This window comes from Castanea sativa, chromosome 6 (assembly GCF_040712315.1).
Source record: "Castanea sativa cultivar Marrone di Chiusa Pesio chromosome 6, ASM4071231v1".
Taxonomy (NCBI): Eukaryota; Viridiplantae; Streptophyta; class Magnoliopsida; order Fagales; family Fagaceae; genus Castanea; species Castanea sativa.
In genome coordinates, this window is record NC_134018.1 from 2,154,793 (window position 1) to 2,226,881 (window position 72,089).

At 35.0% G+C, this 72,089-nt stretch overlaps 3 protein-coding genes and 1 pseudogene across 3 annotated transcripts; 1 reads left to right on the forward strand and 3 right to left on the reverse strand.

The window, feature by feature from the left end:
- Nucleotides 1-12,207: 12,207 nt before the first annotated feature.
- LOC142640638 (disease resistance protein RPM1-like) lies at nucleotides 12,208-16,018 on the reverse strand. Its single transcript, XM_075814821.1, has 2 exons — nucleotides 13,021-16,018; nucleotides 12,208-12,619 (listed from the first exon to the last, which is right to left on the reverse strand). The coding sequence occupies exons 1-2, from the start codon at nucleotides 15,920-15,922 to the stop codon at nucleotides 12,594-12,596; spliced, it is 2,928 nt and encodes a 975-aa protein (XP_075670936.1). The 5' UTR covers nucleotides 15,923-16,018; the 3' UTR covers nucleotides 12,208-12,593.
- Nucleotides 16,019-36,305: 20,287 nt separating this feature from the next.
- Nucleotides 36,306-40,133, reverse strand: LOC142640639 (disease resistance protein RPM1-like; annotated as a pseudogene).
- A 2,338-nt stretch (nucleotides 40,134-42,471) lies between these two features.
- On the reverse strand, nucleotides 42,472-43,994 carry LOC142637924 (disease resistance protein RPM1-like). Its single transcript, XM_075811903.1, has 2 exons — nucleotides 42,873-43,994; nucleotides 42,472-42,702 (listed from the first exon to the last, which is right to left on the reverse strand). Exons 1-2 carry the CDS (start codon nucleotides 43,783-43,785, stop codon nucleotides 42,680-42,682), a joined length of 936 nt encoding a protein of 311 aa, XP_075668018.1. The 5' UTR covers nucleotides 43,786-43,994; the 3' UTR covers nucleotides 42,472-42,679.
- A 3,423-nt stretch (nucleotides 43,995-47,417) lies between these two features.
- LOC142638664 (uncharacterized) lies at nucleotides 47,418-59,774 on the forward strand. Its single transcript, XM_075812720.1, has 6 exons — nucleotides 47,418-49,227; nucleotides 49,362-49,566; nucleotides 49,713-49,891; nucleotides 50,079-50,180; nucleotides 58,789-59,079; nucleotides 59,215-59,774. The coding sequence occupies exons 1-6, from the start codon at nucleotides 47,418-47,420 to the stop codon at nucleotides 59,772-59,774; spliced, it is 3,147 nt and encodes a 1,048-aa protein (XP_075668835.1).
- The last annotated feature ends 12,315 nt before the right edge of the window (nucleotides 59,775-72,089 follow it).

Sequence of the window (72,089 nt, forward strand, 5' to 3'; positions counted from 1 at the left end):
AAGTTCTAAAGTTTTTTTTTTTTTATGTCTCAAATTTCAATTACATTTGTTAGTATACTTTTCTAATTGTGGATTACTTCTGGAAATTTTAAATGATAACCTTTTGGAAATTTTAAATGATGAACATGGGAAGCATTGGCTTGTCAAATGCCAAAAATGCTTCGACTACTTACTGTAGGAACCGACATGTAAAAATTTCAAACTTTCAAACATGCCACAAAATTGGAATGAGACATTGGAACCGAGATGAACCTTATCCTTACGGTTATGAAGAATTTGTAGTGACGTGCAAAAGATGCTCAATCGACCTTGAAATGTTTAAGTTGGTGCATAGGTTTCTTTAAGTCTCTTTTATTGAATTTTTTTACTCTGATTATAGCATCACTTAAATAATAAGATGCAATATTCTATTCCATTGTTAATTGTTTGTTAAGCTTTGCAAAAATTTTACAATTATGATTTCCTAAATGGTTTGCCAAAATCAATGATTATAGATTGTGGAAAATTCAAAGTGTAATCAACCTTATCCTTGTGATTATCAAAAATTTGTAGTTAAATGCAATATATATTTTTAATGTTTTATCTAACTCTATCCTCTTTGTGATAAACCCAAAAAGACAAAAAAGAAATTGACCAGTAGTATCACTACAATTAACCATTTCCCGTGTGGTTATCAATAGTATTTAAATTATATATATAAGAATTATACGATGCATCTTAATGTGTATTTTTAGTATATCCATGCCATTGTAAAAAAACTACATAATGCAAAGTTTTGTTAATCAAAATTTTCTAGTTAATAATATAAATTTAGACTTAACTAAGCCTTTTAAACATGAATAAATCTGGCGAAAATGGGTTTTTTCCCTTTTCGCGAAAAAAAATCAGCATGTTGCCCCTTTTCCAAACTAATTAAGAAAATACTCCTCTTTTGAAACTCGATTTTCTCAAAATCGAGTTAAGCTCTATATCGGCATTTTAAGGAGCCTATAATGACGTTTTAAGGAGCCTATAGTGGCGTTTTGGAACTTGATCTCCATGAAATTGAGTTATAGCTTAAAAAAAAAAAAAACTTGAATGGAACTCGAGTTTATGGAGCTCAAGTTCCAAAATGCCACTATAGGTCTTTAAAACGTCACTGTAGGCTCCTTAAAACGCTACTATAGGCTCCTTAAAACGCCGCTATAGGGCTCCAAATTTTTTTTTTTTTGAAACTCGATTTTGAGAAAATTGAATTTTAAAAGAAAGACATTTCCCTAATTAGTTTGGGAAAAGGCGCAACATGCTGATTTTTTTTTTGTTTTTGTGAAAAGGGCAAAAGTCCATTTTCCCCGAATAAATCTACCTAATAATATCCTTACAACATTTTTTAAAGACTTAAAAAAATATAATAATGACTATTTATCAATAGTATTTACATTATATATATATATATAAGAATTATACTATGCATCTTAATGTGTATTTTTTAAGTATATTCATGCAATTGTAAAAAAATTACATAATGCTAAGTTTTGTTAATGAAATCTTCTAGTTAATAATATGAATTTAGACTTAACTAAGCATTTTAAACATGAATAAACTCATGATTAATAAATAAATAAAAACAAAACCAATAATATCACTTAAATAATGAAATGCAATATTTTTTTCATTATTTTATTAAATGATATCCATTCCAGTTTAATATTTAAACATGAATTTAGACTTAACTAAACCTTCTAAACTTGAATAAACTCATGATTAATAAATAATAATAAAAACCAATAGTATCACTTAAATAATAAAATGCAATTTTTTTTCATTTTTTTATTAAATTATATCCATTCTCGTGCGGTAGCACGGGCTACATACTAGTTAAAAATAAAAGGAAAACAGTTGCTTTGTACCTTACAAATCTACAACACAATTGCCACAATATTCTTCACCAGGAAAAGAAAAAGAAAACCACCAAATCTAAAGCCATTTTTAAAGCAGAATTACACTAACCTTTTTCAACTAATTAAGCATTGATATTGTTGCCACCATTCTTGTTTTGATCATCACTCAGGTTAATTGTTTTCCCTCTTGACCCCACCAAATGCTTGGAACGGAGAATGTGGATGTCATAGCTATAACACCCTGTGCGAACCTTGCAATAGAGATAAATGATTGATACATGCTCAATAATCCAGTAATGCTGCCCTTGCTTAGGATCCAAACTTTCTTCGAATTCTTTATGCATATGCCCAAAAACTTCAATTTTTTTAGGCTTCTCAAATGTTGGATTCCAGAGAGTACCTCTTTCAGTTGCAGACTAGGCCCAATCACAAAATTTTCAAGAAGAGGCAATGCTCCTTCATGAATCAACAATGAGTGTAATGCATATAAGTCTTCAAGGCAATTTTTTTATGGTATATTTCAAGGTTGTAGGATTTAATTTTTCACTTAAAAATTAACGTCATGTAGTATATGTAAAAAATTATAGGATTTAATTTGTTATACTCCTCAATTATAAGGTTAAAAAAATATATTTATAATAAAAAAGTGAAGATTGTTATTCCATCTTGGAAGATTGTGGTTCAAATCTTAAAATTAAAATTTCCCATCAAATGGAAGCCAGTGGAAAGTACCGTCTAACCAAGGAGATTTTTTTTTTTTTTTTTTGTTGACATAAATGGCTTTTCTTTTGGATGCCAAGTAAGAACATTAGCATCCGAATTTCTAAAAAAGTGGATATTTTATTTTATTTATTTATTATCTATAAGTTGTGCAATTATATTAATTTTCATTAGTATTTACAGTTAATATCATATCTAATTTTTGTTAAATTAAGGATAATTGGGATTTATTTATCTAGACTAAATAATAAAATTAACAATGTAGGGATAATAAATCCCATTATATTAATTTTTTTTAAAGGAAAATATCAAATATTCCATTCAAACACAACGTTTAAGAAAATACCTTAATTATGTACGTGTTGATCAGTCCGTCAATGTTTAATAAACCATGCTCTGGTTCCGTGGGTCCAGTGGTGGCTCCACATTCAAGTTAAGGTGTTCATATGAACACTTTGAATTGCCAAAAAAACAGTATAAATGATTGCAAAAAATTTTACACACACTCACATATACATATATTAAACTAATTTTTTTATTACCTTAAAAGATGTATTGAACACCCTGACTTGAAAATTACAAAAACTAGCCACAAATCCGCGCGTTACGCGTGATAATTATTTTTATAGTGGTTTTTAAATTTTCTTTTTGGTAATTTAAACTAATTTAATAATAAGTAATATATTTCGTAATCATACATTTATTTATTATAGGAACAATCATAAATGTAATATAGGAACAATTATAAATATAAATTTTGTCGTACCAAAATGAAAATAATACAATTTTTCTCAAAAATTCAAAAGCAAGTTAACAAAAAGATTCATTTTTAATAAAAGTTATATATAACATTTTTTAAATCATTAAAAAGAATATAAAATTTGGAAATTACTCTTTTAGTTTTAAACAAACTTTTTCAAACCTTTTTTTTTTTTGTCTACAATCCAAAACACCGAAAACGTAAGCTTAATAAAATTTAACAATGATTAATTGGACCAATTAGGAAAACAATTTGTTGTTGATAATCTATTAAGGTTATTTTTCTTTGCAGAAATTGTAATTTCGTCCACCCAAAACATATTATCAAATAAACAATTATTAGCAAAATCTAAAAATTAAATTTTTATATATGCATTGTTATAAAATAATAATAATAATAAGGAAACAATTCGAATCTCCAACCCACAATCAAAGGGAATGGGCTTGAAAGACCTTTTACAATAAATTTTGTAGAAAGTGGGTTTGAAATCTAGATTTTGAGGGTGGTTCGAACAACAAAGAAAGAATGGGCCTCGGGTCCAATGGCACAAACAAGGAATTAACTATAAGAATATAAATGAAAGCTCTTCCTCGGACACAATCCGAGGATAGTTTATAGTATTGCTTCTCAAGGTTGATTACAATTATAGATCGCTAGATTATCATATGTTATTCTTTCTTCTTTTTCAAGAAAAAGCCTCCCCTCTTCCGAAGGTCTTTCCTCTTATTTATACTTCCTCTTCTTCTCTTTATCATCTTCCACCTCATGGTTGTAACGTTGGCTTTGGATACTTGTCCCATCAAATTTTCCCGAAGTCCCCTAGGGTCAAGGACCAAGTTCCAAACCTCATGTTTAGGTCTCATTTCTCCATTAATGCAGTCAGTATATCAATTGCAGAGTTTTTAATGTGTGGGCGGTGGTAGCAGCTTTACCTTAGATATTCCACCGCTTTTTCTATTGTCCTCCACGTGTACCGTGCCTTCCCGTAGCCATAGGATTTTTTATAACATAGCTTGGAGATATTAAACCTCTCTTCCTATGACCTCGGCTTTAATATCCGAGGACTAATCTCTTCCTTGGACATCATTGTTCACTTGTTTATCACATCTTTACTTGGCATTTTCTTTATGAGGTACATTCATGTACTCCTAGATCATTTGACGTCCTCAGATTGGGTTTTTAGCCCAAGAGACTTTGTTGGACCATCCTTTGTAAATTACTGGGTCCAATGTCCCTACAATAATAATAATATAATGGCAAAAGCTAAAATTTGTCACCCATCTAATTATTTTCATTTGGCTAACCTTTGTTTTCTCTAAAAAAATGGCAATACAACCATTAAGAGTACTTTGACCACTACAAGAATTAAAAAATAAACAAAAATTAGTAAAGTCTTATAGTTTAACATCTAAATTAAGCACTATAAAAAATCATGCTATGTAATAAAATAAATATCAAATTATCCAAATCATGCTATGTAATATAATAATATTATATTTTTATATGTTATATTTAATTCTTTATAAAACAATATAATAACATTTAACAATCAAAGAGAACCCAAAAAAAAAAAAAAACAACAACAATTTAAATAGAAAACTAAATCGCATTAACCCAAAGGAGAGAGAGAGAGAGAGAGAGAGAGAGAGAGAGAGAGAGAGAGAGAGAGAGAGCCTTTTTTGTGAGGAAAAACTATGCATAAAATGGAAGAAATTGTGACAAATTTATAGTAAAAGTGTGTAAATAAGAAGAGACAAAAATAAAGGAAGATGGAGGGAAATGGGAAGAATGATATTAATGTAGAGGGTAGTGAGAAGATGAAACAGTAGGGGAGGGAGAAAGGTTGGAGAAGTAGTGGGGAGATGAAAACGTAAGGGAAGGAGAAAGGTTGGAGAAGTGTAAATATTAAAAAAATAAATGTTAAAAACAATTATAGGAAAATTGAAAAGAAAAAAATAATAGTAACGTGGACGCTGATGTGGCTCAACTAGAGTGTAGAAACAATAAATGCTACGTTTCAGTTTTTAGATATACTAGTCGTAAACCCGCGCGTTGCGCGTGATAATATTATTGTTTTAGTTATTATTGGTTAATAATTGGTTTTTCTTTTTTTTTCAAGTTTATATATTGGCTTTAAAAAAATATACAATCTAATATATTAATTCAACAACAACAATAATAATAATGTTGAATAAAATAATATGAGAAGAAAAAAAAGTAAAAATAAAAGATATAACAATAAACACCAAATTAATTATCTCTAAATAAATACCGAATTATTTAAGTCATATTATGTAATATTATAATATTACATTCTTATGTATTATCTTTAATTCTTTACAATGCAATATGATAAAATTTAACAACCAAAGTGAAAAAAGAAAAAAAAACAAACTTAAAACACAATTAAATCGTATCAACCTAAAGTAGAGTTCTAAAAAACACAAAAATTTCTCAACCTAAAGCAGAGATGCAACCTAAAGCAGATATATATATCACCAAAAATTGAGAGAGAAAGAGAGAGAAATAATTTTTTTGTGAAGAAATATTATGCATATAATAAAAAAGAGAATGCCAAATTTATACTAAAAGGATAACAATAAGAACAAACAAAATAAAGGGAAAGATGAAGAGTGATATTAAGAGAGAGGATGGTAGGGAAATAAAAATGTAAAGGGAAAGAGAAAGGTTGGAGAAAGTGTTAAAAAGTGAGTACAATTTAATTTATTTAAATTTAAATAAAATATTATATGTTTAATTAAAAAAATATATAAATAATTTAATTATACAGAGGATGTGACTGAGTTTAAATATTGAATAAAATAAGATGAAAATATTAAAAAAGTAAAAATATAAAATATATAACAATAAACACCAAATTATCCAAATTATGTCATGTAATAGAATAATATATATTATATTCTTATATATTATCGTTTTTAATTTTTTTATAATGCAATATTATAATATTTAACAATCAAAGAGAACAAAAAAAAAACACTTAAAACACAAAACTAAATTGTACCAACCCAACATAGAGTTATAACAAATACAAAAATTTATCAACTTAAGCAGAGATGCAAGAAAAAAAAAATACTCCAAAAATTATTGTGTGTGTATGAGAGAGAGAGAGAGAGAGAGAGAGAGGGAGGGAGAAACAACTTTTTTATGATGTAAAACTATGCAAAGAATGGAAGAGAGAATAAAAAATTTATAGAAGATAGCGTGAATATGAAGAGACAGAATAAAGGAAGATGAATGGAAAGATGAATAGTGACATTAAGGTTGAGGGTAGTGGACAGATGAAAAGGTAAGGGAGGGAAAGATGAAAAGTGATATTAAGGTTGAGGGTAGTGGGGAGATGAAAAAGTAAAGGCATGAGAAAGGTTGGAGAAAGTGCAATTATTAAAAAAAAAAGTAAATATTAAAAAACAATTATAGGAAAATTGGAAAGAAAAAGGATAATAACATGGATACTGATGTGGCTCAATGTGAGTACAGTAACATTAAACGCTAAGCTTCAGCTTTTAGTAATATATAAATATAGATATAGATTTGGGTCTAACAAATAAAAGAGTAATGCTACGTTCATAAAAGTTTTATAATAATTTTACAACAAATTATTAATGTTAAATTGTTACAGATTTTAATTTGAGTCAAATAGACATTACTTTTTTCATCCATCTATAATTTTTTGTCACATAAGATTTGTTTTGAAAATCTTATGGATGTGCCCTCCAAACATAATCCTTAACCCCCTAAACAATAAAATAAGGTCAAATAAAAACAATAAAAATTAGAAAGTAGCAAAAACAACCCAAACAAAAACAATACTAAGCCAAACAACAACAAGTGAACAAATTATTCAACAAAAAACCTATTAAAAAAAATCCCTATCATTCAAATTTATAACTCATTCAACATATTACATATAAATAATATTAAATTTCACTTTTGCTAAAAAAATATAAAGAGAAATATTGTAGTTGTGAGTTCTCCTTGATAGCATCATTAGCTCTGCTTTCTTTGGTTTGCCATTAGAACAAATTTACTATCCTTGGTAGCAAGTATTATCTATTGCTCTCTGCCTCTCTCTCCATTTTCTCCTCTCTAACATCATTCCAAACTCTCTCACATTATTATTCTCATAATAGCATTCTCAATTCTCTTGTAAGTCGCTTTTTTCTTTTTCTTTTTGTTAGTTGAATGACATTGTAATACTTTATATTTTTATGTTTAATTTTTATTTTTTTTGTGATGTCCCTGTATTCAAGTTACTTCTTTATTAGATTTTGTATAATTTAAGTCTATGAGAGACTATTCTAAAAAAAAAAAAAAGTCCCATATAACTACTCCATTTGTTCTTTTTCTCAAGTGTGGTATATCGGGAGCATAGTTTTGAAACCCGGACCAGACCATACGGTTCGACCGGGAAAAACTCAAACCGCCCATTGTTGCGGTTCTTTTAGCATTGAGAACCATTCTATGGGAAAAATGCAGGGAGCCATGCGAACCGCGGTCGAACCTCACGGTTCTATGAACCGTGAACAGTTCTTGCGGTTCTCATATTTTTGATCAGAAAAAAAAATATCCAAACAGAAAACGTAAAAAGAAATCAGAAAACGGAGGATCTGACCCAGAAAACGTTTGACAATGAAGAACAAGAACAAGAAATATATAGCCTCTTTGCTTCACTCTCAAAAAACATCTCACATAATCCAAACTCAAAACAAAATCCAATTCTGACAATAAAGTTGAATCAGAACAAGCAAATATATAAAATAAAAAGAAAAGAAAAGAACAAGAACAAGAACAAGAACAAGCCGATCTGACCCAATCTAGTGGTGGGAGGAGGCCGAGCGGCGGTGGGGCGGCAAACGAGGTAGTGCTGCATGGGAAACGCCAATCTCCACCGGCTTTGACAACCTCGATCTGCTCTAATCTCCACCGGCTTCGCGACCTCGATCTCCTCCGATCTCCACGGCTTCGCGACCTCGATCTCCTCCGATCTCCACGGCTTCGGTGACCTCGATCTCCTCCGGCAACCTCGATCTTCACCAGTTCACCGGCGCTTCAAACTCTCTCTCTCTCTCTCTCTCTCTCTCTCTCTCTCTCTCTCTCTCTCTCTCTCTCTCTCTCTCTCTCTCTCTCTCTCTCTCTCTCTCTCTCTCTCTCTCTGATGTGAATATGGGTAAGTATGTGATAAATGTAAAGGTTGAGTAATAAATACCCAATTGAAAAATGTGTGGTGGAGGTTCTTATCCCTTAGTTTTTTTTTTTTACGTAATCATTTTTTTTTATTCAAACGTGTGGTATTTAATATTAAGAAGTGGAAATTATGAAATACTACTACAATATTTTCACAATAAATTTTAAGTAATAGATTGTTATTAGCTAATAGTGGTGACTAAAAAATAATTTCAGTGGTGAGTTCAAATTAGAACTAGTAACAACTTTCCAAATAAGATTTTGATGTGATTCTTGTGAAAATATTTTGAAAAATGTTGTGGATATAACATAACAATTTTTTCTTCAACTACTTTTGTTTGTATTTCTTTTTTATCTCTTTCTTTAATTTCATTCACTTTTGTTTCTAGTGCTTTTTTAGGTTTGTGAATGTGAGCTAGACAGCTGGTCACGTGGACATTAGAAAGTGGAAATTAGAAAGACAATCTTATGCTTTTAATTTTTTTTAATAAAAAAATGGTTATTATTATTATTGGATAGATATTTCATATTTGGGTTTGAAATGGATAAATTAGACATAGCTAAAATATGGATTTATAGTTTTAATTGGACTATTTTAGTTAATTTTTCTATTTTTTATTAATTTAATATTTTTATATATATATTTAAAACAATAATTAAATTGATTATGATGTCATCACGGTTCGACCCCGGTTCAACCTCGGTTCGACCCCGGTTCAACCTCGGTTCGACCTCAAAAACCTTAAACATCTCCTTTTTATGGTTCAATGAACGGTCCAAGTCTGAAAACCATGATCAAGAGTACTATGATGCCTTGAGCAATACACATGTGCCGTGTAGGAATCTTACCACTAGTTTAAATCACAACGCCAGAGTCAATCTTGCACTGGGAAATTGTCTAGAGTGTATGTCGTTATGTTTCTAGTAAAATTCCAAATCAAAGAGATAACAACGGCTAAGGCTTCTGTCTAGTGGAAGTTTCCACGAGACACGTTGGATGGTGGACACGTATCCACTGCTAAGGCCTCTGTCCAGTGAAAATTTTCACTGGACACATCTGGATTCGGACACGTATCCAAGAGTAGATACGTGTCCACCATCCAACGTGTCTAGTGGAAACTTCCACTGGACACAAGCCACACCCGATAACAACTGGTCTTACGCCTCTCGGCATGCACTTTGGCTGTGGGCATTACTTAAATAGATAATACCTTCTCGCAAGTTGCGTTAGCATTTATCATTCTACACTAAGAGACAGAAAGATATAAAAAATAAAAAAATCAGGAATGAGCGACTTAAATCCAAAAGTATATTATATGATACGCTACTAGAGGGGCAAAATCAAAAAAATTTGTCTAGGGGCTGACTTTAAATTATCTCATATTGAATCACAAATCAAGAAAAAAAAACACTACATATATGTCTTGAACAGATTATACCTTCTTGCAAGTCGCATTAGTTTAATAAATGTAATTTTAATTAACCTTGAGCAAAACTAGATGACCAATTGAGTATCTTAAGGTTAATTTCCCACCTAAGCTTCTCTTATTTATTCCTTTAAATAACCATAAGTCCATAACATTAAAGAAATAAAATATATGAATATAAAACACTTAAGTACATCTACAAAATTTCCTCTAAAAAAAGTACATCTACAAAAAGACATAATTTGAATTGAAATTAAATATAGCTAGTGGAATTGAAAAAGTGAGATTTCAATATCAAGTTCATGGACCAACATGTGGGGGGAGTTTCAATAGTAAAGACAAAATGCTAATAGGAAACAAGTGAAAATATTAAAATGTGAAAATGAAGTTTGAAAGGAGGACTAATGTGGACAACTCATGACAAATGGCTTAGGGCTTCAAGTTTTAAACAATTTTTTGGCGACCCCTCACTTATCAACATAGTTCCACCCTTGCACTACTCGATTAGTTTAGGCCAATAACCAATGATCCTTTGATCAGTTTATTCTTCTCAATGTTCCCAACATGTATGTCTAGGGTTCAACCTCCTCTTCCCTTAGGGTAAATTAGGATTTTCAGGGGTTTTATATACTGATATTACATTTGTATAATCTTGTTAATATTCGTGACAAAATGGCTGTTGATGAGCTTTACAGCCAATATATTCTGCTTTATAGGCTGTTACTATAAACTACTTGGATAATTACATGTGTTTGATAACCTATAATGAGATGGCCGTTTGTATTGGATGCTCATGGAAAGGATATCATTTACAGCATATGCTTTAAGTCTATCAGATTTTCAAACAATAAAATAAATTTTATTTTAAGAAAACCCAAGATTTGTCTCATTCTCAGCACTACAAAGGTCACATTGTTAAAAGAATTCCTTCTTTGCCTAATTGACATCCCTGATTTGCCCAATCAACAAGCATATATGGTATTTTCTTCAATATGATAAAGCAATCGAAAAAAATCAAAAGATTAGTGTTCACTTTTTCCAGAGGATTAAGAAAATATGTTTTAAGGTTGACAAATAGATCAAAATGTTCGTAGATTTACTACTTATAAGTGTAGTATTTTACAAAATTATGCTACATAACATTTATATAATTCGGCACCCATTTATATAGTTCAAAATCAAGTTCTCTCGTGCAATCTAATTTTAAAGAGAAGCAAATCTATCCATGAATGGTCCAGAGTACTAATCATTAACTGCTATGAGATTCAAAGAGGCCATTCTAATGGATAATAAGCAAATGGGGGAGAACATTGAAATATATTCTCCTCATTGAAGCTTTTCTTCAAAAGATCATATTATATTATGTTCTCCTCAATGCATTCTACTATTCATTAAAATAAGACCAAAACAGCCACTAAAAAAATGCTTAGCAAAAGTGCACCATTAGCCTCTACTAAATTCTTCTGACTATCCAAAGGTATAGTTGAATTAAAATTGCATTGTAAAGCCATAGATTTAATAGCTATAGTGCATAAAATATGCTTAGTTAATGACAACTATAGAACGTTTATAGAGTCATAAAGTCATAGAGTCTCAGCAAAAAAATAGAACGTTCATAAAGTCATAACATAATTCCCTTGGGTTGGGCACAAGGAGGCAATGAGAGTGGCCTTATTGATGTTACATGTAACCAAATCTAATTGGTGAAGCATTTTGACAAACACCTTGTAGGGCCTTTTTAGGATGTTAGTTGTTGTAGCCTGTCTGATCAAGTTGAGCTTACATTTACACATGTATCAATATTCACAAAATCAATATCTTCCACCTTTTCAGTGATCCAAAATAAAGAAAAAAACCATGAACAACCTCATACCTATTGTAACCATGATTCTCTCCGAGTGCGTTAACAATCTCGAATGATGTAATGCAACAAGAGCTTTGCAAACTTAAATATCATGCTTATATTATTATATTTAATATAGATTATAGATCATTATTATGTCTTTTTGTTTAATATTCTGTTAATATTGAATAGATGTTGATTTTATTTGAAATGAATTAATTCCATATTAAACTTTTGTATCTCTCATTCTCACATGTTGAAAACTTTTTTTGTTTTATGTCTGGTACCCAAAAATGAAATCTTAGTTCAATCCATAGTAATGAAAGTTTAGTCTGGACTTGGACCTACTAAAATTGGACCATCCTAAACTTGATCAAAGAGATAGAAGCAATATCTTATAATTGAGGGATATCAAAACCAGAAAGAACATAATTCGAAGAGGTTCATATCCTTTCATAGGATACATAAACAGTTACAAAATGATCACAACAGTAGGGAAAAATATTAACAAAGAAGTCCTTAATTATGTCAAAGACTACCACTTATTTGGGGTAAAACAACTAGCCGTACCAAAGACACAATAACAAGCATTTGAAAAAATTCAAAAAAATTCAAAAGTCACAAGTCCAACCGATAGCAACATTTATGTCTCCACTCTCTGCTCAAGTCGGTAGATAAAGTCCAACAATTCCCAAAACTAAGGTGCACATGAGAATGATCCAATGTAGAGAGATTCAAACAAATTCCAATTGGCATCACTGCGTAGAAATTACTTGCTTACCTACACGAATGGAAATAACTTTAATTAGTAATGGAAGACGTTAATGTGACCAAAAGAAATGTATCTTTACAAAAATTTTAAAAACGAAAATCTTAAAATTAAATGATTCAATAAAACAAGTTTTATGTATGTTTGGTACTGCCTCTTCAATAAAACCTCTACATGCTAATTAAAATTTTTCATAGATCTCGTGCAATTCGAAAATAATATGAAAATTCGGATTCTAAAAGCAATAAAAGATGAAATATAGTAACAATTTCTAAAATGACAAGAGAACCATCACATTTAGATTGAGATACAATACGACTCAAAGCATTGTTCCCAATATTTTTATTTAAAAAATAAATAAAAGCAGCAGTAGCATAAATCTCACCAAAACGCTAAAAACTTATTTTACTAACCTTTCTCAACTGAAGCGCTGATGTCATCGCCACTAATATTGTTTTTGTTGTCATCATCTTGGTTGATTGTTTGACCTCTTGACCTCTCCAAATCCTTAGAACGGAGATTGCGATACTCATAGCCATAGTAACCTTTGCGAACCTTGTGTTGGAGTAAGATGGATGGTACATGCTGAATGATCCAATAATGTGACCCTTGCTCTGGATCCAAACTTTTTTCGAATTCTGTGGGCATTTCTGTAATCTCCAGTTCTTTAAGGTTTTTGAGGTGTTGGAAACCAGACGGTACCTCCTTCAGTTGTGGACAAGCCCCAAAAGCCAATTTTTCAAGAAGGGGGCACGCTTCTTTTTCTATATTCAATGAATTCAATTCAGGAAGATCTCCGAGACATAGCACCTTCAGTTTAGAAAATCCTCCTTTCCCAATTTGCAACTGCTCTCCATTGTATGCTTTCATTCCTAGCCTGAGCTCCGCTAGATTAGGTAGATTTTGAAATGCTTTGAGTAGATCATCGCTCAACCTTGTCCAATAAATCTTTAATGAGACTAGGTGTTGAAGTTCTGAAATCCAGGTAGGCAATTTGGCTAAACGCCCTTGTATGCGGAGGAATTGAAGACATTTAGGAGGAGATGAAATGGGCTGTAAATCGATGACCTCATCTTCGTTGATCGAACTTACAAATAGATCTTTTAAGCCGTTCATGTTCTCAATAGAGACACACAAAGCCCTCCCAGTTTCCCTAGTTAGGTTTACCAAGCCAAGATTCGTCAATTGACTCAACTTCCCCAACTCTTCAATCAATTTGACCCCTCCATAATTTGCGTCCACGTTTTGTAGCTCTGTCAGTGCCTTTAAGCATCCAATGCTCCAATGTAATTTAACACCTCTTATAATATTAAGACTCATTTCCATCTCGGCATCAAAATAGCGGACTTTAAGACAACGTAGCTTATGAAGCATGTTGATTGTAACTGGTATCTCCTGTATTGCGGTTTGGAACATTAACAAATTCTCTAGATTCTGCAACTTTCCGATGGAGTTTGGGAGTGTCTTCACTTTTGTATTATTCAAGTTTAAATACCTTAAGTGAAATAAATTTCCCACCTCTTCGGGAAGATGATCTAGTGGAGTATTTTCAAAATCCAATACTTTCGCAAGCTTGAAATTTTGAAGAAATTTACTCATGAAGGATATTGGAAATTCATTAATATTGAAGAATAAAAGAGAATGAATGTGAGCGTCCTCAAATCCTTTCAATACATTATATGAAACTCCATCTACCGACATACGTCGAGTTAGTCCTTTAAAGTGTGACTCTTGTTTTGACAAAACATGACAAAAACTCAAATCTTTCATCTTTTGAAGGATGATCTCACGAAAAAGATCATGGACTCGGCATTGTCTAACATTTCCATCAAAATTGACCTCTAATACTTGAACCAAGCTTCTATGGATTAATTCAGTCAAGTATTCTTGTGCAACCTCCTCAAATGTTCTACCCTCCTTTGCTTTCACAAAACCTTCAGCTATCCATTGTCGAATCAATTTTCCGCAGCCAATAGAATAGTCCTCTGGAAACATACCAAGGTATAAGAAGCAAGATTTGAGGTTGTAAGGCAGGTCTTCAAAACTTAGGAATAGAATTTTACTAACACCTGCAAGATGAGGATTTATTCCTAACCCAGAGCCAAGGCTATCGTGCAACTTTTGCCATTCAAAGAGAGTTTTGTCCTTGGTTGACAAAAGGCCGCCTATAGCAACAATGGCAAGCGGTAATCCTTTGCACTTCTCAAGAATGTCATGAGACAATTTCTCCAATATTGGGGGACAGTGTCCTCCAAGTTCAAATTGGAATGCCCTTTTGCAAAAGAGCTCCCATGCCTTATTAGGTGGTAGTGGTTGCAAGTTGTGAACTTTAACACGTGAGGATTTTTTGCAAAAATTAGCAACATCCAACTTCCGTGTTGTGATTAATATCCTTGGACCTTTTGTATTATCAGGTAAAGCATGTTCTATCTCCCCCCAAAAATCAATTTCCCAAACATCATCAAATACAACTACATACCTTTTTTCTTGTAAATATTCTCTTGCTTTGCTAATCAGTGACATCTTGTCTGTTGAGTCAATTCCCTCAGGAGGAAACTCATTTCTTGCCTCGCAAAATTGCTTTACCATGCTCCTTACTAGATCCATCATGTTGTATGACTGAGATACTGAAATCCAAGCATGACAATCAAAGTGTTCTCTCATCATATGGTGATCGTAGACTTTCTTGGCAAGAGTGGTCTTGCCCAGTCCCCCCATTCCCACCACCGAAACTACAGTACGGTAAGGGTCTCCTTTTATGAGCCAACCGAGTAATTCATCTTTAGGAGATTCAATGCCCACAACGTCAACATCTTCAAGAAACAGAGAAGCCATTCGGGGGTCTTGCCACCTAACATTTCGAGCACCGCTGCTTGATCCTTGACCAGTGGATTGGAAGTCGTATCTTTCATTTCTTTCCTTGATTTTCTGCACTGATGCTTTGATCTCTTGAATCTCACTTGCTATCTTATGGCGGGGTTTTAATGTTTTGAGTGAGTGAGTTGTTTTATGGACAAATCCTGTAAAACCACGCCGAAGAGGACCATGTTGTGCCACCTGAAGCAAGTATTGGTCGATGGCAACGTCTATGCGGAAAGCGACTTCAGTTACTTGTTTCACCCATGTTTTGACACCCTCGCTCATGTCTTCTTCTGCTGCCGCCCTTGCATCTGCATCCTTGAGGAAGGACTGAATGCTCTCCAATTCATATTTGATGTCAGCAACTTCTCCATGAATGCCTTGTAACAACTTTGCTTCTTGGGTCAGCAAGGGAACCAGCTTGTCAATAAGAGAGGATACTACCGTCTCCGCCATGTGACTTTCTTCTTACACCAAAGAAACGTACATTATTTCATCTGAATTTGGCTCTTCCTTCCCTATGATCAAATGGATCCTTTGGGTTCTCTATGATTAAGAGAGGGTTTGGATACAGCTGTTGCGTTTTCACGTTTTGCGTTTTACGTTTTGGTTTTTTTTTTTTTCTTCCCTGCTGCAGCTACAGGGGACAAATGTGCCGTGCGCGCACTGTGCGTGTACTGTGCGTCACTGTGTGTGCACTGTTCACGTACCTTTTTATTAATTTTTTATTAAAAATGGGTCTCGCATCACTATTTACACATTTAAAAATTATTTTGCTACAGTGTTTTCAATTTTCAGCAATAAGTTCTATCCAAACGGACCCTAAGCTTCCACCAACTTTCCCTAAGTTTTTTGTCTTTTTCTTTCTAGCTTTTCAGATTAGTCTGCTTTAGTCACTTCAGAAAAAATCAATAATATTTTAACTACGCCACAGCTGTAAAGTAACTCATAGCATGTTAGATTTTTTGACTTTGCTGGCCATCGTAACCCCACACCTTGTAACTTGATGCTTCCTTTCAAACGAGTCCACTAAAATAACTTATTGATTATTTATTTGATTTTTTTATAAAATAATAAAATTTAAAATAAATTTATAAAATCTAGAAATATAAGGAATTAATTAAGTATTTAATCTTACATTAAAAAAAGAGAGACTCTTATTCTGTATTTTGTAGATCTTGAAAATTTAATAACTAGATCTCAGAGTCAATTAGCGCCTTGAGATCTACAAACATCAACTTGTCCTGCCAAAGTCTCCAATTTCAAAATCAATAGCACGTGCTGTCTGGTATGGAGCCGCGCAATGCTGGATGTCAATTTGGGATTGCAGGCTTGTTTTTGGTTCGCTGAATGCGTTAGGTTGTCTTTTATTTTGGGTTTAATCCACGAAGATACCTCTCCTACTTCTAAATTAATGGGTGGCGTATGCAATAGTAAAATAACAACAAAATAATAAAGTTAAAAATGTATAAGACTTTCCATCCGGTTATTTTTAATTTTATCATAAGATTTTTTTCTATTCACACACAAAAAACAGACTACAGTCCACTTAGTTAACATTATTCGTTTTATTAAAAAAGCAATTCTAAAAGAAAATTATTAATAAAGCTAAAGTGAGCTAAAAAAAAAAAACAATATTCCTCCTTTAATTATGGTCCTTATGAAGCTTCATTTTTGTCATTTTGGTCATTTATATGAGAGAGAAAGATCAATAATAATAATAATAATAATAATAATAATAATCGACCAACAGCAGCAAAGTCATTTATATCAAATTTTTTGAATAATATTCATGTTGAACCCATGAGTACACAAGATTAAGGTTATAATTTTCTCTCTAAAAAGTATAGGCTTTCTGCATCTCTAACCACCCTGAATGGTGTATATATATATTGACCCTTTATATACACTTTCAATAGTTTTTTTCTTTGCCACTTTGGTTAAGCAATAACATAGTAATATTATACATGGTATTAGTTGTTTTTGCCACTTTGGATAAACAATTATTGGATTATCAAAAAAAAAAAAAATACAATAACCAGCTATTGACCTATTTATTTGATTTTATTTTTTTAAAGAGTTTTTTCAACCTATATTGTCCACTCTTTATCATCATGAGATCAAGATATCAATTAGTTTTTTTGTATCGGCGGGAATTGAATTTCAAATTTCTTATTTAACCATAAAATTTTTTTATCAATTGAGTTAAGTGAAATTCATTATTGATCTATTTATTTTGGTTTGCCACTAGTTGAATTGTTTAATGCAACTTACATTACTTTAAAAAAAAAATGAAAATTTTGAATAAACTATAGAGAGATTCATAAGAACAGCGGTTGTGTGGGTCTCCTCCTCTATAGCTCTAATCTCTAAATTTAATGTGGCCGGCCAGGATAAGATAAAAAAATAATAATAATAATAATAATAATATCCATATAACCACTTCATTTGTTCTTTTCCTCTAGTGTGGGTATTTTATGAAATATCTTATCTTGGGAGCACTATGAGGAACGAGTCTGGAGCAATGCAAATGTGCCCTGTAGGAATCTTACTGCAGGCACAGGTCCAGAGTCAACCTTGCATGCGCTGTGGAAATTGTCCACAACGTACGTCGTTATGTTTCTTATAAAATTCCAATAAAAAATAAAAGATAACTACTGGTCTTGGACTTTGTCTTCGGGAATTACGAACAGATAATACTTTCTTGCAAGTTGTATTAATAGCATTTATCTGGCTGCAATTAGACTAAATAAGAAAAAGAAAGATAAAGAATTCAATAACTAAAATAACTAGACAGCACAAAGTAAATTATATTAGCCACAGTTTAGGAAGATGGAATAGAATGAAATGAATAATTTATAAAAAAAAATTTCTTGTTTCGGAGTTCTAAAGAAAGATAAAGGAAAAGTTCATTTCTTTGTTTGTGAATTTAAGTAGAAGAGAATAGAATGGGTAGGAATGAACACTCATTTCTTTCTATTCTCGAAAAAATTCAAATTTTCATACTTCCAAAAATTGGGAGGAATGAGAATGAATGAAATTAAATTGAAAGGTAAAATGCAAAACTGACCCTCTAAATTTTTTTAAATTTCATTTCGGTCCTTTAACTTTGCTTTTGTTCATTTCAGTCCTCTAACTTTCAAGTTTATTCAATTAAGACTTTTTCATCAACTTTTGTTATATGTTGTGGTTAATTTTTCAACTTTATAAATTTTCTTCAAATTTTTTAAATTAAAAAAAATTCAATTAATGATTGAAAAATATTTTCTAGATTTTTTTTTCAAAAAATTTTAACAAAAGTTAACGGAAATGCCATAATTGAATAAATCTAAAACTTAGAGAACTAAAATGAATGAAAGCAAACTTAGAGGACTGAAATGAAATTTGAAGAAAGATAGAGGGTCAGTTTTGCATTTTAGCCTAGATTTATTGAATTTTTTTACTAAAACTCTCAAAATACTCCTATATATTCAACAATATATTCAAAATATGGGCCTAATAGTAATATTGTCATAAAATAATTTTATTTTTTTCCCTCTATATTACTCCGAAATAAGGTTACTTACTCTCTATTTATTTCCATTCCTTATGCTTTGTTTGTTTCGATAGAAAACCTTATGTAAAGATAGTTTTCCATATTTTTCAGTGTCTAGCAGCATCAGAAAAAATGAGTTAAAGGAAAACTATCTTTGGTCAACAGAAAAAGTATGTTTTTTTTTTTTTTTTTATTCAGATCTTCTATATTTCCTATGGTACTCTACCAATGAGGTTTCCTTAAATCTTAACCATTCTTTAATGATTTAACGGTTTAGATTTTTCCATGTCAGCATTTTACTAACAATAATCTTAATTGTTTTGTTTGCAACATTATTTTATTATTTTAAGAATATTGTTAATGGAATGTTGACATGACAAAATCTAGATCATTAGATCATTAAAGTGTGGTTAAGATTTAAGGAAATCTATTAATAGACTATCCTAGGAAATCTAATTTTTTTTTTAGGGATTGTTTTTCACTAAATTGTTTGGGAAAACAACTCTATCTCACAGCAAACTAAATAAGAAAAGTTAGGAGACTATTTTTTAACTTATTTAAAGTTGCTACTAAACATAGGAAAATGAGAGTTTTATAGAAAATAATTTTTGAAAAATGACCAATTTTCTGGAAAACATTATTGCTGAAACAAACAAAGTGTTAGGGTTATGTTAACGGGTGCCATTTGAACAATTATTAATAAACCATATTAAGAAAGTTTCAGCATCATTTTCATGAGAAATATAAAAAGTTTTCAATAAAATTAATTGCTTTATTATTTTTCCATAAAATATTTCTAAAGATAGTTTCTAAACCAATACCTTTAAGACATTCATTAACCAATAACCAATGACCCCAGATCAGTTGATACTTCTTAATGTTCCCAACATCTATATCTAGAGTTCGACCTGATAATAGTTGATATCCATGACATGATGGCCGTTGATGGATGACCCTAATTTACAGCAAATACATGTTGTTTTATCAGTGGTTATTAAAAACTACTTCGATAATTACTTGTGTTTGATACCTATTATGAAATGGCCGTTTGTATTGGATTCACATGAAAAGGATATAGGTGGAACTAAAATTACTGAAGTTTTCTTTACAAGCAACCAAGTTTTTTAATGATAAGTAGGCAGTAAGGGAGGGCGGTAATGTTCAAATCACAGATAGGCGTGTAAGTTACAAGTCATAAGATAGATTTTCTTCATTAAGAAAAAGATATTGTAGAAAATCAAAAGATTAGCATTCACATCTTTTAGAGAATTAAGAACACGTATTTAAGGTTGACAATTCAACATAATGGTGTAGTATGTTATAAAATTATGCTACAAAACATTTATTCAGTTCGGTACCCATTTATATAGTTCAAAATCGAATTTTCTCATACAATATAATTTTAAAGAGAAGCAAATTTATGTATGGATGGTCTGAACTACTAACCATTATCTGCTATTAGATTCAGACAAGCCATTATTCATAATGGATAATACACAAATGGGGGATAACATTGTAATACAAAAATTTTAGTAATCCTATCATAAATATAAAGCCGTTGCAGTTCAATGTCGCAAAAATAACTCATATATAAAAACTTAAGTTCAACCACGAAAGAAAGAAAGTATAAAACCCATAACCACATCATAAAAAACAAATGGAAGGCCCAAAAAATCTCATCTGATTTTGTTAGGTTCTAAGACCTTTAGGTTTAAATGTATTAGAACTCTAAAATGTAATGTTGACAAACCATGATCAAAACGTTTTAGTCTTGTTTAGACTGCTCAAAGTATGTGTCTTTTATGTAAAGTTGGAGTTGAGTTAACTGCAAAAGTTACTGTGCATTTCTGTCTAGCTCGATCTATCGAGAATTAGGCTCGATCGATCGAAAGTCGTGCAGATTATTTTTCTGTAGAATTTCCAACTCAGCCCTAAGCTCATATGACGTGTAAGGTTTTATGTTTTTCCCTAGGTATAAAAAGCAAACCCTAGCCACGTTTTTGAGGTTGCTCATATTGCTATTTTGTGTGAATCTCTTGTGAGATCTGAGAGGTGCTTGCCTTCACACAAGCTTAGGATTATCAAGAAGGAGATTTCTTCAAGAGCTTGATAATCATTTAGTTACTGCCATAAGAGCTTAAAGATACACAAGCGGGAGTGCTTGTACTTGCTGGAGAATCCAAGAAAGAAGGAGTCCGTGATCTCGGAGCTTGCACGTGGTCGTGCCAATAAGTTTTCTACTGGTGGGTAGTAATAGGATGTTAGTAGTCTAAGTCGCTATTGTACAAACTTCGATTCTTTCATAGTGGATTCAGTTTTACCTTGAGAATAGCTAGGTTAAATCCTCCCCAAGTTTTTTACATGTTTGGTTTCTAAGGTCATCATATCATTGTGTTATCTATATTTTCGCTGTTTTGCGTGATATGATTGTTTTGTTTTAACCTAGATCTGAATAATAAATCTAAGTATTCACTTGGTTAATTAATTAGGTTAAACAATCTAGTTTTACAGGGGTCTAAAAACGTATAGATCTCCTAAGAAACTTTCCGGGAAATAAAAATGAACCTTTTCTTCAAAAGCTCATATAATTTTTAAGTTCTCCTCAATGCATTCTACTATTCATTAAAATAAAGACCACATATCAAAAATAAATAAATAAATAAAGACCAAAACAACCATTAAAAAAAATGCATTGTAAAGTCATAGATTTAATAGCTATAGTGCATAAAATATGCTTAGTTAATGTGAATTATAGAATGTTCATAATGTCATAACAAAAAATAAGATTTTTATTTTAAGAGTAAAATATTAATTAAATCCCATCATTTCAAAATTAACAAATTAAATCTAGCTTTCAAAAAATCACGTTGTACCAGATACCATTTAAGTATGTTAATCATGTACACGTACGTGGGCCAGCGAGGCAAAGTTTAATAAACCATGCCCTCGTCTTGTGGGTTCCTCCTCTTACCCTCTGAATTTAACGTGGCCGACCAAGGTAAGATATAAAATTGACCATATATAACTACTCCATTTGTTTTTTTCATCAAGTGTGGGTATATTTTATGAAATATGTTGGGAGTAATATGAGGAACAAGTCTTGAACAATGCAAATGTGCCGTGTAGGTGTAGGAATCTTGCTAAAGATTACAATTACAGGGTCAAAAAGGGGAAAGTGAATACAATTGATACTATTTTCCTTTTTTTTTTTTTTTGAGCCTGATACTATTATACCCTCTAAGATTAGTTTAGGCCATAACCAATGACCCTTCGATCAGCTGATACTTCATGATGTTTCTAACATGTACATCTAGGGTTCAACACCTCCTCCAATCCCTTAAAGATATGCTAGGATTTTCAAAAAGTTTTATACTGAGATAATGGCTGATAAATGACTGTTACAGCCAATAAATGTTGTTTTATGGGTGGTTATTAAAAAAGTATTCTTGGATAATTACATGTGTTTGATACCCATAATGAGATAGCCGTTTGTAAGGTTGTCAAAATCGAGATCCTATGTAGGATTGTGGGAGGTAGGTGAGATTGTGGATCGTAGAATCGGATTGTGAATCGTAAGATTCTATATATTTTTATATTTAAAGCAAAAAACACATTAATAATAACTTTGAATGTTAAATAATCATGTAAATTGTGAATTTATCCATTAAAAAACAGAGATTTGCATCATGTGATGCAATTTGCATGTCATATATCGCTACGTCTATACTAACGAAACAAATATATTTAAGTTTTGACTTAATGTATCTAAAAATTTCAATAAATATTTAATTAGCAATTAAATACCAAAATATTTATCAACACATGAAAATATTTTCCAAGTTCTAAGTTTAAAATCCAAAATAAGTTATCAAATGGAAAATAGCTAACTAAAATATAAAATCCAAGAGCAAGATGAATATTAAGGTGAAATGAACATTTAAGTATTCTCATTCTAGGATTCTTATAACCACCGTCTTAATCATCATCATTCATTTCATCATTTATGTAGATATTGTATATTTGTATACTAGAGCTGCAAAAGAGATCAAGATACAACTTCACGCTCAACTATTCAAGTTATACCACTTAGCAACAATTACAGATCATGCTCAAAAAAATCAATCAATCAATATAAAAATATAAGCATGCTAATAAAATTATATATAAGAAAAAAATTTTAGTAATATTAGAACACAAATTAGTATATTGGTTAAACAAATTTAACAAAATTATAGCTTAAAAGTTAGCAAAGCCAATATACATTATTCATTTAGAAATGATGAAGCATTTATTCATTTTGATTACAAGTGAATTAGAAACTAGAAAACATTTGCTTAGGTTAACATAATTATATAAAAATATAAGATAAAAAATCATACCATCACAACATAGAAAAATAAAAACCTTTAAAGTTTTATCAAAACCAAAAATTTATCCAATAAAAAATAAAAAACCAAAAATTGATGTTTTGGTAGTATCGGTAGAATCAGTAGGATCCCATACGATTCTATTATTTTTATGATCATAGTGCGATCCTAAACGTTTTGGTGAGGTGGGATTGTAAAATCGTGTGATTCTACAATCCATATTACGATTTTGACAACCATGGCCATTTGTATTGAATGCTCATGAAGAGGATCTAGGTGGAGCTAAAATCAGCATAACAGTGATATTAACCAAACTATATGCCTATGCCTATGATGTAGGAAAATACAATGATGAATTAACATGTTGATATTACTTATAGATCAAACAAATTAAGAAAAGAGAAAGACAACCAAATAACCTACGACAAGTTGTCAAGATTCTAAAGACCAAAAGAAAGCGAAAGCAGAGCAGAAGAAGAAAAACACATTCTGCAGATAAGAGACTAAACGACAAGAAGAAGTAGTTAACGACAGAGGCACATTAGCTGTTAGTTACACTGCAAGTAGTTTAGGCAGTATATTTATCCACACATGTAAAACACACGTGGCCTATTACACGTGGAATAACTAACTTAGCATATAGTTTGGAAAGTTTGTTTTTCAGTTTCTGCATATAGCTCAGGGTCTTTGTACAGATATTTTCATTCAATCACAATATATAGAGAAAATTTCCCAAAACTCTCTCTAGCTGTCTCTAGCTTTCTTTTCTTTCCAGTTATAATTCTTACACTCCTTTTTTTTTTTCTTAGTACAGTCGCTATATACATCTCCAAGAACATATGTAATGTGACAAAAAAACAAAGGCAACAAAAACATATATATTACACTATGATTGGCAAAAAAGAACTCCAGTCAATTAATATCATTCTCTAGTATAGTATTCTTTAAAGTCTTTAAGATTTTCCAATCTAAAAATAAAATTAAATAAAACCGAATATTTTTCTCAATCTCAGCATTACGAGAAATTATTGAGTACTCCTGGAGTACCATAAATGCATACTCCCTCATTTCACATAATTGTAGGTTTCACAATTAACGTGAGAGAGGGGAGTACGCATTTATAATACTTCGAGAATACTTGGCAATGAACATGTGCCTTGTGCAGGAATCTGAAATTCTTGAGGTTACAATTATAAAGCCAAAGTCAGCTCTTTCTCATTGGACCTGCACCCAGGACTAACATATGCAAATCTTAATTGTAATCATGGAATGCAATAGAAAGTATTAAGGGGGGGAGTGATCTGATCTGAACTGTCCAGAGTGTACATTGTTATTTTTCTAATAATTTTCCAAATCAAAGAGCTATGCTAGTCTTGGATTTTCTCTTCTGGGCATTACCTGAACAAATATTACTTACATCAAAAAAGTTGTATTTGCATTTACCTGGCTAGACTATGAGTCTATAATTATGATAAAAAGAAAAAAATAGGAAAATCTTTTTTGGAGAGCACCACTCAAGGTCGGCTGGATATTGTTTGAGGCTTTACTACGACAATTTTGAGTGGGGTCTCTTTAAATTTATAATTTAGTTTGTTTATGTAGTATCCAATTGTCTTGCTTTTTGAAATTCAAAATTACTAATTAAATTTTTAAACATCTACTTTCAATCGATGATATAATTAATTTATTTAATGTTTTTGTGATATAATTAGTTTTAAATATGATTTTTATCAATTTTATGAAAAACTTTTTTGTTTTCGGAAAAATTCTAACAAGTATTGTCAATCTGAAAACCTATAAGTTAGAGCGCGCGTGCGCGCACACACACACAAATCTAATATAAGACGTAAAAAGTAAAAAACTTTTAAGTAAAAGCCAAATGTACTCTAACTCTTTTCTATATTTTTTTTTTTTGATTTGTTATATTTCATATAAATTTATGCTAAATTTTGGTTCTCCTTGTAACAATTTCATCAAGAGATCCTATTTAAGATTTAGTTCATTTTTTTGAAAAGGATATGTTTAGACCCCTTAATTAGTTGATTTTATAACAAAGCAACATGTTAAATTAAATAATTATGAATTTAGATTGATTTTTGGTGACTAATATAGATTTATCATCAAGAACGAACGTTATACGTTGAATCTCTCTATCAAAAAAAAAAAAAACATAAATCATATAAAAAGTAATAAGTAATTAAGCACATTGTTAGGGTCATATTTTCTATATAATTGGCTAATCCCTTGACAAAATGCACTTGACTTATATTCAAGTAGATCTAAGTTGAGTTTAATATATTAAGAGGTATGTTGTTCAAACATATCAAGTGATATAATTAAAGACATGAAGGTTTATCTAGAAACAAGTGAAGAAAAACTATTTCATTGAGTCTTGACAAAAGCTCGACAAATGCTACTATCAAAATTTAATGGAGAAGCTCGACACAAACTCAATCTATCAAGATCTAAGATTTCATAATTTTCGGATCTAAAATTTAGCCCATAATGACTTAAATTATTAGGGTTTCTTTTCTCATAACCCTAATCATATATAAGGCTTATTTTAAAAATCATCAAGTACAGAAACAGAGACTTAGAACTTATATACTCTGTGTGAAGCTCTTGCATTTGTGCACTTTAGGGTTTTGTAAGTAAGTGCTTCTTGATCTTCATCGTTTATGAAGTAAAGAATTTTATAGCTAACAACAATCATTCAAGTTGTTAGAGTTAGTTACGTACTGGATCCATACAAAGGAATTAGTCACAGATTAGAGATTTATGCAACAAAGAAAAGAATGCTACTACAAGATCAAGTCCAATTGAGTATTGAAGCGAAAATTCAACTATAGGTTGGTATTTTGGAATAAGCTAGAGTAGTGGTAAGATTTCTCATACTTGTAACCACTTGATTATTAATTAGTGGATTCTTAGAAGTGGGGACTTTAAATTCACCCAATAGGGTTTTTTGCCTTGCGGAAGTTTTTCTCCCATTAATCAACAAATCATCATGTCAATTTAATTTCCGCTACACTTAGTATATTTGGTGATTTGTTGGTACCTCCACGATTATACATGTAATTTGACCTAATTAATCAATTTAGGTAATTGAATTAATTAACCAGGGTCAATCTATCTTAACCCAACAAGCGGTATAAAGTGGGCACACTCTGATTAGGTTTTAACCAGGGTCAATCTATCTTAACCCTTAAGGTTAGTAGTTTACGATTTTACATTTAACTCAATTTTACCATTTTTGTGAAATTCGGTATTAGCAACCTAATCTCGTAATTAGTGCGGATTAGGGTTTCAAATACTTCCTAATCGTCCTAGGGTTTTAATTTTTCAGTATTTATATATTTTGTAGCGTTCAAAGGTAAATCAAATTATTATCAATAAAAATATAGAGTTTTTCTCAAACTTTTCTGGTAAATTATAGTTTATCACTTTGTGGAATTAATGGAAACCTCTCGTGGATTCGAGATTCACTACTAGAAGCTAATTGTTAGTTTTTATTCTATCAAGAGAGTATCAGGTGTGTTTTCTTTAAGCTTCTACTATATCTCCTAAAGTTTTACCTATAGTGGATTAACCTACAATAGAAACCTAGCTTCTATTAGTCCAAACTGTCTAATATGTGGATACCATCGCAAATGACTCATCTGCACTTCAAAATCTCTAACCACGCTGAATGTCTTCAAAATCTCTGACCACGCTGAATGTTTTGGTTTGCCAGTAGTTGAATTAAAGTTGAAGATTTTTTATTCCAATCTACTGTAATGCTCTGCCATTACAGAGTGTATAAGAAAGTGTCTTAATCGTGGACATATTTGTCTTCTCTTCCTACTCTTGACCTACATGCAAAAATACTTGTTATATGTTTAAGAAGCTAATCTCACGTCGTCTTGCCAGCCAGGGCAAGATATAAAATTTTCGATATAAGTATAACTACTCCATTTTTTATTTATATTTTGTTCTTCAAGCGGGTGTATTATTTGTTTGTTCTTCAAGCGAGTAGCATGAGGAACGAAGTCTTGAGCAATGCACATGTGTCCTGTGTAGGAATCTAAAATTCTTGAGGTTACAATTATAAAGCCAAAGTCAGCTCTTTCTCATTGGACCTGCACCCAGGATTGACATATGCAAATCTTAATTGTAATCACGGAATGCAATAGAAAGTATTAAGGGGGGAGTGATCTGATCTGAACTGTCCGGAATGTACATTGTTATTTTTCTAATAATTTTCCAAATCATTATCAAAGAGCTATGCTAGTCTTGGATTTTCTCTTCTGGGCATTACTTGAACAGATATTACTTACATCAAAAAAGTTGTATTAACATTTATCTGGCTAGACTATGAGTCTATAACTATGATAAAGAGAAAAAAAAATCTAGAGAGCACCACTCAAGGTCGGCTAGATACCATTTGAGGCTTTACTACAACAATTTTGAGTGGGCTCTTTAAACTTAAAATTTAAATTGTTTGTGTAGTATCTAATTGTCTTGCTTTTTGAGATTCAAAATTACTAATTAAGTTTTTTTAACATCTACTTACCAATTGATAATATAATTAATTAATTTAATGTTTTTGTGATACAATCAGTTTTAAATATGATTTTTATCAATTTTATGAAAAACGTTTTTGTTTTCAAAAACAATTCCAACAAGTATTGTCAACCTAAAAACCTAAAAGTTAGAGCGTGCACACACACACACACCAAAAAAAAAAAATCTAATATAAGATGTAAAAAGTAAAAAAACTTTTAAGCAAAAGCCAAATGTACTCTTAACTCTTTTCTATATATATATATATATATATATATATATATATATATATATATATATATATATTTTTTTTTTTTTTTGTAATATTTCATATAAATTTATGCTAAATTTCTGTGCTCCTTGTAACTATTTCATCAAGAGATCCTATTTAAGATTTAGTTCATATTTCTGAAAAGGATATGTTTAGATCCCATAATTAGTTGATTTTATAACAAAGCAACATGTTAAATTAAATAATTATGAATTTAGATTGATTTTTGGTGACTAATACAGATTTATCATCAGGAACGAACGTTATAGGTTGAATCTCTCTAAAAAAAACATAAATCATATAAAAAGTAATAAATAATTAAGCACATTGTTAGGGTCATATTTCTATGTAATTAGCTAATCATTGACAAAACGCACTTTACTTGTATTCAACTAGATCTAAGCTAGGTTTAATATATCAAAAGGTATGTTGTTCAAACATATCAAGTGGTATCATTAAAGACATGAAGGGTTATCCAGAAACAAGTGAAGAAAAACTGTTTCATCAAGTCTCGACAAATGCTGCTATTTCATCATGTTTGTCTTCTCTTCCTACTCTTGACATATCTTGTTATAAGTTTATGAAGTCAATGTCACATCGTTGTGCCAACCAGTAGAGACGGCTCTACAGCCAACCTAGGGGGTTCAAATGAACCCCCTGACCTGGCAAAGAACCAAAAATTATATATAAAATAATTAATTATTTTTTTGTTTTGACCCCTAAAATAAAATTTTAAACACCCTCACCTTTTGTTTAATCTCAATTGAAATAAGCTTGAATATAATCATTTTAGTGCTATTTTAACAATAATTTTACAATAAAAGTTAAGTGACAAGTTTTAATTAGTTTATATATAAACCCACAAATTATATCACTTTTTTATATATCTTTAACAACTTACTACCTAAATTTTTTTGTGAAAGTATTGTGTCAATAGCTAGTTGTACTCTTAAAACTGTTGCTTCATTTTAAAAATAAATAAATAAATAAATCCTCTCTTCAGATTCTGGTTTACTTTACCATTGACTGCAAAATGAAATTGTTTTACCTGCACTTTTCTTCTTCATTAGAAAAAAATTACACAATTTTTAGCACACAAGAATTACAACACTCTTGACCCTCCTTGGAAATTAATAAATAACTACATTATTTGTTTATTTTGTTCCTCAAGCGGGTGTATTATTTTTTATGAAATGTACTGGGAATAGTATGAGGAACGAAGCCTTGAGCAATGAACATGTGCCTTGTGTAGGAATCTGAAATTCTTGAGTTTATAAATTTATAATTATAAGGCCAAAGTCAGCTCTTTCTCATTGGACCAGCAACCCAGGTTTGACCCATGCAAATCTTAACTGTAAACACGGAATGCTATAGAAAGTATTAGGGGGGGGAGCAATTTGATCCGAACTGTCCGGGGTGTCCATTGTCATTTTCTTTTAAAATAATTTTCCAAATCAAAGAGCTATGTTAGTCTTGGACTTCCTCTCCTGGGCATTACTTGAATAAATAATACCTTCATCTTACTTGAATAAATAATACCTGCATCAAAAAAGTTGTATTAGCATTTATATGGCTTGACTATGAGTGTATGACTAAGATAAGGAAAAAAAAAAAAAAAAAACATATAAGTTGGATTATTTGCCCCAAAAAAAAAATTGACACAGAAAGTAAAAAGCAAAAAACTTTGAAACAAAAGTCAAACGCTATTCACGAGCAGAATGTTTGACCAACTCCAAGAACTTCATGAAGATTTGACCACCCTAACAATGTTGATGGCTCTATGGATTCAATCTCTTTGATTAATTCAAAAAGTGGTTCATATCCTTTCACAGGATAAACAAACAGTTACAACTTATAAGGTGATTGCAACAATAGGGGGAAAAAAGTAACACGGAAAGGAAGTAATTAATAGTGGCAAAGACAACACTTATTTTTGTGGTAACAACGAGCTTAACAAAAGATACAAAATGAATACAGGCAATGCAGGCATTTGATTTGAGAAGAAATAGCACTGATTTTCTAGCTGATTGTTAACATAAATCCACCCAACAACTCAACATTCTACCTAGTTCTAGCTTCTAACTACTCTTCAGGCCTTGAGTATATATCTCTTGGTTTTCCTCCAGTGGACCTTTTGATCTACCTCGGCCCTCTTCAAATCCCTGGTCTTCTTCAATCTGAATAGATGAGTTGGGCTTTGGCCCACCTGATTCCCTTGCCTCATTATAGTACGCAATCCATGCCAGGATTTGAAGTACCTGGCTGGCTACGTAACTGTTGGGCTTCATCTACAATCTCAGCTAACCCGATATAGCTTTGGGTGATTGGGTCTTCAATGAAAGAGTGAAAAATGGGGCTTGGCGGGTACGTTTGGAAGAATATTAAAAGGAAGAGCAGGGAGTTGCTGCGGACGTAGTTTGGGTTGCCTTGTATGGGGATTTGAGTTGAGTTGTTTGTATGCTTAGAAAACAAAGAAAGATAAAGGAAAAAAATTAGACAAAAAAAATGAAAATAAAAAAAATGAAAATAAAAATAATTAAGAATGAAAAATAATTATTCAAATAAAATATAATGTAGAATAGATACTTTGATAAGAGGTGTTTTAAAAAGTAATTAGAGAAAATAGAAAAAAATATAAGTTCTTATATTAAAATAGACAAAATAATTTGCATGAAGTGAAGCAAATGCTGTAATCGTTCTTCTAACTCTTTTGCTACAAGGCCAAGTATTATTTCCTTACGAAACATAGTGGAATTCAAAATAGCAAACTCTTATTATTATTTTAAATTCCGTAACTTATTCACCATGTCTCATTTTAAAGAGGTTCATATCCTCTCATAAATAAACAATTACATGGTGATTGCAATTCTAACGAGGAAAATAGTCACACCAACAAACCCATCCTCGTAGCAAAAAAAAAAAAAAAAAGGTTTAAAACCACTTATTTGGGCCAAAACAATGAGAAGCACAATAAAGGAGAAAACGACAAACATGAAAAAGAAAACCACATGATTTCCTGCTTGATTCTCTTCAAAAACAAGCCCAATAACGTGTCCCAGCAGCAACAATTATAATCACCTCCTCATCCAAGTCTGTAGACAAAGCCCAACAATTCCAGTGTCAAGGTTCATATATAAATTGGTCTAATAGGACTATTGTTTATAAAAAAAAAAGAAAAAAAAAAGATCTAATAGGACTATTGAGGATTCAAACTATTAAATCATCATATTATGAGGAAAAGCGTACTTACAGATTTAAATTAGAATCACTAAGTAGAAGATGATTGTTTACCAACCACAAGTGGACAAACTTTGATTAGTAATGAAGAGGTTAACACTAGAAAATAAAAAAGAAAAACAACATAAAGTATGACTAAATATCTCATAATTGAAATCTCAAATTAAATGCTTGAACAAATTCATTTTAATCACTCTATTTAATAAGATATTTGAATAACACAATTTGAATTAGGGGTAGAAGAGCAACTTTTTAAAATCCCAAGCAAATGTTTTAACAATGGTCACTTCCCTCTGTCACTTGCTTTGTTTTGTTTTGATACAGTATTCGCCCTATTTAGCAAATGAGCTTCTGCCTCTACATTTTTCACAAAGTGCAATTTAAGCCAACTATGAAAAATTAGCAAAATCCAAACAAACAGACCATGGAAGCAGCAGGTGGTGAATCACATATTTCAACTAATGCAAAATAAAATGGACTACAGTTGCTTTTAACTATACAAATCTACAACACAAATCCCACCACATTATTTACCAGTAAAAGAAGAAAACCCAAGTCAAAAAATGAAAAAAAGAAAAAGAAAAAAAAAGGCTGATATATTGATATTACCACATCGAGGGTTTTATATACTAATATTACAGTTGTATAATCTTGTTGATATTCGTGACAAAATGGCGGTTGATGAGCTTTACAGCCAATACATTCTGCTTTATAGGCTGTTCCTATAAACTACTTTGATAATTACATGTGTTTGATACTTATAATGAGATGGTCGTTTGTATTGGATGCTCATGGAAAGGATATCATTCTCTAGTATAGCATGCTTTAAGTCTATCAGATTTTCAAATCTTAAAATAATTTTTTTTTTTAAACCCAAGATTTGTCTCATTCTTAGCACTACAAAGGTCACATTGTTAAAAGAATTCCTTCTTTGCCTAATTGACGTCCCTGATTTGCCCAATCAGCAAGCATATTTGTTATTTTCTTCAATATGATAGGCAATCCAAAAAAAAAAAATCAAAAGATTAGTGATCACTTTTTCCAGGGAATTAAGAAAATATTTTTAAGGTTGACAAATCGATCAAAATGTATGTAAATTTACTACTAAGAAAAATTGTAGTATTTTGCAAAATTATGCTACATAACTGATAGGGGTAATTTTTAATTGGAAAAATAAAAGAAGCTGTTAGTCTCCAAGAACCCGTCAGCTCTCTTAGGCACGCCGACAACTTCACGCAAGATGAAGCTGTCAGTCTCAAAGCCGACGACTTCACGCAAGTTGAAGCCGTCAATCTCAAAGCCGATGACTTCATGCCACTACCTAACGGCATCTGCGCTTGGACGGGATGAGAAGCTAACAAGGAGAAAGTTGAAGGCAAGAAAGGAAATAGTGATGGGTATAGCATGGCTATACTTAGCCTCCAAGAATATGTAAACAAGGAAACATCTTGTGACCCATGGTTAACCCTAATAAAGGGGATCCCTACAAGGAAAGCATCCCGCAATATATGCTTATTAAAAAAGATCTTCCCTACAAGGAAATGTCCTCTTCACCAAAAAACGGATGTCAACTCTATGCTACTATAAAAATCTCAAAACCCTCACAAACCAAGGGACGCTTAATTCACCCCAGGTCTGGCACTCTAGAGTTGTGAACAAGAAATTTCTTTAATTTAACCGTCGGAGGGTATTTGGTCAACACCACATTGGTACCCTTCCTAGGTTTTTCTTCTTCTCTTTGTGTTGTGCAGGTCTTGCTTAGACCACGCGAGGACCATATAGCTCACTGACGATTTTCGGCATCATCAATAACTTTTATATAATTCGGTACCCATTTATATAGTTCAAAATCAAGTTCTCTCGTACAATCTAATTTTAAAGAGAAGCAAATCTATCCATGAATGGTCAGACTACTAACCATTATTTGCTATTAGATTCAAAGAGGCCATTCTAATGGATAATAAACAAATGGGGGAAAACATTGAAATACATTCTCCTCGTTGAAGCTTTTCTTCAAAAGATCATATTCTGTTACATTTTCCTTGATGCATTTCTACTATTCATTAAAATAAGACCAAAACAACCACTAAAACAATGCTTAGCAAAAGTGCACCATTAGCGTCTACTAAAATCATCTAACCATCCAAAAGTATAGTTGAATTAAAATTGCATTGTAAAGCCATAGATTTATTAGCTATAGTGCATAAAATATGCTTAGTTAATGACAACTATAGAATGTTCATAAAGTCATAGAGTCTCAACAATAAAATAGAACATTCATAAAGTCATAACATAACTCCCTTGGGTTGCGAAAATGATATCTTGTACCCGGCATATATGCCGGGTCTCTCACACAGAGGCAGGTCCCACGCACTGTGGGGCCCGCCTCTATGTGAGTGACCCGGCATATATGCCGGGTACACAATATACCACCTCCTTGGGTTGGACTCAAAGAGGCAATGAGAGCGGCCTGATTGATGTTACATGTAACCAAATCTAATTGTCAAGCATTTTTGACAAACACCTTGTAGGGCCTTTTTAGGAGGTCAGTTGTAGTAGCCTATGTCAATCAATTCGAACTTTTATTTACACATGTATCAATATTCACAAAATCAGTATCTTCACCTTTTCAGTGATCCAAAATAAAGAACAAAACCATGAACAACCTCATACCTATTGTAACCATGATTCTCTTCAAGTACGTTAACAATCTCGAATGATGTTATGCTACAAGAGCTTTGCAAACTTTTTTTTTGAGAAACAAGAGCTTTGCAAACTTAAATATCATGCTTACATTATTATATTTAATATAGATTATAGATCATTATTAGGTCTTTTTGTTTAATATTCTGTTAATATTGAATAAATGCCAATTTTATTTGACATGAATTAATTCCATATTAAACTTTGGCAAAAATATAAAACTGACCCTTTAACTTTCAACGTTTTTCATTTCAGTCCTCTAACTTTCGGTTTTGTCATTTCAGTCTTCTAACTTTCAATTTTTATCAATCCAGACTTCCGTTAAACTACAGTTAGAGCTGTCGTTATCCCTCTTTCTTTTTTCTTTTTTCTTTTTTTTTTCTTTTTTTTTTAAATTTCGGAATTAAAACGAATAAAGAAAAATGTGTTAAAAAAAAAAATTTTAAGGGGAACGACAATTCCCCTTCCCTTGAAATCTTTTTTTTTTAAAAAAAAAAAAAAAAACCCCCTTCCCCTGAAACCAAAACCCAAATCCCTAACGTAAATCCCTCACGGCAGCCGAGACGGGGAGGATGTCTTTCAAGGAAGTGTAGGTCTGAGGAGGAGAACAACACTTGAGCGAGAGTAGCACGTCGTCATCTAATGGCGGCGGACGTGATACGGTGCCGTTTTGGTGGTTGGGGAAGGGGTTGGAGCTTTGGAGCGGTTTCGTCGTTGCTGCGGCGGCAGTGAAGGAGAGTCTTGTGGGGACGACTACGGAGGTGGCGATCGAGTTTCTGCGGTGGAGAGTTGATGATGGTTTTGATTGAGTTTGTGGGTCTGAGTTTGTGGCGGCAGAGTCGTCCAAGTTTTTGAGTAAATTGTAGAGAGATTTCTAGAGAGAGAGAGAGAGAGAGTTTGAGTTTTGCGGTGGCGAGATATTTTATAATGGGTCGGTGTTGTGGGGTACTGTAGTGATGATGATGATGAAAAAAGAAAAAGAAAAAGCAGGCTTCTTCTTTTTTTTGGCTTCGACGGCTACCTATTTTACAATTATTGGAGTCAGTGGCGGAGCCAGAATTTTAGTTTAGAGGGGGCAAGATTAAAAGATAATATTAAAAAAAATTAATACATTAATCGATCATAGTGTCAAAATAAATAAACAATTGTAAACAAATTTTACAAAAAGTAAATGTTGCATATTGTTAAAAAAAAAAAATTTAAATGACATTTCATTTTTTATTTATGGGACAAGTCATTTATGAGATATGAACAAGAAAGACAAATGCCATGAATAATGTAATAGGTAAAAAAATAAGGGATATGCTATGTACACGACATTTTCTTAACAAATCTTAAACGATAAGTTGTTACAGGTTGTTATTGGCAAAAAAAAAAAAAAACTAATTTTAATGTAGATTCAAATTAAAAAAAAATTACATCTTACACATAATTTGTTATAAAAATATTGAAAATATAGCACTTCTCTATATTTTATTTTTTATTTTTTTTACTCTAGCTTTTTAGGAAAACTTTTTTCCTTACTTTCAGGCCTACTTCTTTAAGGGTGGAGTGGACCAGTTTTTTTCTCTTTTTCATATCAAAAGGGTGGGTCAAAGTGTCAAGCATCTTAAAGGGTGAGGAATTTTTTTACAAAGTCAGGGGGGCAATTGCCCCCCCCCCCCCCTCGCCCCATGCTGGCTTCGCCAGTGATTGGAGTACATTGTCCATGACTATGACTGTGACTATATCAGTTGCTGTTTTTATCAGGGGAAGGGAATCGTCGTTCCCCTTAAAATGTTTTTTTTTTATACATTTTCTTTTTTCGTTTTAATTCCGAAATTAAAAACAAAAAAACAAAAAAAAAACAAAAAGAGGGTTAACGGCAGCCCTAACTGTAGTTTAATGGAAGCCTGAATTGACACAAATTGAAAGTTAAAAGACTGAAATGACAAAACTGAAAGTTAGACGACTGAAATGAAAAACGTTGAAAGTTAGAGGATCAGTTTTGCATTTTTGCCTTAAACTTTTGTATCTCTCATTTTCACATGTTGAATTTTTTGTTTGTTTGTTTGTTTGTTTTGTTTTATGTCTGGTACCCAAAAATGAAATCTTGGTTCAGTCCATAGTACTGAAAGTTTAGTCTGGACTTGGACCTACTAAAATTGGACCATCCTAAACTTGATCAAAAAGATAGAAGCAATATCTTATAATCGAGGGATATCAAAACCAGAAAGAACATAATTCAAAGAGGTTCATATCCTTTTATAGGATATATAAACAGTTACAAAATGATCACAACAGTAGGAGAAAAAAAATAACAAAGAAGTCCTTAATTATGTCAAAGACAACCACTTATTTGGGGTAAAACAACTAGCAGTACCAAAGACACAATAACAAGCATTTGAAAAAATTAAATAAAATTCAAAAGCCACAAATCTTCTGGGTTAATTGTTAGAACATAAATCCAACCGATAGCAACATTTATGTCTCCACTCTCTGCTCAAGTCGGTAGATAAAGCCCAACAATTCCAAAATTAAGGTGCACATGAGAATGATCCAATGTAGAGAGATTCCAACAAATTCCAATTGGCATCACTACGTAGAAATTGCTTGCTTACCTACATGAATGGAAAAGACTTTAATTAGTAACGGAAGACGTAAATGTGACCAAAAGAAATGTATCTTCACAAAAATTTAAAAAAGGAAAATCTTAAAATTAAATGATTCCATAAAAACAAGTTTTATGTATGTTTGGTACTGCCTCTTCAATAAAACCTCTACATGCTAATTAAAATTTTAAATAGATCTCGTGCAATTGGAAGATAATATGAAAATTCAGATTCTAAAAGCAATAAAGATGAAATATAGTAACAATTTCTAAAATGACAAGAGAACCATCACAGTTAGATTGAGATACAATATGACCCAAGGCATTGTTCCCAATATTTTTATTTAAAAATAAAAAATAAAAGCCAGCAGTAACAAAAATCTCACCAAAACGCTAAAAACTTATTTTTCTAACCTTTCTCAACTGAAGCGCTGATGTCATCGCCACTAATATTGTTTTTGTTGTCATCATCTTGGTTGATTGTTTGACCTCTTAACCTCTCCAAATCCTTAGAACGGAGATTGCGGCTCTCATAGCCATAAAAACCTTTGCGAACCTTGTGATAGAGTAAGATGGATGGTACATGCTGAATGATCCAATAATGTGACCCTTGCTCTGGATCCAAACTTTTTTCAAATTCTGTGGGCATATCTGTAATACTCAGTTCTTTAAGGTCTCTGAGGTGTTGGAAACCCGACGGTATCTCCTTCAGTTGTGGACAACCCCCAATATCCAATTTTTGAAGAAGGGGGAACGCTTCTTTTTCTATATTCAATGAATTCAATTCAGACAAATCTCTGAGAAATAGCTCCTTCAGTTTCAAAAATCCTCCTTTTCGAATTTGCAACTGCTCTCCATTGTATGCTTTTATTCCCAGTATGAGCACCACTAGATTGGGCAGATTTTGAAAGGCTATAAGTGGATCTTCACTCAACCTTGTCCAATAAATCTTTAATGAGACTAGATGTTGAAGTTCAGAAATCCAGTCAGGCAACTTGGCTAAACGCCCTCTTATGCGGAGGAATTGAAGACATTTAGGAGGAGATGAAATGGGCTGTAAATCGATGACCTCATCTTCGTTGATCGAACTTACAAATAGATCTTTTAAGCAGTTCATGTTCTCAATAGAGACACACAAAGCCCTCCCAGTTTCCCTAGTTAGGTTTAGCAAGGCAAGATCCGTCAATTGACTCAACTTCCCCAACTCTTCAATCAATTTGACCCCTCCATAATATGCGTCAACATTTGTTAGCTGTGTCAGTGCCTTTAAGCATCCAATACTCCAATGTAATTTAACTCCTCTTATCATATTAAGACTCATTTCCATCTTGGCATCAAAATAGCGGACTCTAAGACAACGTAGCTTATGAAGCATGTTGATTGTAACTGGTATCTCCTGTATTGCGGTTTGCAACATTAACAAAGTCTCTAGATTCTGCAACTTTCCGATGGAGTTTGGGAGTGTCTTCACTTTTGTATTAGTCAAGTTTAAATACCTTAAGTGAAATAAATTTCCCACCTCTTTGGGAAGATGATCTAGTGGAGTATTTTCAAAATCCAATACTTTCACAAGCTTGAAATTTTGAAGAAATTTACTCATGAAGGATATTGCAAATTCATTAATATTGAAGAATAAAAGAGAATGGATATGAGATTTCTTAAATTGCTCCAATACACCATGCGAAGCTCTATTAATTGATATGCGTCGAGTTAGTCTTTCAAAACTAGACTCTCCTTTTGATAAAACATGACCAAAACTTAGATCTTCCATCTTCTGTTGGATGATCTCATGCAATAGATCATGGATTCGACACGTTGTAACTTCACCAAAGGCATCCTTTAATACTTGAACCAAGTTTCTATTAATCAACTCAGTCAAGTATTCTCGGGCGATATCTTCCAATGCTTTATCATTTATTTTGTTGACAAAACCTTCAGCCGTCCATTGTCGAATCAATCTTATACGTGGAATGCCCAAACTCTCTGGATACATGCCAAAGTATAGGAGACAAGATTTGAGGTGGTAAGGCAAGTCTTCAAAACTTAAGGATAAAACTTTGTTGACACTAGCAAGATGGGGATTTCTTCCTAACTCAAAGCCAAGATTGTCATGCAAGTCTCTCCATTCAAACAAGGTCTTGTTCTTGGTTGATAAAAGACCACCTATAGCAGTAATTGCAAGCGGTAATCCTTGGCATTTCTTGACAATTTCATGAGACAATTTCTCCAAATCTGTCGGGCATTGCCCTTCAAAGTCAAATCGGAATGCTCTTTTGCAAAAGAGCTCCCATGCCTTCTCTGGAGGCAATGGTTGCAACTGATGAGCATAGACGTGTGAAGATTTTTTGCAAAAATTAACAACTTCCCACTTACGTGTTGTGATCATTATTCTACATCCTTTGCTATTATCAAGTAAAGCATGCTTTATATCCTCCCAAAAATCTATTTTCCATACATCATCAAATACAACCACATACCTCTTTTGTTGCAAGTAATCTCTTAAGTTTTTGATCAATGACTCCTCATCCATTGAGTCTATTCCCACAGGAGGAAGCTCCATTCTCATCTCACAACATTGCTTTAGCACGCTCCTTAGAAGATCTTCTATGCTGTATGATTGAGAAACGGAGACCCAAGCATGGCAGACAAAGTGTCCTCTCACAATTTGGTGGTCGTAGACTTTCTTGACAAGAGTAGTCTTGCCTAGTCCGCCCATTCCCACCACCGAGAGCACAGTGCGATGAGGCGGTCCATTTACCAACCAACTAATCAATGTATCTCTAGGAAATTCAATTCCCACAATGTCAATATCATCAAGATAAAGGGAATCCTTTCGAGGGTCCGACCACCTTGCTTTTGGAGCACTACTGCCGGATCCTTGATCAATGAATTTGAACTGATATCTATCACTTCTTTCCTTAATTTTTTGAAATGATGCTTTGATCTCCTGAATTTCAGATGCCATCTTATGGCGGGGTTTCAATGTTTTGAGTAAGTGAGCTGTTTTATGAACAAAACCGATGAAGCCACGCCGATGAGGATCATGTTGTGCCACATCAAGCAAGTATCGGTCTATAGCAACGTCTATGCGGAAAGCAACTTCTCGTACTGGTGTCTTCTTCTGCTGCCGCTCTTGCATCTGCGTCCTTGAGGAAGGACTGAATGCTCTCCAGTTCATCTTTGATGTCAGCAACTTCTCGATGGATGCCTCGTAACAGTTTTGCTTCTTGGGTCAGCAAGGGAACCAGCCTGTTGATAAGAGGGGATACTGCCGTCTCCGCCATGTGCCTATCTTCTTACTCCAACGAAACGTACAATATTTCGTCTGAAATTGGCTCTTCCTTCCCTATGATCAAATGGACCATTTGGGTTCTTCTCTGTGATTAACCTTCCACCAACTTTCCCTGAAGTTTTTTGCTTTCTTCTTTTTAGCTTTTGAGTCAGATTAGTCTGCTTTAGACACGTTTTGTCAGAAAAAATCAATCATATTTTAACTACGCCACAGCTGTAAAGTAACTCATAGCGTGTTAGACTTTTTGACTTTGCTGCGTAATCCCACACCTTGTAACTGGATGCTTCCTTTCAAAGGAGTCCACTACAATGCATTTTTTATGTCCAATTCTCATAACATGTTACACGCTTTGTCCAAATCCGGGATGAATATAGGTAGCTAATGAGGCCGTTTGATCAATTTTAAATGTGACACTGTCCTATTTATTTGACTTTTTTTTATTATAAAATAACAGATGTTTGAAATAAATTTATAAAATCAACTAAAGTAACATGATTGGAAAAGTATAAAGTAAAAAAAAAAAAAAACATGAAAAGTTGGACAAAAAATTTATATTCATTATACCCTCTAACTATTGGCATTTCTTGGATGAGCACACTCAGGCAAACTTGGAACAAATATTTTAAGTCTTTAGTCGGTGAGGTCGACTACACAAGTGGGTACCAAAGATGTCACGTGGGAGATACTGACCCTTGTCGGCCAAGTTGCCCTAGTACACTCGCATTAATGCTGATTTTTTTTTAGTGAAAGGTGGTCCAAGTCCAAGCGTCCAAGTCAGTTCGACGCATTCCAACAATTATAGAATTCGTGATATACAAAAATGTTGATGTTGTAATTAAGTTTTGTAGCGTAGACAAGCCCAAAAGATTTTGGCCATTGCTTAAAAATTTCGATGATGGAGAAAAGAAACTCTCTAAGCTGTGATTCCATTCAAATTTAGGACTTACGTGGGACAACGCTTCTTGAACTGGAGATTTTAAATTGAATGACAAATGGAAAAATTACAGGTTTGTGGCAACTTGAAGGTTTCAGTTATTCAATGCATGGTGGGGGTTCTTGCCTACTTTGTTGATGGAACATATGTTTGTTCAATTTTATTTATGTTTTATGCATTTTTATGAGGTGTACAAGTTTAGTAATCTAGTACGGTTTAAGTTAGTTCATGTAACTCAAGTTCTTTGAAAATATTTTTGTGGAACTCGAGTTCTAGAAATTTTTTTTTCTAATTCCAAGTTCACTATAACTTAATTGTCCAAAAATCGAGTTTTACATTTAAAACTCAATTTTAGAATAGCATATTCCTAAATAGTTTTAGACTTGGGGCATTTTGCTTGAAAGTTTGTGAGAAATGGACAAATGCCCATTTTGGCCCTAGATAAAGGTAGCAATCAAGGAGATAAAAGGAAATAGTGTAAGACTCATGCGAGACTTAGGGTTTGTTTGGAATCCGTTTATTTTGCTGAAACTGAAAACTTTTTGCTGAAAGTACTATACATAAAAGTAAAAGTTAACTAAAATAGTACAGTGAAACTCATGAATAGTATTAACAAGTGCAGTAGGGCTAATAAATAGTAGCAAAAATAAGCTTAATAGTAAAATAAGCTACCTTTTTAATCTGTAGCCAAACTCACACCTAAACGCATGCTATTTACTTAACAGACAAACGACACCGTATCTCAGCTATTCCAAATGCTGCGTTTTGTGTACCCAAGCAAGATTTTGGTAATTCGTTACAATTGCATGAGCCACTGGCCACGTGTCTTACAGTTATAGAAATAGAAATTCATTTTCTCAAAGCTAAGATTTGACCTTGTTTATGGTCCTTAAGAACTTAGAGCATCCACAACAGTGGAGCTAAAATTTTAACAATTTAACTCCACAAAAAGTTATTTTATCTATTTTACCTACTCATTTTACAAAACATGCTACAGCAGTAGATCTATTTTAGCTTTCAACACAATAAAATAATATAAACATCACAATAAAATAATATATCTACTACAATAAAATAATATATCCCACTACCAAAAAAATATTCACAACACCAACCACAACCACCTCTACCATCAGCCACAACCACACCCACCACCACCACCACCACTAGTCCACAGCAGGGAAAAAAAAAAAAAAAAACCAATTGAAATCTCTAATCATTTTCCTCACCCTAGACCAAACAAAATCACCAATCACAAACAAAATAAAAAATCAATTATTATTATTATTATTATTATTGGAGATGATTTTTTTTTTTTTTGACAACAAACCAATTATTATTATTATTATTATTATTATTATTATTATTATTATTATTATTATTATTATTATTATTGTTATTATTTTGTTGGCTCAGTAATAACTAATAAATGAGAGATATCAAAACCAGAAAGGCATAATTCAAAGATGTTTATATCCTTTCACAGGATAAACAAACAGTTACAAGCTACTACAACAGTAGGGGAAGGGGGGAGGGTAACAAGCAAGTCCTTAATTGTGGCAAAACAAAACGTACAAATACTAGCATTTGAGAAGAAAAGCCACAAATCCATCCAACAGCAGCTTTATGTTTCCACTCTCCGTTCACTTCAGTCGCTAGGAATTGATATAGAAAGATTCAAACAATTTAAAGAGGATCACAAGAAAAAATGGTGCTACCAACAGATTTACCAATTGGCATCACTATGTAGAAATTATTTGTTTTCCTACACAAATGAAAAAAGTTTAATTAGTATTGGAATAAGTTAATGCATCAAAAAAGGAAGTATCCTTAAAGCATTGTTCCCAATACTTTTTTTCCTTCAAAAAACAAAGAAAGCATAGATCTCAGTGATCACTAAAATTCAAAAACTGATTTTAGCTACATTTCACTAACCTTTATCGTCTGAAGCATTGATATCATCGCCACTATTGTTGTTGGTATCATCAGCCTGGTTAGTTGTTGTCCCTTTTGATCTCTCCAAATACTTAGAACTGAGATTGTGGATCTCATAGCCAAAAATACCTGTGCGAGCCTTGTGACGGAGGAAGATGAATGGTACATGCTCAATGATCCAATAATGTGACCCTTGCTTTGGATCCAAACTTTGTTCAAATTCACTGGGCATATCTATAAATATCAGTTTGCTAAGGTTTCTTAGGTGTTGGACACCAGAGGGTACCTCCATTAGTTGTGGACAACGTTCAACGCTCAATTTTTCAAGAAGGGGTAACGCTTCTTTGTATATATTCAATGAAATCAATTCAGTCAGATCTGCTAGCCCTATCACTTTTAGTTTTGGAAATCCTCCTTTTCTAATTTGCAATTGCTCTGATCCATTGTATGCTTCCATTTCCAGGATGAGCCCTGCTAGATTGGTAAGATTTTGGAAGGCTTTGAGAGGATCGTCCCTTAACCTTGTCCAATAAAAGTTTATTGAGATTAGGTGTTGAAGTTCTGAAATCCAGTTCGGCAACTTGGCTAAACGCCCCTTCATGGAGAGCTTTCGAAGACATTTAGATGGAGATGAAATCGGCTGTAAATCAACAACCTCCTCTTCGTTGATCAAGCTTACATATAGATCTGTTAAGCTGTTCATGTTCTCAATAGAGATACATAAGGCACTTCCAGTCTCCCTAGTCAGGTTTACCAAGTCTAGATCCTTCAATTGGCTCAACTTTCTCAAATCTTCAACCAATTTGACCCCTCCAAGATTTGTGTCCACGTACCGTAGGTTTCCCAGTGCCTTTAAGCATCCAATGCTCCCATGTATTTTAACTCCTCTTAAAATATTAAGACTGATGCCCATGTTGTCATCAAAATAGTAGGCTAAAAGACACCGTAGCTTATGAAGCCTATGGATCGGAAAAGGTACCTCCTGTATTAGGGTTTGTTCCAAAGACAAAGTCTCCAAATTCTGCAGCTTTACAATGGATTTTGGAAGAGTCTTTACTTTTGTACCATTCAAGTTTTAATACTTTAAATGAAATAAATTCCCCACATCTTCAGGAAAATGATCCAATGGAGTACTCTCAAAACCCAATACTTTCATAAGCTTGAAATTTTTTAAAAATGAACTCATAAAGGACTCGTGCAATTCATCAATATTGAAGAATAAAAGAGAATGGATGGGAGATTTCTTAAAGCTCTGCAATACGCCATTTGAAACTCTATGTACTAACATACATCGTGTTGGTTCTTCATAACTTGACTCCCCTTTTGAAAAAACATGACAAAAACCTAAATCTTCCATCTTTTGTAAGATGATGTCATGCAATAGGTCATGGATTCCACACACTATAACTTATCCACCAACATTAACCTCTAATACTTGAACCAAGCTTTTGTCAATAAGCTCGGTCAAGTATTCTTTGCTGATCTCTTCCAATGTTTTATCCTTTATTTCATTGACAAAGCCTTCAGCTATCCATTGTTGAATCAATGTTCTACATAAAATGCAAAAATTCTCTAGATACGTGCCATAAGAGACAAGATTTAAGATGGTATGGTAAGTCTTCATAACTTAAGGATAGAACTTTGTGGACACCAAAAAGATGGGGATTTGTTCCTGACTCATAGGCAAGGTTGTCATGCAAGTTTCTTCATTCAAACAAGGTTTTGTGTTTGGTTGATAAAAGACCACCTATAGAAGTAATTGCTTATTGTAATCCTTGGCATTTCTCAACAATTTCTTGAGACAATTCCTCTAACTCTAAGGGGCAATGTCCTCCAAAGTCATTTCGGAATGCTCTTTTGCAAAAGAGCTCCCATGCCTTCTTAGGAGGCAGTGGTTGTAACTAATGAACATAGACAGGACAAGATTTTTTGCAAAAATTAACAACTTTAAACTTACGTGTTGTGATAATTATTCTAGAAGCTTTTTTACTACCGGGTAAAACATGTTCTATATCCTCCCGAAAATCTATTTTTTGTATATCATCAAATACAACCACATACCTCTTTTGCTGCAAGTAATTCCTTAAGCTTAATATCAAGGACTCCTCATCCATTAAGTCCATTCCCGGAAGAGGACTCTTCATTTTGAACCCACAAAATTGCTTTATCATGCTCCTTAGTAGATCTTCAAGGTTGTATGATTGAGAAACCAAGATCCAAGCCTGGCAGTCAAAGTGTCCTCTCACAGTTTGGTGGTCATAGACTTTCTTGGCAAAAGTGGTCTTGCCCAGTCCCCCCATTCCCAATATCGAAAGCATAATTATGCGATGCGGCAGTCCTTTTACCAACCAACTAATCAAATTATCTCTATGAAATTCAATTCGCACAATGTCAATATCATCAAGATAAAGGGAAGCTTTTCGAGGATCATGCCACCTAACATTTGGAGCACGGCTACTCAATCCATGAGCAAATGGATTTGAAGTGATATCTTTCAGTCCTTTCCTTGATTTTCGAGGATCATGCATCATGCATCTCTTTATATGCATTGTTTTGTTTTTGTTTTTTTTATCTTACTTTTATGCTTTTGCTTTTGTGTGTGTAAAAATCCAAAACCACATAAAAAGTGAAAAATTCAAAAAGTTTGATCGTGTATGTTTGAGCACATTTCACATGCGAGTTTGGCTTAGTACCTTCGTACTAATGACGTAGTGCATTTACGAGCTTAGCTTGTTTTGTATGCACATCTATCTTTGTGGGAAAAATCTTGAAATCTATGTGTGACTATTGTAAATCGATCTTCAAGCTTGTCATGAATGATTAGTCAATAGTCTTGTTGGTCTTGATACATGCATAGACTTGTGCCTATATCTTCTTGACTTTTATGTTTTTGTTTATAACTCATCAAATGTTAAATCTCGAAAAGAGATAATGAGCTGCAAAAGCCATCGCATATACTAGTATTTGACTAGAAAAAAGGAAAAGCGACTTGTATTGAAATGTATGGTGCCTCAAAAAGCCAAAGGCTTACTCACAAAGATGAAATATCAAAAAGTTCAAGCATCGATCTCAAAGTGAGATTTATTTGTTCAAAAATAATCAAATGTTATGATTTGTAAATAAGCCAAATGAAAAGTTTCAAAGATATGTAATCATTTTCTTGTGGGAGATCATATATGTTCATTTCTATAATTGAGATAGTCCACTTGACTTAGTACTAGTTGTGTATGACTTGATTGAATTGATCATTGAAGCTTCATTTTAGACTAAGGATTATTCCATACTTGATCATAGTTTTAAAAACCGGACCGGACCGGCCGGTCCGACCGGTTCAACCGGGAACCGGCCTTAAATCCGGTCCGGTTATGCTATAAAAACGGAAATACACTAAAAAACGGTGAATAGTGCAGACCGGCCGGTTCGACCTTAAAAACCGGAAAACCGGCCGATCGAACCGGTTTTGCTTATCTGCCTTCAACCCCTAAACTACGTCGTTTTGCCCTACAAATTTAACCCTAAAATCCTAAATCTATGTTCAGCTTCTCAGACTCTCAGTCTCTCACACTCTCACTTCTTTCCTCAATCCTCAGTCACGCCTCCAGCCAGCAGTCCAGCTCCAGCCTCCTCATTCATTCCTCAAGCTCTCTCTCTGCTTTCATCCTCACGCCCTCAGTTGCACAGCCCACGCCCTCGCGCCCCTCGCGCCCCACGCCCTCGCGCCCCTGCCTCGCGCCCCTCGCGCCCTCCCTCGCGCCCCACGCCCTCGCGCCCTCGCGCCCCTCGCGCCCTCCCTCGCGCCCCACGCCCTCGCGCCCTCGCGCCCCTGCCTCGCGCCCCTCGCGCCCCACGCCCTCGCGCCCCTGCCTCGCGCCCTCAGCAGCTCAGCCCAGGCCTCGCGCCCCTGCATCGCTCTGCCTCGCGCCCTCCCCTGCCTCGCTCAGCAACTCTGTAATATTCTTTTCTTCTTCTATTTTGGGTTTTTTTTTTTTTTTTTTTCCAGCTTCATCAGATAATAAACTAATAATTAGTAATTACTTAATTAGTATTCTTTTCTTTTTTATGATTTTGATTAATTGATTTTGATTTTGTCATTTTGATCATTTTCTTGGTTCTGTTTTTTTTTTTTTTTTTTTTTTTCATCTCAGATTCTCAGTTCATAGTTCATGTTCTGGGCTTCATCTCGATTCTCCTCCCGTGACTTCACTGGTAAGTGGTAATTTCAATTGTTAGTTTACAATAGCATTTTAGTTTATTTGTGTATGTTGTGGATTTGATTTACATAGTATTATTGTTTGGAAAATATAGTTTACAGAGGACTATGCTTTTGATTGTGGATGTTAGTATTGAGAAATTTATTTGTTGATAAAATGGTTGATACTAGTCTGAAATTATTGACTATTGTTTATGTATATTGAGTTGATGAATTTATTTGTGGATAAACTGGTTGCTGTTAGTTTGAAATTATTGACTATTGTTTGTGTATGTTGTGTTGATGAATTTATTTGTTGATAAAATAGTTGCTGCCAGTTGAAATTGTTGAGTGAAATGGAGTCAGCTTCTGTACCATCTAATGAACATGCTTCTACAACCGGGTCTAATGCTAATTCTTCATCTGTGAGAGCGAAATGTGATCCCGCATGGGATCATGTAACTGAAGAGTTTAAAGACGGAAAAAGTAGTTATAGATGTATACATTGTGGGAAAAGTTATAAAGGAGGGGGCATCAATAGGATGAAAAGACATCTAGCTGGAATTAAAGGTGATGTGGCTGCATGTATGGGTGTACCTTATGATGTTAGGTTTCAAATGGTTGAGAATTTGAAAGGCATTGCTAAATCTAAAGAACAAACAAAAAAGGATCAAGAAGCATCTAATTATTCACCATTAGAGGACTCACCAGAATTTGAAGATGTCCAAGAAATTACTCCTAGAGATAGGGGGTTAGGTAGGGGAAATAGAAGTGGTGCTCCTAGTAATTTTCCACTACGATCCAATCTTGGCAAGAGAAAGGTTGGTGACATTGGTAATTACTTTGCTCCTAGAACAACACCGGGAGCTCAACCTTCTATTAAAAGTGTTCTTGTTGGCAAAGAAAAGAAGTTTAGGGTTGATATGGCTGTAGCAAGATGGATGTATGATGCTTGCATTCCAATTAATGCTGTAAATTCTAGTTATTATCAACCTATGCTTAATGCTGTAGCTTCTTATGGTCCTGGATATAGAGGCCCAAATTATCATGCCCTTCGAGTGCCTTTGTTGAGAGAAGCAAAAAGAGAAGTCCAATTGATTGTTGATTCTCATCGTTCATATTGGGCTGATACTGGTTGTACAATAATGGCTGATGGGTGGACTGATACTAGGCATAGAACATTGATTAATTTCCTTGTCTATTGTCCTAAAGGAATTGTTTTTATACGTTCTGTTGATGCTTCTGACTTGGTTAAGGATGCTATTAATTTGAGTAACTTGTTTGATGAAATTGTTAATTGGGTTGGTCCTGCAAATATAGTGCATTTGGTCACTGACAATGCTGCAAATTATGTAGCTGCTGGAAGAATTTTGTGTGGAAAATATAGGAACATTAGTTGGTCACCTTGTGCAGCACATTGCCTAAACTTAATTTTTAAGGAGATTGGGAAGATGGATCATGTAGCTAAACTTGCAAAGCGTGCATCCAAGATCACAGTGTTCATCTATAATCATGTGGCTTTGCAAGCTTGGTTGAGGACTAGAAAAAATTGGACGGAAATTGTGCGTCCAGGGCCAACTAGGTTTGCTACTACTTTCATTGCCTTAGGGAGTCTTAAGGAACATAAGCATGATTTACAAGCATTGGTGACTAGCAAATTTTATGTTGAATCAAGATATGCAAAAGATAAGAAAGCAAAGGCAGTGGTGAAAATCATTCTTGACAATCAATTTTGGAATGATTGTCATGTAATTGTGCATATTATGTCACCATTGATTCGTTTATTACGCATTGTTGATTCTGATGAAAAACCAGCTATGGGTTATGTATATGATGGCATGTATAGAGTAATTGATGGAATCAAAAAAATTTTCAAGGACAAGAAGAGATTATGGGAGCCTTATGTTAATATTATCAAGGATCGTTGGGATAATCAATTTTATAGAGATATTCATGCTGCTGCTTATTGGTTGAATCCTGCATTCCAATATGACTCGTCTACTCTTAATAAGAGGCTAGAGACACAATCTGCTGTGACAGATGTTATTGAATCAAAAGTTTCAGTTGGCCGGTTGAAATTGGTGGAGGAATTAAGGCTATTTCGAGAGCGTGAACAAACTTTTGGAACCCAACTTGCTCAAGAATCAGCCAAGACATCTCAGCCGGGTAAGATATTGTTTATTTTAACTAATAATAAAATGAAAATATGTTTTAAAGATCATAGCTCTTTTTTATATTTTTGGGATAAGTATGTTTATTGATTCATTGTATCCTTGTTTTGTGTTGTATATGAAACTTAGATGAGTGGTGGAAGTTGTTTGGATCTTGTGCTCCAACCTTACAAAAGTTTGCAATTCGGATCCTTAGCCAAACAGCTGCCTCTTCGGGATGTGAGCGGAATTGGAGTGTTTTTGAACAAATACATAGCAAAAGAAGAAATAGATTGGAGCATCAACGACTTAATGATCTTGTGTATGTTCATTATAACTACCGATTGAAAGAAAGGTATATATATTATATAATCTCTTTGTTTCAACATTTTTGTGGGAAAATATGAGTGATTCACTAATTTGGTCAAGTGGGTTCTTTGTGATTGTGAAATATAAATGATTTGGTTATCAATTATTCATTATGTTCATCTTGTGATATAGAGTCAAAAGGAAGAAGTTCAATTTTGATCCTATTGATTATGCAAGTATCGACAAAACTAAATTTTGGGTAGTGGAAGATGAGGAGCCTCCATTTCTGGATCATGAGGAGATAGAGAATGCATTATATGAAGAGGGAGCTCATCCAATCGAAGAAGGATCATCTAGCCATGTACAAAGAGGTTAGCTTATAACAATTCTTTGTCTAGTTGTATATTTTAATTAGACTATTTATGATTTATGAGAAATGATTATTAGAATCGTTATTTCATTTATTGTTCTTTGGTTTTGGAATTTGTATAGATATGGACAATGAAGTGATTGAGGATGATGATGATGATATCAATTTGGAATCATTTGGTGATGAAGATGATGCTCCTCCCGGATTTAGAGATAAAAATCATCCTATTCCTATTGAAGATGAGGATGAGGATGAGGATGATGATAATGATGCTAGTGGCGGAGCATTTGGTTCACATGATGATATTGATTTCAATTTTCTTCATAACAAATGAGGCTTGAGTCTTAAAACTTATTAGTTGTTTGTTTGAAACTTTAAAACTTATTTGCTATTTGGATGTAATGAACTTATTTTTTATTTGCCATTTGGATGTAAATATAATGACTAATGAAGTTATTTATTTAGTTTTGTTGAAAGTTTATTTTGTTAAGGATGATTGTTATGTTAAATTCTTTAAAAAGATATTATATACTTCTTTAAAAAAATTATTAATTATTTATATAATTTAAATAAATAATAATTAAATTATTTATGACGTCACCGGTTCGACCATCGGTCCGACCTCGGTTCGACCTTAAAACCGGTATTTAGCTCCTTTTCCGGTTCTTTCACCGTACCGGTTTTTAAAACCATGTACTTGATCCACACACACAACACACAAGTTTAATATTCAATGAATGCCTATTTCATTTGTGTGTTTGTACATGTTCAAATGTGATGTGTGTGCGCTCAACCATATGTGGATTAAACCAAAAAGATTTTTGTTCTTTTTGTTTGCTTTTGGAAGTGATTTGTATCATTCATGTTTTTCAAAGTTTTTCAAGTTGTTTTTGTGTGAAACACATGTGTTCTGGGTGTTTTCGTGACTTATTTCATGTGTAAGCTCAATTGGGAGTTAAATGGTCCAATTCCCAAGTTTTTCAATCTTGGACAGAGACTTTCGCGACTATTTCACAAGTAAAACTTACCAACGAAATACCAGCAAGATACCAGCGAAATTTTGCGAATATGTAACCAACGAAAATTCCCAGCTTCCCACAAAAATCATTAGATCAGCTTTTAAAATGGTATTTCGTGGGACATTTGTTTTAAGTGTCTCCCATCTTCTCCCAAACCCCTATTTTAATGTTTCTACATCAAAATCCAACTAAATTCAATTGTTTTTTATTCCATTAATATTTCTAAGGTAATCTTTAACTCTTTTCATTGATTTTGATCCTTAGATTATGTTTTTGGGGGTTTTATGTTCATAGTTGGGATTTTTTCAAATGGGAGTTGAAAAACTTAATTTTTTTCAATCTTTTTTATTGGACTTTGTTTTAAATAATGATTTTCTTTGGATGTTGGCCCCTTGTGGCAAAAATAACATGTATTTAAGCAAGATTTTCATATGTTCTTGCATTATTTAACATACATGTGTAGTGTGTGCACTCTAAGTGTTTGATAAAATGCCCAAATGACGTTTTCTCGTTGTTTTGGACTCCGATGAGTACCAATTTTTGGAGATCACTATAATTATTCATGTTTATCATCTTTTAATCATTGGTGGTATATTTTATACATTTTACCCTGTGAGTGGTTATTCATGCATTGGTCATGCATCTCACATGCACACTAGATGCACCTTTGCTGCATGCACTCTAATACTTGACATGTTTTGCATTCACTCATGCTAGTTAAGTCTTTTTAGATCTTTTAGCACATATAACATGTTCTTGTGTCTACATCATGTCTTGGTCTATATTTTGTTCCATCATCCTTAGCATGTCATGTTTACATTATGCTTTGTAGCATTCTTTGTTTTTATCTTCCGTTTGAGCTTCTTTTTCTCATTCATCTTGCACCCCTCATGCATCATACCCTTGTTCATATCTTTTTTTCTTTCCCTCCTTTCTCTTGATTCACTTGTCTATTCATGACAAAAAGGGGGAGAATATACCGGAGTGTTTCATCATGTTTATATGACTCATGTGCACATTCTTATGGGGAGAAATTTTACCTCGTGCACATTCGTAAAGGGAGAAAGCCATAGGGAAGATACATATACTAAGGGGGAGAAGACAACTTTTATGGGAAAACCTTGTTTTGTCTTTGTTTTACTTTCTGCTTGTTTTCTCAATGCTTTATGGTGCTTTGAGTTACTTTTAGTATCTATGCTTTGCTGATCTCATTGCATCGTGTTTATGTGTTGGAACACACTTGTGCCCTTGTTGGATCTTGTATCCTTAATGCAAATACCTTTTGCATTTTGCATTGGTTGTGTGTTCTTGTGCCCTTGTTGGATGTTGTATCCTTAATGCAATCTAAACCTAATGCTTCTTTAGCGTTATTGCATCAGTTATGTGTTGGACATGCATACATCCTTATGCTATTGTGTTTTATTGGTTGCATGTTCGGATGATCATTTACTTTGCTATATGATCATTATAGTCATTTCCATATGACTGTTTTGGTTTATGACCACGTTGCTCATATGTTTCACATCATGTTTACTTGATCGCAATTTACTTGTTACATTATACTTGTCCTTTTATCACTTAATTTACCTTAAGGGTCTAATGTATTTTGTGCAAGTGTTTCAGGTTACACGTACATATGTTCCAAGTGCTTTACAACTTCTAGATTTAGGTGTGAGTGAGTTTTGTCATTATTTTCAAACTCACGTTTAAGTCTAGAGTCTGTTATAGGGTGTTTTGTCACGAAATAGCCAAAAGGGGAGATTGTAAAGTTGTGATTTACAACTATGATTTATGTTGGCTTTATTCTATGAAAAAAGTGTTTTAATTGCATAAATTTGTTTCCTTGTATTTTTGTGGGATTTTAGTGTATTAGGTTTAGTATTAAGTTGGTGAAAACTCAAGCTTAATTGAAGATCAATGCATTTTGCGACTAACTCGTGAGAAGTTCGCGAGAAGGTTTCCTGTGAAAAAGGCATGTGAGAAGCACATGACTGAAAGCTGAAGAGTCATGCTAGGCTGTCAATTTCGCGAGTATTTCACGGGTAAGGCCTTCCCGCGAGATACTCATGAAACTCTCTTCTTAGAGATTTTTAAGTGTGACTTTCTTATCCTTCACCCACACTCTATATACCTTCATTACCCACAAAAGTATGAGAGATCATTTAGAGAGAAAAACCCTAGATAGGTTTTCAACAATACACACACCCATCTTTTAGAAAGAGAGCTACTCATTCTTAGTGATAAATCATTGTAGTCTTTTCTCTTTCCCTCTCTCATTGTCATATCTTGAGAGGAGATTTTTACCTAAACACAACCCACACTTTTTCGGAGTGTAGAGAGTGTTTTGGAGATTGGGAAGTTTTAAGGATTCGCCAAAAGAAGCTGGTGAGGCTTGGCGGACGGAATCAATCGTATTGTGGGATTAGGAAAGCTAGACAAGACACGGTTACGAGAAACCTTATTGGAGTAGGAGATTGGAGGACTTAGGTACATTGGATAGATTAGACTTGGAGTGTCTCTTGTTATTCGTGTATTCCAACTTATTGTCTAGTGAATCGATTTATCGCTTGGAGGGCGGCAGAGAGGTTTTTTGCCGAGTTCTTCGGTTTCCTCTTCGATAACACATTGCCGTATTATCTTGTGTTTGCCTCTTTCTTCCCTTACTCTTGTACTTTACTTTTATTATTTGTTGTTCATGTTTATGCACTAGAGTAGTATCGGTTGTTTGCGCTTCTTTTACTCTTGTTTCCGCACTTAGATAAGTTACAGTAAAATCAACCGAGTCGTAATTTATTATTTTGGGGTCTAAACAGCTTTTGTGTTTTTTACACAAATCCGAGCTTTCAATTCCAATAAATGCTAAACTACTTGTCTTAGGCTCAGTCTCAATCGCATTCTCATTCTCAGTCTTAGACTTGTTGGCAGGAAAGAGTAATGAAATGGAAAGAGTTGTTTATCCATAATTACATATTGAACCGGCAGCTTCCGAGTCAGATGTGGTACCGGATGGTGGAAATAAATGCGAAAATGAGGGTACTGAGGGATTTTGAATTATTTCTTCATCATTTTGGGAACTGTCTGTTGTTTCAGACCTAGCTGATGGGAAGAGTAACCCTATGGAATTGGAATGAGAGAATTTTGGAGACTTGTTGTTAGGGAAGAATAATGGAGACTCAAAGTCCGAGTGTGACAACACAGGTGATGGGAAAATTGACTCTACCAATGACGGACTAAAATATGGACTTGTTTCTTCACGAATTGGACTACGATGGCCGTGAGACATGTTGATCAATAAAATCAGTTCGTCTTTGATGTCAGCTACTTCTCCATGGATGCCTCCTAGCAGTTTTGCTTCCTAGGTCAATAAGAAAATCAGCCTATTGATAAGAGCAAATAGTACCATCTCCGCCATGACGCTTCTATTCTTGCTCCAACCAAACCTATATATGCTATTTAATTTGAATTTGGCTTTTCTCTATGAATTATGATCCCACTTTCCCTAAGCTTTCCTCCGCTTGATTTCTTGTAACTTTGTTTCTAGCTTTTTTTTTTTTTTTTTACTCAGATAAGTTTGCTTTAGCCTTTGGTCACGTTTGTCGGAAATATCAATGAGTTTTAATAGTTAACTAACTCATTAACGTGTGGGACTTTTTGACTTTCCCGGCCATTGTAAATAGCAAAGTCCACAAATATTTTAATAGTTAATTCTCTCATTAGAGGTGAGGTCCTTTTGGTTTCATCCTCGAAGTAGTGTCGAACCTTCCTTCCACTTTCCCTGCCAAATTCTACTCAATCAATTTTGTTTATGAAAACAAATTCATATATGTGACAAAGACAAAGTCTTCTTGACTTCGCTCGTCAGCACTCAACAATAGCAATGCCAATTATCAAGTAAGCAAAAATTTAGGACAGGAAAATCAAATTCATATATGCGACAGAGACAAAGACTTTTTGACTTCGCTCGTCAACACTCAACAGTAATTAATTCTCTCATTAGAGAAGAGGTCCTTCTGTTTTCAACCTCGAAGTAGTGTCGAACCTTCCTTCTACTTTCCCTGCCAAATTCTGCTTAATCAATTTTGTTTATGAAAGCAAATTCATATGTGCGACAGAGATAAAAGACTTCTTGACTTCGCTCGTCAACACACAACAGTAGCAATGCCAGTTATCAAGGTGACGTAGGATAGAATCTTCAAATTAATTTTTGTAATTATTTAATTTTGATATTTTTATGTAAAATTCATTATTTTAGGTTTAGATTATTTATTTCTTTGTTTTTAGGTGTTTTTAATGCTTTTAGGTCAAATTTGGTTCATGTTATGGTTAGGTATTAGTTAAGACTTATTTTAGAATATAATTTTTTTTCTGTCAAATTTTATGAAGCTCTTAAATAGGCCTCTAAGTTTGTAAACATTATTCTGAGATTAGTATTAATAAAAATTCAGATGTTTTGTCAAAATTCTTTCTCCGATAATTTCAATTTATCGCTTTGTGGATTCATGAACTTGAGGTTTAATACCCAGAAGCTAACAGTTTAATTCATATTCTTCAAAGAAAGTATCGTGTATACTTTTTTTAGACTTCCACGACATCAAAAGTAAACCAAAATTTAGGACAGGAAAATCAAATTCATATATGCGACAAAGACAGAGACTTTTTGACTTGGCTTGTCAACACTTAACAGTAGCAATGCTAATTAGCAAGTAAACCAAAATTTAGGACAAGAAATCATCAAATTTCTTTTTTGACAACCAAAGTCCTTATACTATTTCCTAATCGCTCATTGGGAAATTCATAATACAAGGTAAGCTATTATTACGTAATATCTACACCATATAATATATAATATTAGAAGTATAGTATGTATTGTTGCAATATCCTTGTTGCAGCTTATAGGTCACGTCATTTTATATATTTTATTTTATTTTTTTACAATACTGAATAATATATGAAAATATTAAAAAGCTTCATCCAGCTTCCTTAGAAAAAAAAAATTCACATATTCTAACAACCATCGGTCTACTTTCTATGTCACTAAATCAAAATAAATATTTGCTTACTTGATTATTTTACTATTCATAGTCAGTTATAGCATTCAGATTAGTTCGAGAAAAAAATTATATTTATTTTAACATAAAAACCTACCTTTTCTATTTTGCCAAATTACTTTTCAAAAACACACATATCAAATTTTCTTTTTAACTTTATTTCATTAAAATATCAAACTTTTTTTTTCTAATTTTTTTTCTTTGTTCACACACTACAACCACTGTCCACTATCTTTCTTCATCTTGTTGAAACCCATAGAAAGAAAAAAAAATTAGATGCACCACAACAATGCTTGCGTATATTTGCCCAATTATTGCAACAAGCATATTGCACAATGGATGCATAAGCTGGTGTAGTGATTTTTTCGATTTGTTGGAAAAATTAGGGGCTTATGCTATTTTTCATCCACTTATGCGAATGCTCTTAATTGTGGTTTTCAGACCTAGACTGTTCAAAGAACCGGTAAAGGGAAAGGTTCAAGCTTTTTAATGTTGGACCGAGATTTAATTGAGGTTGAACCATGATGATATTATAATTAATAAAAATAAAAATAATTGTACTAAATTTGTAAACATTAGCAAGATTGACTAAAAATATCTAAAAAAATTGAAACATACTTCTAAATTAATTTTCATGATAATATAAGGTTAATAGAAAATAATACAACTTAAATAAGCTTGACAATAGACTTACACTAGCTTGTAACCCCATGTATATACATGGATATACTTAAAAGATATACATTAACATGCATACTATAATTCGTACATACGTAATATAAATATTTTTGATAGTCATCCTTATATATATTTTTTTAACTCTTTAAAAAGTCTTGTAAGAATATTATTAGGTAGAAAATATAAATTTTTCATTTTTTTATTATTATTATTTTTTATTCATTAATTCTAGACTCTTTGATTTTTGTATGCAATAACTCATTTGGATGGATATTTAGATATTGTACCACATTTGACTCCAAAATTAAGAAATAAAACTCTCTCTAAAAATATAAAATTTAGGACACATGACACAAAATTGGACTTCAATTATAGAATATAATTGGATTTTTTTTCTAAGTTTTGCCTATTAATATATATATATATATAGATAATTATCCTTCAAGTATAAATCAATTTTATTAAATAAAAAAATTACTTTTATTAACTTAGTAAATTCCCATGCAAATGAATTATTATTGAATCACAGGTAAATTTAGCAAAGACAACAAAGTTTGTAATATTTAATAAATTGAGAGAGGTGATATAATAAGTTGAGAAATTATAAACCACGTAAGTATAAAATAAATATAATAATAGATCATAATTAAACACAAGGAATCCAAGTGGTGTGTTGGTTACAATGTGAGGCTTACAACCCAATTCTCTATTTTTTTAAACATAAAGTCAACTCTGTGACCCAGTTGAACTAGCTCACGGTTCAAATGGTTTTTGGGTTGAACCATGGTTCAAGGGGTTCTCTTAGATTCTTCAAAATCAAATAACCAATTTTCACTCATAAAAATTGATTTTATGACTGGTTCATGATTAACCCAGTTGGACCTACCGATTCGGTTTGAATTTGAAAACCATGCTCTTAAAGTATTAAAATAACATTCTTGCAAGAGGTATAATATTGTCATTGAAGTGGGTTTAAATTTTCTCCAACATCACACACCTCTTCAATTTATGATTTTTTATTTTTATAATTGTTGCTTATATATGGAAATTTTGTTTATTTGGAAATATATTAATTTTAGAAATTATTGCACCTACTAAGGAATAACTATTACAATCCTTTTAGAGATGAGTAAATTCCTCATTTTAAAGAATAGCTATTTATAAGGAATGACTATTTCTTGTAATAAAAACATTACCAAACTAAAAAATAGCTAAACCATATAAATAACTATTACATTACAGTGTTTATTATAGTTTACCAAACATGCCAACATGAGAATGTTCTAGTACAAACATAGAGAAATTCAAACAAATAAGGTGTCATATTGTTGGAGAAATGGTTGCCACTAATAGATTCCATTGGTAGACATATGTTCAATAAAATCTTCCATGGGCTCGTTGCTTTAGGCAACTCTTTCCTCTTGCATTGGGAATCTTGAACCCAGTCCCAAAATTTTGGGTTTTAGCTAATACCTGGCTCGATTATTTTTACCCATGACATATTTGATAGGACCCAACAGTCTCAAGTCGTGTCAAGTACTCGTTACCTATTGGGTTTAGCCATCCCAGGTTGGGACAAGCCATCTCAAATCTTAGTTTGCGTTATGTTGGAAGTGATAAACCAAAAGGTGCCTCTTAATATTTCATAACAGCTTGTGTATTTTGTTTTACCATAATTGTTCGTGTCTTTTGTTTTTCTATAACTGTTTGTGTCTATTGTATTTTATAACATTTATGTATTTGAGTCTTCCACGTTTTAGAATTTTTTGTTATGAAATAAAGAGTCATGAAAATAATGACAATTCTTGTAACTTCACCCTATAAAATGGGATAGATATATGATGTGAAAGTGTGTAAGAGAAAAAGTTGTAGTAAGCTTTCAAGGTAGTAGCCTGATCTCTTTTTTTGAGTTTGAACTACTCTAATTAAATTTTCATTCCCTTCTTTTTTGTGAGTATTTTGGTACAATTTAAGTCAAGGATTTGTAAAGCCAACAAAGTGGAATCAGAGCCAAGTTCTTAGAGCCTAGAGTCTTTGTCTACACCATTAGTGAAGATGTCTTCTAACATGGTGCAACAACAAATTCCTAAATTGATGAAAGAAAATTATAAGAGCTAGCAAATTCAAATGAAAAGCGTTGTTTGGATCACAAGAGCTATGGGAGCTTGTCACTGATGGGTATGTAAAACCCACAAGTGAGCAAGAAGCCATCTACAACGTAGAGCAAAAAAATTTGCTCAAGGATCAGAGGAAGAAAGACAAGAAGGCACTATTTCTACTCTATCAAGGGGTGGTTGAGTCAACTTTTGAGAAAATTACCAAAGCAAAATCGAGTAAAGAAGTATGGGAGATTCTTGGCATTTTCTTCAAGGGTGTAGATCTTGTGAAAAGATTTTGTTTGCAAACTCTTCATGCCAAGTTTGAAGTTGCTCACATGAAAGATGGTGAGACTATTTCGATTATTAATCATGATTACTTGTAATTGTTAATCGTTTGAAAAAGTAACGGAGAGAGTATTGAAGATGTTCGTGTGGTGGAGAAAATATTAAGATCTCTTGCAAATAAATTTGAGCTTGTAGTGGTGGTTATTGAAGAGTCCAAAGATTTGGAGACTCTCTCAATTGAGGAATTAATGGGATCACTTCAAATGCATGAGCAACATATAGAAAAGAATTCTAGCTCTGTTGTCATTGAGCAAACATTAGAGTCAAAATTTACTCTAAGAGAGGAGAAGCCTAATGGCTCCCGTGGAGGATATACCAATAGCAACTATGGCAAAGGTCATGGAAGAGGAACATCCAGAGGCCAATCTGCTCGCGCATGTGGAGGTAATAGAAATGTCCAATGTTTCAATTGCAACAAATTTGAACATCATGCATCAGACTGCCGGTACAATAAATCTGAGGGGCACGATGAACAATCTAATCTTGTTGAGGCATCCAATGTTGAAAAAGAAGAATGCATACTTCTTTTAGCACAAGAAGAGGCAAATAATTCACAAGAGATGTGGTATCTTAATTCTAGAGCTAGTAACCACATGAGTGGGGGAAAAAAAAAAAAAACGCAGCTTTCTGTTGAGCTTGTTGAAGGTGTTCAAGGCGATGTCCGTTTGGGAGATTCATCCAAATTTCCCATATAAGGTAAAGGAAAAATTGGAATATGTCAAAGGAATGGTGTTTTGCAATTTATCTTCAACTAGTCGCAGACCCACGTGATCCATGGGAGTAGATAATTATTTTATAATTGTGTTATAAAATATAATTTTTTTTCTAAATTTTGTTGAAGATGATTTTGTTCTCTCTAAAAATTAAACAATTTCTAAAATTATTTCATCTTTCTAACTCTACCAATATATCATTCTATTATTTTGGGTTGCGTTTGATTGATATTATGTTATAGTACACTATGTTTTTCTTTTCTTTTCTTTTTTTGTGCAATTAAACTTTTAATTCCTCATTCTCTTAAAGAAGATTATTATGATAATAAAAAATCATAACAAAATTGCACTTAATGTTACTCAAATAATTGATAGACATTCAAATGCATAGTCAAGACATTTTATTTTATTTTTTTATAAATTCAAATTCTCATTTACAAAATAGTAACTCAAAAAAAAAAATCAAATCAAAACAATAAGAGGGAGAGAGATTACTTGTGATAATAAAAAAAAAATCGAAAATATAACACTAAAACATATTAACCCTAAATAAAATTTTAAAAAATACAATGACTCGTCAACCTAAAGTAGAATTGCAAGAAAGAATAAAAAATTGAGAGAGAGAGAGGGAGAAACAAATTTATAAAAATGAAATCTATGATGTGGTTTGATGCAAATGTGCTGCAAACAAATATTAATGATAAATACGGGAAAAAAAAAACTTTTGATACACTGAACCATGATCACAAAGGATTGGAAGTGGACCATGATTTCTCTAGCACAACAAATCCATAAGAGTCACATAATAGGAAATCAAGACCACCAAAAAATGGAAAAAAAAATAAATTGAGAGAAAGTGAGAGAAATAACATTTTGTGTGTGAGAAAACTATCCACAAAATTTGAGAGAGAATTGGAAATTTATAATAAGAAGATGAGAATAAGAACCCAAAATAAAGGAAGATAAAGGAATGGATGAAGAGAGATATTAAGGTAGTTAGTAGTGGGAAGATGGAAGGGTGAAAGGGTGGGGACAAAGAGTAAAAATATAAGATATAGTAATAAACATTAAATCATTCAAGTAATGCTATATAACATAAAAATGATATTCTCTTATATACTATCTTTATAATATAATAAGATGACATCTATTAAATCAAAGAAAAAAAAATACCATTATATAAATACAAAACTAAATCACATCAATCTAAAGTGAAGTTCTAAAAAACATAAAAATTCATCAACTTAAAAGTAAGCTTTGGAAATAGTTTATGTGGGGGATAAAAGGACCCAAGTGGGCATATGGGCCTTTGGACTGTAGCATGGAGGGCTAACCTGCTCCAAAATTAAACTCTACGAATTGGCCCATACGCCGAGGACCCGAGGGTACAGCCAAGAACGAGCTTCTCCTCGGACAAATCTAAGAGAACTCAAAACTTCATTATGAAGGTCAGGGCATAACTCTGGAAAGACTAATGGTTAAAAGGGGACACCCTAAACCTTCTAGATGCACCAGCGTTAAAGAAAAATATCAAGTGCAAAGGCTGCCACCTCCGCATTAAAGGCTCTGCACCTACCTCCCTGGCCGCATTAATAGGGAAGTGATCCCTGAACAGTAAGACTGAAGCTTCTAGTCACTGTCCCAAATGTATCAGGGAAGGAAGTATTTAAGGGGGGTGGAGGTTAGAGAAAAAGGGGCATGAGCAAAAAAAAGAAAGAAACTAAGAATTGTAACTTCTAAGGAAGAAATATCAATAATACAGAAGTGGTCCTTGGTTTATGTTCGAGGAGGCCTATTTTCAGTTATCCTTTGTTATCTACATGTGTTTGTAACTCTTAGCCCATTATTAAGTTCTCAGCGCTTCTAATCTAGGTTACAAGCCCAAGCTCTACAAATTTTATTGTCTAAGTCTCATTGGGCCTGAGCCCGTAGTTGTCTTTGGGTCCAGGTGCAATTGTCCTCTTACAATTGGCGCCGTCTGTGGGAAATCTAGTCTGGAAGGAGTTAGGATACTATGGCAGGCTTGGGTTCTCACCATGCAGAGTCACAAGGATCACAACCGGAGGATCTTTTCAAGCGTCTTGAGCATCGAAGGGATCGTGAGGGAAGTGTCCATACAGAATACCCCGGGGCTAGCCATACTCATGGTGGGGGTAGCACCACCCATGAAGATGGTGCTAAAGCCATGCAGAAGGAGATTAATCGTTTGAAGAGAAAGTTACGTCGCGCCAGACGCAGGTCTTCACCATCCTCATCTGATCCTTCCTCAGAGGAGGTACGGGGAGGTAGCTACAGCTCAAGGTCATGCTCACCCCCCAGTGCAATGTCCTCTGGTGAGGAGGACGACCAGCCAGCTCGCAGACGCAAGAAGCTTCCTTCTAGGGGCTTAGGTAATGATGCTATGAGTCGGGCGTTGCACCAACTCTCCAAATCTCCATTTTCACGGAGGATTGAGAAGGGGAGGCTTCCTAGGAGGTTTACGCAACCCACCTTTACCATCTACAATGGCCGGACTGATCCGGTGGAGCACGTGAGTCACTTTAACCAGAGGATGGCGGTGCACTCTCACAACGAGACCCTGATGTGTAAAGTTTTCCCCTCTAGCTTGGGACCTGTTGCTATAAGGTGGTTCAACGGCCTTAAATCGGGGTCTATAGGTTCATTTGGGGAGCTTACTAGAGCATTCGCTTTGCGGTTCATTACGTGTAGCAGAGTACCTCGGCCATTGGACTCGCTGTTATCTATGACCATGAGGGAAGGGGAGACGTTGAAAGCATACTCTGACCGTTACTGGGAGATGTTCAATGAAATAGATGGCGACTTTGATGAGGTGGCGCTCAACAACTTTAAGGTAGGTCTTCCCTGCGATCACGATGCGAGAAAGTCTTTGACTAAAAAGCCCGTCCGCAGCGTACGTTGCCTCATGGACCGTATTGACGAGTACAAGAGGGTGGAGGAAGACCAACAGCAAGGAAAGGGTAAGGAGAAGGTTATCCCGCAGGAAAGAAGGGATTTCAGGTCGGACAGGTACCACAATAACAAGCCGAGAAGAGATTATGTTGGGCAGCCCGGCTCGGCAGCACCTCAGGCCGTGAACATTGTGTTCCGAGAACCAGTACATTAGTTGCTGGAAAAAATTCGTAAGGAGCCCTTCTTCAGGTGGCCTAGCAAGATGGCAGGAGATCCCACAAAGAGGAACCAGAACCTTTTCTGCCAATACCATCAGGATGTGGGCCACACTACCGAGAATTGTCGGACCCTTTGGAACCACTTGGAGCAGCTTGTCAGTGAAGGAAAACTGAAGCAGCACTTGTGCCAACCTAGCGGGCAGGGCAGTCAATCTGGTTCAAACAATTAGAGGAATAATTCATCTCGGCCGGCGTTAGGAACAATTAATGTTATTTTTGCTGCACACAGCGGGACTGGCTCGGGTCCCACCAGGGTGATGGCAGTTTCACATCCTCAGGCCGAGGAGTTGGGCTGCAAGCCGAAGAGGTTGAAGCTAAATTTGCCCGTCTTGGGATTTTTCGATGAGGATAAGGTAGGGACTATCCAACCCCATAACGATGCTCTTGTAGTTACGCTTAGGATAGGGAACTATGATGTGAGGAGGGTGATGATAGATCAGGGCAGCGGTGCAGATATCATGTACCCTGATCTATTTAAGGGGTTAAGATTGAAGCTGGAAGATCTTACTCCTTATGACTCGCCACTTATAAGCTTCGAAGGGAGAGCCATTGTGCCGAAGGGATAGATCCGTTTGCCCGTTCAATCCGGCTCAGAAACGGTTGAGGTGGATTTCATTGTGGTTGACGCGTACTCTCCATATACAGCCATCCTCGCCAGGCCATGGCTGCACGCTCTTGGAGCTGTCTCCTCTACCTTGCATGTTAAAGTTAAGTTCCCCTCGGGGGAATGTGTTGAAGAGATCCTCGGCAGCCAGTCGGTGGCTAGGCAATGCATATCGGCTGCAGTGCTGCACCAGACGGAAGCCGAGTCTTTGGCTCTGATCACCAAAGACTTATAGCAGTTAACGGCTCACGATGCACCTTGAATGGTGACAGGAGAGGAGGCTCATTGTGAGGAGTTAGAGAAGTTTCTGATAGCCGATGATCCAAAGAGGTTCTTCCAAGTAGGCATATGTTTGCCACACTAGGAGAAGATGGAGTTGTTGGAATTTCTGAAGGACAATATTGATGTTTTTGCATGGGACCCTTATGAGGCTCCAGGCGTAGATCCGAACTTCATTTGTCATCGTTTGAATGTCAACCCTGCCATTGTACCGAGAAGGCAGCCACCTCGACGTTCTTCCAAAGAGCATGCCGAGGCTGTAAAGGAAGAGGTGCTTAAACTCAAGAGGGCTGGGGCTATTAAAGAAATTTTCTACCCCGAATGGTTGGCGCATACGGTTGTGGTTAAAAAGAAGAATGGAACGTGGAGAGTATGTGTGGACTTCACAGATTTGAACAAGGCCTGCCCCAAGAATTCGTTCCCAATGCCGCGTATTGATCAACTGGTGGATGCCACTGTCGGACATCCTCGAATGAGTTTTTTGGACGCCTTCCAGGGTTACCATCAGATTCCACTAGCATTGGAAGATCAGGAGAAAACTGCTTTCATTACTCCAATAGGAAACTACCACTATAAGGTCATGCCGTTCGGGTTGAAGAATGCTGGGGCTACCTACCAGAGAATGATGACTAGAATGTTCGAACAGCAACTAGGGAAGACCATTGAGGTGTACATAGATGATATGGTGGTGAAGAGTAAAACAATACCTTCACACGTCAAAGATCTAGCCGATACCTTCCAGGTGCTAAGAAAGTACAAGCTGCGCCTTAACTCCTCAAAGTGCTCTTTTGGCGTGGGGTCCGGAAAGTTTTTTGGATACATGATTACTCACAGAGGCATAGAGGTGAACCCAGTGCAGGTCAAGGCTATTCAGGATTTGCAGCCACCTCGGAACCCAAAAGAGATCCAGAAATTGACCGGAATGATTGCCGCATTGAATAGGTTTATCTCTCGGTCAGCTGACCGATGCCATCCTTTCTTCCAATTGTTGAATAAATGGAAAGGGTTTCAATGGACCGAGGATTGCGTGTTAGCTTTTCAGCAGCTTAAACAATATCTTTCTCGGCCACCGATCTCGTCTCGCCCCGAGGCGGACGAGGTCTTGTTTGCTTATCTGGTAGTGGCCGTCCACGCGGTCAGCCTGGTCCTTATAAGGAATGAAAGCAGGGTGCAAGTACCGGTCTACTACGTTAGTAAGTCTTTAAATGAGGCCGAGGTGCGCTATCTGCTCTTGGAGAAAGCGCTTCTGGCCATAGTTCACGCCACGCGCAAGCTTCCTCATTATTTCCAGTCTCACACCGTAGTGGTTCTGACCCAATTGCCTCTCAAGGCGGTGTTACGCAGCGCCGATTACTCTGGTAGGGTGGCAAAGTGGGGGACCATTTTAGGGGCTTTTGACGTTAAATACCAGCCTCGCACCTCGGTGAAGGGCCAGGTCCTCGCTGACTTGGTGGCAGAGTTTACTGAACCATTGCTAGAAGAAACTCTAAAAGAAGCATACTTGGATGGGAAATCAGTTAGTGTGATCACGGCCGCAGTGCCTTCGACTTGGAAAGTATATGTGGATGGGGTTGCTAATCAGAGAGGCTCTGGTGTTGGACTTGTTCTAATGTCCCCTGAGGGAATTGTCTTCGAAAAATCTTTGAGATTGGCATTCTCGGCTACTAACAATGAGGCCGAGTATGAAGCAGTCTTGGTGGGCATGCAGATGGTACGTAGGATGGGTGGAAAGGAAATCCATGTGTTCTCGGACTCTCAGTTAGTGGTCGGTCAAGTCATGGGGACCATGGAGGCTAGGGACCCCAGAATGCAGGAATATTTGGCCCAAGTCAAGCGCCAGCAGGCTGAATTTGACTCCTTTGTCTTAGCTCATATTTCTAGGAGTGGAAACACCCATGCAGATTCTTTGGCTACGTTGGCGACGTCCTCGGCTCAGGACCTTCCAAGGGTTATCCTCGTGGAGGATTTGTTGGAGCCAACTCTTACCGTTGTCAGCACAGTTCACGTCTATCTGATAAGGCCTGAACCTAGTTGGATCGACCAGGTTATATCTTTTCTTAAGAATGATACCCTTCCTGAGGACAAATCTGAAGCAGAAAAGATACGTCGAAAGGCGCCACGTTTCTGGTTGTCCGAGGACCAGAAGCTGTACAAACGATCCTTCTCAGGACCGTACTTGTTGTGTGTGCACCCCGAATCAACGGAAGCACTACTGGAGGAACTACATGAGGGAATTTGTGGAAGCCACACTGGAGGAAGGTCATTAGCCCATAGAGCTCTGACTCAGGGTTATTGGTGGCCTAATATGCAGAGAGAGGCTCAGGACTATGCCAGAAAATATGATCAATGCCAGAGGTTCACCCCTAATATTCATCAACCTGGAGGGGTTCTTAACCCTCTCTCCAGTCCTTGGCCTTTTGCCCAATGGGGATTGAACATAGTGGGGCCATTTTCGAGAGCTGTAGGAAACAAAAGATGGCTTCTTATGGGAACAGACTATTTCACTAAATGGGTTGAGGCCGAGCCCTTAGCAAATATCAGAGATGTTGATTCCAAGAAGTTTGTCTGGAAAAATATTGTCACTAGATTCGGTGTACCACATACACTTATCTCAGACAATGGCGTTCAATTTGACAGCAAGGCTTTTAGGCAATATTGTGGTGACATGGGTATCATAAATAGATACTTCACCCCAGCTTATCCTTAGGGAAATGGGCAAGCCGAGGCCGTTAACAAGGTCATAGTCAGTGGGCTTAAGAAAAGGTTGGACGATGCGAAAGGCAGATGGGTAGAAGAGCTCCCTCATGTTCTGTGGACGTATCGGACCACCTTTGCGCGAGTCCACAGGAGAAACGCCATTCTCTATGACTTATGGAGCCGAGGCGATGATACCTCTGGAATCCGGTTTTTCCACGCTAAAGACGAGCTCTTTTAGCCCAGAGAATAACAATGGACTCCTGGAGAAATATCTTGATTTACTTGAGGAACGACGCGAGGCAGCTATGGTCCAAATGGCCTATTATCAACAGAAGCTAAAACGGGGATATGATGCTCACGTGAAGCTAAGGCCGCTCGCAATTGGTGATCTTGTACCGAGGAAAGTTATGGGCACTTCTAAGAACCCAGCTTGGGGTAAGTTAGGTCCCAGGCGGGAAGGCCCCTATCGCATTGTTTCAGTAGCAGGCATAGGGTCATATCGGCTAGCTGACTTAGATGAAAGAATTGTACCACGCCCATGGAATGTAAATAACCTTAGAAGGTATTATTATTAATCAAATGTGCTTTTGTTAGTTAACATTTCAAAGTTATAAGTACCTTTTACATTTGAAGTTACTATTCTTAAGAATCAAACAGAAACTTGGTTAAGTGTAGTCCTCGGACCACAAACCTTGTAGAAATTGATGTCTTGTCATTTGTTAAACAAAACCTTAGTTATGTCGGGTCCTCGGACCTCCTACTTTGGGGAAATTAACATTTGAAGTTACAGTTCTTAAGAATCAAACAGAAACTTGGTTAAGTGTAGTCCTCGGACCACAAACCTTGTGAAAATTGATGTCTTGTCATTTGTTAAACAGAACCTTAGTTATGTCGCGTCCTCGGACCTCCTACTTTGGGGAAATTAACATTTGGAGTTACAGTTCTTAAGAATCAAACGGAAACTTGGTTAAGTGTAGTCCTCGGACCACAAACCTTGTGGAAATTGATGTCTTGTCATTTGTTAAACAGAACCTTAGTTATGCCGGGTCCTCGGACCTCCTACTTTGGGAAAATTAACATTTGGAGTTACAGTTCTTAAGAATCAAACAGAAACTTGGTTAAGTGTAGTCCTCGGACCACAAACCTTGTCACTGTTCTTAATATCTTGTCACTGTTCTTACTCTTATCACCCGTTTTGTGGAAATCATTATCTCACCATTCATTAATTTGGATCTCAAGTTCTTCATTTTTTAAGTGTTAAAAAAATTTTTGTAAGGAATGGTCTTCGGACCTTACATCCTACTGAAAGCAATATGTCAGATTACAACGGTTTCGCTGTCATGTGAGTTGTGTAACTGTGACATTATTTGATGTCTAAATTAAGTTATGTGGCTGTTTTGAAGTCATAGTGGTTTGCATGGTGGAGTTATACTTATTTATTCTGTTTTCCCTTTAACTATTTGTTATTCAAAACTTTCATGGCAAGCACAAAAAGAATAAAGTAAAACGAAGACAACATGAACGAAAGTTGAATAAAAATTTTCTTCATTAATTATATACAAAGAAGGAGAGTACAGAAAGTTCCTATACTAGGCCCTAAACTAGGGAAGGGGGGTCTTGAAGGGAGCTGCTGCCAGCCTCAGTACTCTTCAATTCCAGCTCAAAGGTGGACAAGACTTGTTTCCCTTTGTCTGTTGAAGGAATAGGGGGCTCCATGCTTTGGATCTGCTCCTTCTCGGCGTCACTGCACTCGTCCTTCTCTTTATGGGAACCTTCAGGTTCTGTAGAAGCAGGAACGAGCTCTTGCACCACAGGAGGAAGGGCAGGAGAGGCAGCAACAGGAGGGTCTTCAATCTCCTGTATGTCTAAGGGAAGCCAGATGTTCTCGGGCTTCCTCAGCTCGGAAGCTTGAGGAACCCTTGCTGCATTCATGGCCTCTCCCCAGACCTGCTGACAGTACTCTCGGCACAAGGCCGCAAAAGCCTCTGTCAGCTCTTCTTGCGTTCTAGCCACCCCCTCCTGATAACTGGCCTTCTTCGCGGCCTCTAGGGTGTGCTTGTGGGCGCGAGCTTCCTCCTTCGCCCGCGTAAGCTCCTTTTCCAAGTCAGAGCATGCCTGTTGGACTAGGGCAAGCTCGTCATCCTTTTGGCGGAGAAGCTTACGCTGCCCCTCCACTTGGCTCTCCATCGTCTTCAAGCTGGCCTTGTCACCATCTCTTTCTCTTTTCAAGTCGGCCAACTGTGACGTGAGCTTCCCGTTTTCCGCTAGGGCCTGGTTTAGGGACCTTTCTGCCTCTTGTCTTAGCTCCTGCTCCATCCTAGCGCGCTTCCGAGAGTCGTCCACGAGCTTCTCGGCCGCGAAAACCTCTTGGATGGTGCAAAAATGTTAGGAGGTTAAATGCGGTGAAGTGTTTACAAATAAAAATAGAATAGAAGTGTAAGATGGAACTTACCGAGCTAAACCCCTCTTTAATGAGAGGAGCAGTGCGGCTGGCCCATCTTCTCCAAGGATTCCATATCCTTGGGCGGTAGAAGAGGACGCTCCGGCACCTCGGCTAAGTGGTGGGCGTGGCCACGTTGGACCGCCCTAATGCGGAGTGGCGGGGAATTGGGGCGCCATCCAACCTCGAGTCGGGAGACCAAGTGGCTGGTGCTCGGCGCACCTCGGCCACGTCCCTGATCTCCCCACTCTCAACTGAGCGGACGCGCCCTTTGCCCTTGTCCAACTTCTGCTGCTGGGCCGGCGGTGGCTGTTGTTTCAGCTTCTTTGGCTTCTCGCCACCAGCCCCCTCGGCATCCACTTTTCTTTTCTTCTTAGAATCGTCAGTGGGAGGTTTTGGCTCGGCTGGAGGAGGGGGTGGTGGCAAGGCAGGGGGAGCTTGGGACCCTCTTGCTCCTTTCTTTGCCACTCGGCGCCTCTATCAATCATAAGGTCCTTTAGCTTGTCCATCTCTTCTTCAATGGAACTGTCGTCTGGACGTGCTATCACTAGACCCGCGATCCCAGAGGCCTCGGCTTCTTCTTCTTCCTCGTCGGAAAGGATGACAAACGGGTTTCCGCGAGGTCGTGGGGAGTCCTCAAGCCGAAACTGGTCTATCTCCTCGTCCAATGTGTTCGAGGAAGACACTCGCTCCTCTGGGACAGCAATTGTCTGAGAGTGCACGGCAAGTGGGATGGCCGCGATGGGTTGTGTGTACAATACGGTGTTTGGGGCGTCAGGGATGTCGTGATCGGCCAAAAAGTGAGGTCTGGCTACGTTGATTCTCCTACGCCTTCGGTCACCCACGATTATTGCATTCTCGATCTCCTGGAAGTCCGAGGAGACGGGATCGTACCCTAGAATCAAGTGGGCCGCCCTAAGTTGTAAGTCTCTGCTGACGAACACCTCGGAACGTAGCACTCTGTTCAAATCTGCAACGTTGCAGTGGCTCAAGCGAGGGCGTACGTTTTGCTTATCTGCAAAGAAAAACATCCAAATAAACAAACATGGTCAGAGGTGCAGAACATATAATAAATTAAAGGTAGACGCTCAAGTAAATGCAAATGCACATTCCTAGATGATTTAGGGAGTTATGGGATGGGAAGTTAAATCCTAAGGTGTCGCACCTGGAACTCCCCACTCAACTGGGCAGTGGGGGCCGTCGTGCCAGTTGCCAGAAACGATGAGGTAGTCATCCTTCATGCCTTTATTGGACTTGGGCAAACAGGAGATCAACCTAACTACGCTGGAGCGGGATTTGATGTAGTAACCTACTCCAGTGAGTTTGTGGCATTCGTACATGAAGACGACATCATGCCAGGTGAGGTTCAGACCCATTTGCTCGTTTAGAGCGTCAACGCTACCCAAAACTCTAAAAACGTTTGGGGCGCATTGATCGGGACATAACCGGTGGTTGCGGAGGTACTCCCTGGTTACAGGCTTCATTGGGAGGGTCATCCCACCTTCTACGAAGGCTACCATTGGGATGATAACCTCTCCAGCCTTCCTAGAACCGGCCACGGCTTCCGCCGGGCAATATTCTAAACCTACGTCGCTGGGAATACGATACTTGGCTCTAAAGCCTTCCATCCCAGCGGCGGTATCAACTAAACATTTAAACTTTCCCATTAGAAAGGAATGAAAAACTAAGTTCTAAGAGGGAGAACTGTTATAAGGGGAGCCGAGGACAGGGTCCGAGGAGAAAGGGTTAATAGAAAAGAAATGAGAACTTACAAATTTCAAGGTGTGCAAATTTTCACGGATTTCTGCGGACAAAAGGTGATTGCTGAAATTTTATTTGTCCCGAAGCGTCACGACGTGCGGGAAGCGGCCTCGAAATTGTATTTGTCCCGCCCAAATTTTCGTGGAGTGACAAGGACCGTTGGATGCTCATCTCACCGTTGAACGTGGGGAACAAGGTATAACTTACGGTAATAAATGCGCGCGTTTTTGAAAATAAAACCGCCAAGTGGCATCCTCTGGAACGCGAAACGGTCTTCACATGTGTAATTATTTACAGAACGTGTGGGGAGAGTTTTCGTTGGATCAAAACCCTATTTTTCTCCTCGGATGATGAAAAATAGAGTTTTGAGGGGCTATTGTGGGGGGTAAAAGGACCCAAGTGGGCATATGGGCCTTTGGACTGTAGCATGGAAGGCCGACCTGCTCCAGAATTAAACTCTATGAATTGGCCCATACGCCGAGGACCCGAGGGTACAGCCGAGAACGAGCTTCTCCTCGGACAAATCTAAGAGAACTCAAAACTTCATTATGAAGGTCAGGGCATAACTCTGGAAAGACTAATGGTTAAAAGGGAACACCCTGAACCTTCTAGATGCACCAGCGTTAAAGAAAATATCAAGTGCAAAGGCTGTCACCTCCGCATTAAAGGCTCTGCACCTACCTCCCTGGCCGCATTAATGGGGAAGTGACCCGAACGATGGGCGAAGCTTCTAGTCACTGTCCCAAATGTATCAGGGAATGAAGTATTTAAGGGGGGTGGAGGTTAGAGAAAAAGGGGGATGAGCAAAAAAAAGAAAGAAACTAAGAATTGTAACTTCTAAGGAAGAAATATCAATAATACAGAAATGGTCCTCGGTTTATGTCCGAGGAGGCCTATTTTCAGTTATCCTTTGTTATCTACATGTGTTTGTAACTCTTAGCCCATTATTAAGTTCTCAGCGCTTCTAATCTAAGTTACAAGCCCAAGCTCTACAAATTTTATTGTCTAAGTCTCATTGGGCCTGAGCCCGTAGTTGTTTTTGGGTCAGTGCAATTGTGCTCTTACAGTTTACGTTGATAATACGAGACTGAATAATTCAATAACTTATAACACAATGTTAATTATTCGATATGTGAAAATATATATATTTATTATATTTCCTTTGGGTTGATTTGGATAGAGAGAAAATAAAGGAAATATAATAAATATATATAAAAGACAAAAATAATAAAAATGATTATTTAAAAAAATTTTAATTTAGAATAAAAATATAAATTTTTACTGTTTTGAAGAGTGGTAAGATAAAATAGAAAAAAAAAATTATTGTG

Bases quoted from the DNA above. Each gene is read 5' to 3' on its own strand.
- LOC142638664 (XM_075812720.1), top strand. From the start codon at position 47,418: ATGGAGTCAGCTTCTGTACCATCTAATGAACATGCTTCTACAACCGGG. The intron at 49,892-50,078 runs GTTAGCTTATAA...TTGGTGATGAAG, and splicing joins ATCTAGCCATGTACAAAGAG to ATGATGCTCCTCCCGGATTT. The intron at 50,181-58,788 runs GTTCACATGATG...TTGGATCACAAG, and splicing joins TGCTAGTGGCGGAGCATTTG to AGCTATGGGAGCTTGTCACT.
- LOC142640638 (XM_075814821.1), bottom strand. From the start codon at position 15,922: ATGGCGGAGACGGTAGTATCCTCTCTTATTGACAAGCTGGTTCCCTTG. The intron at 12,620-13,020 runs GTTAGTAAAATA...CCATTCGTGTAG, and splicing joins CAGCGCTTCAGTTGAGAAAG to GTAAGCAAGTAATTTCTACG.
- LOC142637924 (XM_075811903.1), bottom strand. From the start codon at position 43,785: ATGGGCATCAGTCTTAATATTTTAAGAGGAGTTAAAATACATGGGAGC. The intron at 42,703-42,872 runs GTTAGTGAAATG...TCATTTGTGTAG, and splicing joins CAATGCTTCAGACGATAAAG to GAAAACAAATAATTTCTACA.